We start from the raw sequence: 72,089 nt of genomic DNA on the forward strand, positions 1-72,089 counted from the left end.
TTTTTAATTATCCACGCATCGCGCGGGTACTAATACTATTTCAGTTTAATTTAAGATAGGTTTTGACCTCCGTTTCAATTACCAGATGTTCTCATTATTAACCTACTCAAGTTGACAACAACTCCCTGTCACTATTCGGAGAGTTAATTTTTTTTAGCTTGACAACCGTGATTCTTTTTATATTGTTTTTAAACAAAATTTATTTCTCAATTACTGTAACTTATAATTTTATTTTATTTTTAAAAAAAACTTAGTCCAAGTCCACGCATTGTACGTTTCTTTTTCGAGAAAAAGATTCAAAAAGACAAAATGTTACAGTAATAAAAAACAGAGATTGTGCAAGCCCGATGATTCTCCTAGTGTTCACACTCCCTCTTTCTTTTTGTTTTTTCAAAGCCAAAGCCACGGTTCACGCTTTAACAATCCTCCAAATAATTTATCAAAGACTTGTTGAGTTAGTTAGCGTTTTTGGACCTTTAAATTAGAAATTTTAGGCTCGAGAGCAGTAGAATACGTTTTAGCAAGACTTGGTATACTGTGAAAATTATGGATGCTGAGAATTAGGAATTTTCTTATCAATAATCATACAAGCGAATTCATTATACATAAATCACTATTCTAATTTATGTCACTTAAAAAATCATTTAACTAACAATAAAAAAAAGAAGGATGGTGCACAAAATATTCCGTGTTCACGCAACATCTGCAATCCAAGGGCTGCTTCAAACTAAAAAACATATTAACTCAAAAATAAAATAAGCCGGAGTTTATAAATTTTGCACCGAGGAACTGATGTGGCATGCCACATCAGATTCCACTTAACACCCCAAATTCTTCCTCCAACTTTAAAACAATAAACATTATCCACCATATATCCTCGTCATCGTCTATTTGTACCTTAACATTTTCAGTTTTTATACTCTTTTGATAATCAAGAAATTTTTGAGAGTATGTACTTTATCTTTCTCCACTAAAATAATCGGCTTTTCTCTAGGATAACATTCGAACGGATACATCATTTATTGTGCTTTTAGCACTAATCAAAACTCTATGGCCTAACCTTATTATATGACATTTTTTCACCTAGGTGATTGGCCTACAGTTTAAGTTCTATAATATCTTAACTTAAATTTTAATTTGAGTCCATTTAAAGTATAACTGTAGTAATAAAAAAATAATTTGATTACTATTTTAATATAACACACATAAAATATTATATTTGAATTTTACTGTCTCTTTTGTTCTTTATTGCACCCATAAATTTGATTTGATTGTCATATGTGAAATGCTTTTTAACTTAAAAGTCATTTAAATGTAAGCGATTCATCTTTCAGGACTTTTTTAAATATTACCTCTATGCTTAACAATATTTTTCTGTATTATTAAACATTAAGTATATATTAAATCATCGCTCTTTTTATTATCAATTGCATAAATATATTTTTCAGTTTTGATTGCTATTAGTCAAAATTCTATATGAGCAAATTATTTTTAACCAAAATTTTCGTTTTGATCGTTCTTTTTATTCTTTAATCTTAACTTAAAACTAGATTTAGGGTATACGCTTTGTGCATGTATCCTTTATCAATAAATACACAATTTAAGAAACTACATAAATATTTATTAAACAATGTGTTTGACTAATAAAATAAAAATCAACAAAAAGCTTTAAGTTATTGAAAACGACAAATGTTGATCTCACTCATAAAAAAAGAATCTTGCCTATAAAAATATCATATTATAATTTTTAAGGACATTTATAGGAATATCTTATGAAAATCGGTGTTATTTCTATGAAAATAACATTAATCATAAAAATACTTTTATCTACAAAGATTTGTGGAATAAATAAATTTAAATTTGAATTTTTCTGTCTTTTTGAAAATGAAGAGGTTGCGCTCATGAAAAAAAAATAGAAAGTAATAATGTAAAGTCTAAATTGAATAATATGAACTTAATAACAAATAACTTAGTATATAAAACATTGGGAGGTGTCATATGTTGACAACTCGTTTAGAATATAATTTGTCTAATACTATTTTATTGCTTCAAGTTTGTAATTTTACTAATTTAACTTATAATACTTACTATAAATAATTTTGCCATATTTTTATTTCTTTCCCCGCTAATGCTATCCTTATCAAATAATTTATATATCCTACGACATTTGTCAACTTAAAAATAATTTTACTTATGTGATGGATTTAAAAAATAATTAAATTAATTTTTTTGTTAATTAGTTAACTAAAAGATTTAGTTATTTATTTTTATCATTAAAAGAAATAGTTTATATATCGTTGATTCAAATTTTTTATATTAGCTCATCCATAACTTAAAACATTTACTGTGATTATAATTTTATTCAATTAGTATTGTTTATCAAAAGTAAAAAATTGATGTGATATTTCATATTTGAATCTTTATATTTGTAGAATCATTAGTGTTAATGACTCTTGTCAATCACTTTTGTCCTCTCTCGCTCTCTCACTGTATTCTTAAGTATTTTATTGGTAATTTATTCTAATTATTGGCCAGTATACTTTTTAAATATAATAGTTATTTTTATTGCTATTATTATGCTTATTAAGAGAAAAATTAGGAAGAAATAACGAATATACACGCAACTTAACGTCTGTATGCTCAAATGTTTTCATGGCTGCAAGTTTTGGTTTGCTTATGTGCCTTATTGTAGTTTCTATCCCAAAAATCAATCGAATAATAAGTCTTAAATATTGTCTATTTAGGATAAAAAAAATTAAATATTAGAGATTTTACACCATTCAAATAAGAAAAGATTTAATAATTAAAACTTAAGTTGATTTGAAAGTCATATATTTTAGGAAATTAACTTATAATTATAATTTTATCTAATGTGAAACTTATTTTTAAAGGGTAAAAAAGGCGAATGATATTTCGACAGGGGCCGTGCTTTTAGTATAATATAGATAATAAAATTAAGTTTTTCCTAAAAAATAAGTCTTTAACATAGATTTAATTAAAAATAAAGACAAAGATTTGAAGATCTATAGGGTGATATAGATATTTAGAAAAGTTAATTAAGAAAGGAGGAAGAGTATATGTTATTTTTAAAGTTAGAGAGAGAAATTAATTGTAAAGTAAAATGAGATGAAAAAAAATATTTTTCCCCAATATTAGATGACAAAAAAAAAAGTACAATTCTTCCCACGTCACACGTAAGCACAACAGAGCCAACAAATCATTGATTTCGTCATATCCTTTGAACCAAATATCAGCATTACGCCTAACGAGGCAATTACCTTCCCGTTTCAGTCCCCCATGTTCCCACTTGCCTTTACTTTTTTTTTTTTTTCATATTTATCAAAAAACTTAAAACAAGATTTTAATTAAATTTGTCATGAATATATTATATTATGGATATTAATTTAGTACTCTGTTGTAAATAAGCTTCCTGGAGAAGCTTATCCATATAGGAATCCGTCGTAAATATATTTATTTATTTAGTACTCTATTGAAAATAAGCCTCCTAAAGAAGCTTATCACTTCGGTACCCGGTTATGGATAAACATTACCTCCGGTAAAAGATTATCCATACCGAGTATAATGAGCTTATTCTTTCAGTACTCCGTTATGGATAAACATTACTCTCAGTAGAAAATTATTCATATCTGATATAGTAGCAGCTTGCATTAGCAGCTTGCACAACAGCTTCCTTTCTTCTATAAATAGAAGAGATTTCAGTTCATTATGTATATCAGTTTGAATTCAAATAATATATCAGTTTCTCTCTATATTTATCTTTACTTTACAGTCTTTATTTTATAACACATTATCAACACGAGACTCTGTTATTTTGAGCATTTACTTTGAATTTAATTTCTATTTCAGTCGACGCTCTTGAGGTGAGTATCGTTTCTGGCAGATGTTACACAATTCATAACCAAGGAATAAGCACTCACTTCGTTGAATCCACGGAAAGTTGTTAAAGGGTTATGCGATGGATATGAAAAGGGTATCATGGGTTGGAAACATATACCACAAATTTGAAGCTGTGTTTGAAGATGGAAGAGGCTATGTTACAAGTAAACTTTAATTATCATCGCGTAGCTCGGTTACAAGTAAACGTATACAATATCTATTTTGGTATTTGTTTTCATCTTAATTATTTTAATAAAGGATTACAAAGTGGATAATGTTGTTGGATCCACTTAAACTTCAGCAAAGTTTGCAAGAAATATACAACCACCAGAAGTGGTTATATTTTGTATATCTCATTGTAACTAAATTTTGTTAACCACCAGAAGTGGTATATGCCTATGATCACCGGAAGTGATAATTTAGGTTTTCTATGATTATAGTTAAAGATATGCTACATAAATATTTTTTATATTAAATGCACGCCTCGATTTGCTCCTGAAGTAGTAAATATTTTAAAAGAGATTGAAGCATCACAATTTGATGTGATTAATGCACGTTCAGATAATTATGTTCGATTTCCCGAAGGATGAGAATTTTTCATAACATTAATTCATTCCCTGAAGTGTATGTGACAATATTAATAAAGTCATAAATATGAACGCGCTCTTAATGTAAATATATTACAATTCACCTCCAGAAGAGGTAATATGATTGAGAGAATATATACTCAATATTTTGTATTTTAAATTTGCTCCTGAAGTAGTAAAATAATTGAAATTTTCTCCTGAAGCAGGGAAATATTATGAAACTATGTCTTTCTGTGCTTAAACAAAATAATGAGTTATTCAAAGTTATTTTTTATGCACATTTTCATTTCCTGGAGTGAATGAAGAAATACCACAACTCACCTCCTGACGAGGTAGAATAACAAAGAATATAAATATCATTTTTGTGGCATAAAGATCATTGTCGCACGTACCTGTTGTACGTAAAACATCTTGGATAATTTTATTAAGTATCATTCTAAGGCAAAAGCATTCTTGTAGAATATTTTCTACTACAACCACATTAATATATTATGGTTAGTTATCTAGTTCCCCGAAGAAAATAACAATTCATGTATCTTTCCCCGAAGGATGTAATGACTATGTGGTTGCGAATTTGATATAAAATATTCTGATTTTAATGGTGCTTCTCCCTGAAGGAGATATTTATCACAAAGTTGGTGGTAGAAATACTGAAATTCTTAATCTTTTACATTTATAAATTTAGTATTATCTTTCTATTGTTCATTTGTTTATAATTTTCTCTCATGAGACCAGAAGTGTCTGAGCAATATTTGGTAGTACAAAATTTATCAAAAGCTCCTGAAGAGCTAACTGTTTGTCTAGAAGACACATGACAACGGTAGTGTCCGATAAATATTAGATTGTGGATAATAAATGAAGGCTCTCGAAGAGCTTGTATACAAATATGTCATTCATATTATATGATTGTGGTAAAAAATATATTGTAGTAAACCTGAAGTTTACTAATACAAATGGCTATCATATTGAGACTACAAATGATTGGAAGATTGATAATCTTCATGTTTCCACAATCATAGGGGGTAAAATAATATGTATGTGAGAAGTTACACGCCTTATTCTTTAATTTGTACTATATCATGTAGTCACAGTAAATCAGAAGTTTACTAAAGTAAAAGTTTATGTCATAGTAAACCAAAAGTTTATTAAGAGATAGCACATGCCATGATAAACTTGAAGTTTTCATTTGCCATTTTAAAATGAGCTATTTCAGAATTCAGATAAGCAAATACTGAAGAACTAGAAGATTCTTCAGGAATTCTCATGTGTTGCTTGTTCTCATAATAAATTGATTATACCAGCTAAAGTTGTGACTAAGACCCCTGATTCTGAAATATATAAAAGGTGAATATGGGCTCGTTCACCTATCATGTGAACCACTTATAGATGCATATATGAGATGGTTACATGTGCAATTATTGTCAACCTGCAATTTGGTATTTGGAATTACTTTTCTCAATTAAGAGCATAATTCTCAGATTATGAAATCAAGACAGTTTATCTTGATAATACTAGTTTATATCCAAGCTGGTTTAGCATTGCGTACCTCCTATTAATGGCTAAACCATTGCTTGTGAGAACAAAGCTTCGTGTGTTGGTCTAAGATTTTCTAAATTGCATATAACAACACTTGTATGCATCAGACCAACAATATATGATAAGTCCTCCCTTCACAATTGGTTTAAGATCAGAAACCAAATATTTTTACTATCTTTTATTGTGTGGTATATGATTAATTTCTCTATCATAATACACAAAGATATGTTTCCCAAAGATGATTGGGGATATATGTTAGTTTTTCTAATATTTGGGGGATTGAATAAACAACTGAAAAATATGCTATATGAATCGAGTTATCATTAATATGATCCTCACTTAGAAGATAATTCAAGTCGAATGCTAGAAGCATTTGATGATCCAAAATTAAATATCATATTTCAGCTGCAAATGCTCCTATTAAAATTAAAGTCCTTGAAAGATAAAGTTTACTACACGCATGAAGCGTAGTAAATCGATCGGTTCCAAAGGTAACAATCCTTGAAAAATGATAGGAGCAAATGATCAAAAATGATCATAATGAGGAGGAAATGAGCTCTAGAAGAGCCCATGACATAACATTTCATGAAACTCCAGAAGAAGTTCAAGTACCTGAAAATAAAGAAAGTAATGAGATCTCAACAAGTTATGTCACTTGCTAACCGATATGAAATGATCGTCGACGATATATTTGATACAATATAGTGCACAATATTGTAAAAGATTGTGAGGATCAGACCTATAGTCCAGGCACTTGGAGATGCCATGCCATTTAAATGCAAGGCACAACCTATATGACTCATTTGATTAAGTCTATATGAAGATCCCTGAAGGATTAAAATGCCTGAAACATATAATTCAAAATCTCGAAAATGTACTCGATCAAATTACAAAGATTTTTGTGCGGTTTAAAGCAATCTGGGCGCATGTGGTATAATCGCCTCAGCGAAAATTTGCTGAAAGAAGGTTAGATAAATGATATTATTTGTACATATATTTTTATAAAGAAAATGTCATCAGAATTTGTTATACTTATTATTTATGTTGATAGCATAAATCTTATTGGAACTCCAGAAGAGCTCCAAAAGGATCTTAAAAATACTTTTACATGGACAAGCGTACCCATTAAGTACACCAATGGATATTTAATCACTTGAAGTGAATAAGGATCTGTTCCAACCTCTAGAAGAGGATGAGTAACTCCTTGATCCTGAAATACTCTATCTCGGTGTAGATGGTGCACTTATTTATCTTGCTAATTCTAACAAAAGTAGTGCAAATTGTATTGGTTATGCAGATGCAGGTTATTTATCCGATCTCCATAAAGCTCGATCTCAAACTAGCAAGCAGGGAATGCATATGATTGAGATCAGTGATTCATTCGAAAAACATATGGGTTGAAATGTGATAAAAGTCCCACAATATTATACGGAGACAATGTTGCATGCATAACCCAATTAAAGGGAGAATTTATAAAAGGAGATAAAACGAAGAACATTTTTACCAGAATTATTCTACACACATGATCTTCAGAAAAATTGTGACATTGATGTGCATCATATTAGTTCAAGTAACAATCCAGCAGATTGTCTTTACCAACTTCAACTTTTGAGAATATGGTATACAAAATTGGAATGTGAAGACTCAAATATTTGAAATAAGGTTTTCTTAAGGGGGAGTAAAATGCGCATTGTACTCTTTTTCCCTTACTAAGGTTTTTCCCACTGGATTTTCCTTATAAGGTTTTTAATGAGGCAGCCAGCAAATGTATTACTAAATATGTGTACTCTTTTTCCTTCGCTGGAGTTTTTCCCACGGGGTTTTTTCTAGTAAGGTTTTAATGAGGCACATTATCTTTTAATGAACATTCAAGGGGGAGTGTTATGAATATACTATATTATGGAAGTTTATTTAGTACTCCATTGTAAATAAGCTTCCTGAAGAAGCTTATCCATATGGGACTCCGCTGTAAATATATTTATCTATTTAGTACTATATTGAAAATAAGCTTCCTGAATGTGTTGCAAGTGAATTCAATGTTCTGAGACTTAAAAACCTCCCTTAGCACCACCTCGATTTGCGTGCGCAGTCCGGGTGCATAGTCGAAAAGCTTAAATGTGAAAATCTGTGAAAAATAATAAGTTTTGACAGTAAAATGAATAAATTTGACTTCGGTCAACGTTTGGGTAAACAGACTCGGGCCGTAATTTGACGGTCCTGAAGGGTCCGTAGGAAAATATGAAACTTGGGCATATGCCCGAAATCATATTCCGAGGTCCCAAGCCCGAGAAACAATTTTTTTAAAAGAAAATTGTTTTCTAAAATTGTTTAAAGAAATTTGAAATGAAATTTGCTTAGAACATGGTGGTATCGGGCCCGTATTTTGGTTCAGGTGCCCGGTATAGGTCTTATATATGATTTAAGACATTTATGTGGAATTTAGTGAAAAACGGATGTCATATGACGTGATTCGGACTTAAATCGCAAAATTGATGTTTAAAGAAGTTTTGAGAAAATTTCATTGATCTCGAGATTTAATTTGATGTTCATGATGTTATTTTGATGATATGATTACACGAATAAGTCCGTATGATGTTTTTGAGGTTTTGTGTGTGCTTGGTTTGGAGTTCCGAGGACTCGGGTGAGTTTCGGGTAGGTTCCGGGGTGTCTTAGGCTTAAAACCTGAACTGTTGCAGGCTCAGAGAGGTGGAGGACCTCTGAACAGGCCATTGCGGTCCGCACGATATGGACTGCTGCCGCGGAGAGGCCTGTGCGGCCGCACTAGTTTTGGTGCGGTCTGCGGTGAAGAACAATTCACTAGTCCGACTTTGGAAGCCTATATCTTTTGATTTACAAGGAATGTTGAGATGATTCAAAAATGAAAGTTGTATCTCTTTGTGTCTAGTTTTCAGAAAGGTAAATAAATCATAATTTGGACATCTGTAGAGAAGGTTATGGCCAAAATACTAAGACCTATCACTACAGAACACAGGAAGCCCGTGCGACCGTAGTTGATTTTGTGCGGTCCGCATAGGGCATATGAGGGCAGTATATTTAGACAGGATTTTCAGTTATTTTTCATTTTTTAAGACCCCAAAAACATATGAGGCAATTTTTTAAACAACCTTTCTTCTCCAAATCAATTGTAAGTCGTTTTTAACTAGTCTTCTTCAATCAATAACATCTTTTAACATGATTTCAACTTCAAATCAATGATTTTCATGAGGAAAATTGGGTGTTTTGGGTAGAACTTAGGTTTTTCAGAAATTGGGGATTTGGACCTCGATTTGAGGTCCGATTTCAAAACAAATTTTATATTTGAGTTCGTATGGGAATGGGTAATCGGGTTTTGGTTCGAACCTCGGGTTTTGACCATGTGGGCCCGGCGGCGATTTTGATTTTTTGGGTAAAAACTTTGGAAAATCTATTTTCATGCATTCAAATTGATTCATTTAGTGTTTATTGATGTAAAAAGTAACTTGTGACTAGATACGAGCGAATCGGTGATGGAATCAAAGGGTAAAGCTATAATTGAATCGTGAATTGTGTTCGTGGCATCGAGGTAAGTGTTTAGTCTAACCTTAGCTTGAGGGATTAGGAGTTGTGTCCTATTTTCTATTTGCTTCTTGTTGAGTACGACGTATAGGTATGGTGACGAGTATCTATACGTTGGTGTCAAGCATGACCGTGGGTCTTATATTGTGATTTTCATGACTTCGTAGTATTATTCATGCCTTGTGAAGATTTCTATTTGTTGTGTAAAGTTGTGGAAAGAATTGTGACTTATGAACATTGAGGAGTGTTGGCTCCAATTGTATAACGAATTGTGAAAGTACAAGTGATAATTGAAACTCTAGAGTATTGGTTCGAGTTGTGAAGTGAATTGTGAAATAAAAGTGAGAAAGAGAAGAGATCATTATGTTGCACCCTTGCCGGGCTATTGTTGAGTTGTGGTTCCCTTGCATTGTGTTTTTAATTGATATTACAGATGTTTAGGTTGATGATTCTTTGTGTTAGATGTTGTAACAAGCTTAGTTATAGATGAGGTAGCTAGGTGTTGTAACAAGTTTGGTTATAGCTAAGGTAGTTAGATGTTGTAACAGGTTTGGTTATAGCTGAGTTTGGTTATAGCTGAGGTAGTTAGGCGTTGTAACGAGTTTGGTTATAGCTGAGGTAGTTAGATGTTGTAACAAGTTTGGTTATAGCTGTTTCTCCCTTGTCGGGATATTGTTTGTTGATATTATTATTCCCTTGCCGGGATTCCTTATGATTATTGTTGGCTTGTACATGAGAGCGGGTGGTACGCCTACCACAAGATATAATAAAATAGGAGCGGGTGGTACGCCTACCACAAGATATAATGAAATGAGAGTGGGGTGGTACGCCTACCACAAGATATAATGAAATGAGAGCGGGTGGTACGCCTACCACAAGATATATAATGAAATGGGAGCGGGTGGTACGCCTACCACAAGATATAATGAAATGGGAGCGGGTGGTACGCCTACCACAAGATATAATAAAATGGGAGCGGGTGGTACGCCTACCACAAGATATAATGAAATGGGAGCGGGTGGTACGCCTACCACTAGACATAATGAAATGGGAGAGGGTGGTACGCCTACCACGATATATAATGAAATGGGAGCGGGTGGCACGCCTGCCACGAGATAAGAGAATGGGATCGGGTTGCACGCCTGCAACAAGATGTGAAAAGAAAGTGAAATCTGCCTTTGTTTCCCTTATTCTTGTTAGTGGTTGAATTTTGATTCTTTTATAGTTCTCTTGATATTCAGTTTTTACCTGTTATTCCCCTAAGCATGTTTCCCCCTCCCATCTTTACATGTTTTCCCCCTCCCATCTTTAATTGTTTATTTCCGTATTTCTTTTCCGCTATATATATTTGAAATGCACAGGTTTATTTGGTAGTCTGGTCCTAGCCTCGTCACTACTTCGCCGAGGTTAGGCTAGGCACTTACCAGCACATGAGGTCGGTTGTGCTAATACTACACTCTGCACTCTTTTGTGTAGACCCCAGTGTTGTGGACTTCGGACCGCAGTGAGATTGCTGATTCTTGATCATCAGGCGACCCGAGGTAGTCCTGCAGGCGTCCGCAGGCCTTGGCGTCTCCTTCTATCTACTGTTCATGTTTCTTTCTTGCATTTCTAGAGACGTTGTTGTATTTATTCCTTTCAGACTCTTTATTTGTAGTATTCTTAGACCGTCTGTGAAACTGTGACACCAATTCTGGGTAGTCGAGACTCAAACAGTTGTATTAGATATTCATGTTCAGATAGCTTATTGTTTCTTTCTTCCGCTTGTGTTAAATTCCGCTGTTTAAATGATATTATTTCGAAATTGTTAATGAATATAAAATGGGTAAAAATGTAAGTTGTGCAATTAATTGGCTTGCTTAGCTCGTACTAGTAGGCGCCATCATGACTCCCGAGAGTGGGAATCCGGGTCGTGACACTGAAGAAACTTATCACTTCGGTACCCGGTTATGGATAAACATTACCCCCGGTAGAAGATTATCCATAATGAGTATAATGAGCTTATCCTTTCAGTACTCCATTATGGATAAACATTACTCTCAGTAAAAGATTATCCATATCTGGTATAGTAGCAGCTTGCAGTAGCAACTTACACAGCAGCTTGCAGTAGCAGCTTACACAAGAGCTTCTTTTCTTCTATAAATAGAAGAGATTTCAGTTCATTATGTACATCTGAATTCGAATAATATATCAGTTTCTCTCCATACTTGTCTTTACTTTACGGTCTTTATTTTATAACAAAATTTAGTATTTTATAAGAGTTTGTATTTTTGCTGAAAATTGAGATACCATAACAAATTTACACTTCAGTCGTCAATGAAAGAGTCGAGTTGTTACCAAGTCAAAATAGTGTGGCTCCTATTGAAGTTTGTGTTCTTGTCATTTTATATATTGATCTTGTTTATTATTTTTGCATAAAAAAATGTTTATTTATATCAAGTAGTACTATATATTTTGGAATTCTTTCTACCATTTAACAAAAAATTACATTTTATTTTCAAATGCCAATAACTTAACCCTTGTCGTGTGTCGAGGGTCTATTGGAAACATCTTTATCTTCACGAGGTAGGAGTAAAGTCTGCATACACACTATCAGGGGAGCGGAAAGGTGTTCACCCGAATCTCTTTCGCCGAAAAATTACACTGTATATATAAGGCAAAATCTATTTTTTACCTCTATATATTATGTTTTGAATCCCCTTGACACAGCCCAAAAGCAAAAACTTTGAAAGGTCACCGGTTCTAATCCTGCCTCCGCCATTAAAAAAAGTAATTTCATCTCCCATTTTGTCAAAAACAATAAATTTATGTAACAACAATAAGAAAATATTTTGATGGCTAAAAAAAAAGTTTCTAATGTTACCCTCTTTGTGAGAAAATTCAACTCCCAATTGACGAAGCAACATAAAAGAGATCATGGATATTCCTCTGATGTAATTTTGTTTTAACTTAATTGTTAATTGTTAAATGGATATTTGTTACCTTACAAAAAAACTTTAATTTACTAGCCTATAACCCCCCCCCCCCCCCCTCAATGTTAGATTAAGATGACTATAACAATAGTTATAAAATATTTAACAAAATCAATTTGGTAATTCAAAAATTATAACATTGTAATCTATAAAAAAAAGTAATTGATCTATTATATCTCTTAAAATAATTTTTTTAACCTATACATACACACCTAATTAAAAAAATAAATATTCCATAAAACGGACACTAATGTTATAAATATATTATATTATGGATGTTCATTTAGTACTCCGTTGTAAATAAGCTTCCTGAAGAAGCTTATCCATATGGGACTCCACCGTAAATATGTTTATCTATTTAAGTACTCTATTGGAAATAAGCTTCCTGAAGAAGCTTATCACTTCGATACTCGGTTATGGATAAACATTACCCCCGGTAGAAGATTATTCATACCGGGTATAATAAGCTTATACTTTCAGTATCCAGTTATGGATAAATATTATCCCCGGTAGAAGATTATCCATACCGGGTATAATATGTTTATCCTTTCAGTACCCAGTTATGGATAAACATTACCTCCGGTAGAAGATTATCCATACCGGGTATAATAAGCTTATCCTTTCAGTACTTAGTTATGGATAAATATTATCCCCGGTAGAAGATTATTCATACCGGGTATAATAAGCTTATCCTTTCAGTACCCAGTTATGGATAAACATTACCCCTGGTAGAAGATTATCCATATCAGGTATAATAAGCTTATCCTTTCAGTACTCCATTATGGATAAACATTGCTCTCAGTAGAAGATTATCCATATCTGGTATAGTAGCAGCTTACACAGCAGCTTCCTTTCTTCTATAAATAGAAGAGATTTCAGTTCATTATGTACATTAGTTTGAATTCGAATAATATATCAGTTTCTCTCTATACTTGTCTTTACTTTATAGTCTTTATTTTATAACACGTTATCAGCACGAGACTTTGCCATCTCGAACAAATATTTTGAAAGTATCTGAGGTAAGAACTTTCTTTTCCTAAATAATGTCAAATCTTTCTAAACTTGAATTTGTAGCCCTGGATATATCGGGCAAAAGCTACATGTCTTGGGTGCTTGATGTTGAAATTCATCTTGATGCGATGGGTCTGGCAGACACCATCAAAGACAAAAATCAGGCATCAAACCAAGACCGTGCCAAAGCAATGATATTCCTACGCCATCACCTTGATGAGGGCCTGAAAATGGAATATCTTACTGTTAAAGATCCAGTCATACTGTGGAATAATTTGAAAGATAGATATGACCACCTGAAGATGGTCGTTCTTCCACAGGCACGATATGATTGGACTCATCTAAGGCTACAAGATTTTAAATCTATCAGTGAGTATAATTCTGCTATGTTCAGAATTATTTCCCAATTGAAGTTATGTGGTGATGATATTACTGATCATGATATGTTGGAGAAAACTTTCACCACTTTTCATGCCTCGAATATGCTCCTGCAGCAGCAATATCGAGAGATGAGATTTAAAAAGTATTCTGAACTTATCTCACATCTTCTTATAGCTGAGCAACATAATGGGCTATTAATGAAAAATCATGAAAGCCGACCTACTGGTTCTTGTCCATTCCCTGAAGTGAATGAGACGAACTTCCACCAGGCTAAACGTGGAAAAGGTCGTGGCCCCAGTCGTGGTCATGGTCGTGGTCGAGAAAGAAACTCTAATCATGGTAATAATAATGCACCAAAGAACACTCCTCACCACCAGCAGTGGAAAAGGAAGGAACAAAAGCATGAAGCGGTGCAGGCACCAAATGCAGAAAATGCATGTTATAGATGTGGAGAAAAAGGGTATTGGTCACGTACCTGTCGTACGCCAAAGCACCTGGTTGAGCTTTATCAAGCCTCCCTAAAGAAGACAGAAAATTGTTGAAGCAAATTTTATTTCTGAAGATAATTTAGACTTCATGCATTTGGATGTAACTGATTACCTTGCACTCCCAGAAGGAGAAACAAGTCATGTAATCGGTGGTGAATCTGTAGAAATGTAAATATTTTAATTTTTGTTATTTGTAATAGATAGTATGGTTATGTAATTGTTGTACATAAAGAAAAATTATGATTTGATAATGATATTTACTATAATATATCTTGTTTATGTCATTTTGAAGAATATGGATAACATTATTAGATCAACTTAAACTCTAGCAGAGTTTGCAAGAAATATACAACCACAAGAAGTGGTTATATTTCGTATATCTCATTGTAATTATAATTTGTTAACTACCAGAAGTGGTATATGCCTATGATCACCAGAAGTGATAATTTAGGCTTTCTATGGTTACAATTGAAGATAAGCTACATAAATATTCTCTATATTAAATGCACGTCTCGATTTGCTCATGAAGTAGTAAATATTTTAAAAGAGGTTGAGGCATCACAATTTGATGTGATTAATGCGCATTCAGATAATTATGTTCGATTTCCTGAAGGATGAGAACTTTTGATAATATTAATCCATTCCCTGAAGTGAATGTGACAATACTAATAAGTCGGGTAAATATGAACGCGCTCTTGATGTGAATACATTACAATTTACCTCCAGAAGAGTTAATATAATTGAGAGAATATATACTCAATATTTCGTATTTTAAATTTGCTCCTGAAGAAGTAACACAATTGAAATTGCCTCCTGAAGTGGAAAAATATTATGAAGAGGAGTTTTCGTGTGCTTAAACAATTGTTTTACATTGTTTATTTGATTGTGATTTTCTCTCATGACACCAGCAGTGTCTGAGCAATATTTGATAGTACAAAATGTATCAACAACTCCTGAAGAGCTAAATGTTTGCCTAAAGAATACATGACACCAGTAGTGCCAGATAAATATTAGATTGTGGATAATAAATGAAGGCTCTCGAAGAGCTTATATACAAATATGTCATTCATATTATATGATTATGGTCAAAACATATGTTGTAGTAAACCTGAAGTTTACTAATACAAATGGCTATCATATTGAGACTACAAATGATTGGAAGATTGATAATCTTCATGTTTCCACAATCATAGGGGGTAAAATAATATGTATGTGAGAAGTTACCTGCCTTATTCTTTAATTTGTACTATATCATGTATCACAGTAAACCAGAAGTTTACTAAAGCAAAAGTTTATGCCATAGTAAACCAGAAGTTTACTAAGAGATAGCACATGACATGATAAACTTGAAGTTTTCATTTGCCATTTTTAAATGAGCTATTTCAGAATTCAGATAAGCATATACTAAAGAACTAGAAGATTCTTTAGGAATTCTCATGTGTTGCTTGTTCTCATAATGAATTGATTATACCAGCTAAAGTTGGGACTAAGACCCCTGATTCTAAAATATATAAAAGGTGAATATGGGCCCGTTCACCTATCATGTGAACCACTTATAGGTGCATATATGAGATGGTTACATGTGTAATTATTGTCAACCTGCAGTTTGGCATTTGGAATTGCTTTTCTCGATTAAGAGCATAATTTTCAGATTATGAAATCAAGACAGTTCATCTTGATAATGCTGGTTTATATCCAAGCTGGTTTAGCATTGAATACCTCCTATTAATGGCTAAACCATTGCTTATGAGAACAAAGCTTCATGTGTTGGTCTAAGATTTTCTAAATTGCATATAGCAGCACTTGTATGCATCAGATCAACAATATATGATAAGTCCTCCCTTCACAATTGGTTTAGGATCAGAAACCAAATATTTTTACTATCTTTTGTTGCGTGGTATATGATTAATTTATCTACCATAATACACAAAGATATGTTTCCCAAGGATGATTGGGGATATATGTTAGTTTTTCTAACATTTGGGGGATGGAATAAATAGTTGAAAAATATGCTATATGAATCGAATTATCATGATCCTCACTTAGAAGATAATTCAAGTCGAATGCCAGAAGCATTTGCTGATCCAAAATTAAATATCATATTTCAGCTGCAAATACTCTTATTAAAATTAAAGTCCCTGAAGGATAGAGTTTACTGTACGCATGAAGCGTGGTAGACCAATCGGTTCCAAAGGTAACAATCCTTGAAAAATAGTAGGAGTTAATGATCAAAATGAGGAGGAAATAAGCTCTAGAAGAGCCCACGACACAACATTTCATGAAACTCCCGAAAAAGTTCAGGTACCTGAAAATAAAGAAAGTGATGAGATCTCCACAAGTTATGTCGCTTCGGAACTGACACAAAATGATCGTCGACGATATATTTAATACAATATAGTGCACAATATTGTAAAAGATTGTGAGGATCGGACTAGCAGTCCAGACACTTGAAGATGTCATACCATTTAGATACAAGTCTTAACCTATATGACTTATTTGGCTAAATCTATATGAAGATCCTTGAAGGATTGAAAATGCTCGAAGCATATAATTCAAAGTCTTGAGAAATGTACTCGATCAAATTATAAAGATCTTTGTACGGTTTAAAGCAATCTGTGCGCGTGTGGTATAATCGCCTCAGTAAATATTTGTTGAAAGAAAGTTACATAAATTATGTTATTTGTCCATGTATTTTTATAAAGAAAATATCATCAAAATTTGTTACACTTGATGTTTATGTTGGTGACATAAATCTTATTGGAACTCCGGAAGAGCTCCAAGAGGGTCTTAAAAATACTTTTACATGGACAAAGTGTACCTATTAAGTACACCAATGAATATTCAATCACTTGAAGTGAATAAGGATCCGTTCCAACCTCTAGAAGAGGATGAGGAGCTCCTTGGTCCTGAAATACTCTATCTCGGTGTAGATAGTGCACTTATTTATCTTGCTAATGCTAACAAAAGTGGTGCAGATCGTATTGGTAATGCAGATGCAGGTTATTTATCCGATACCCATAAAGCTCGATTTCAAACCGGCAAGCAGGGAGTGCATATGATTGAGATCAGTGATTCATTCGAGAAACATGTGGGTTGGAATGTGATAAAAGACCCACAATATTATACGGAGACAATGTTTCATGCATAGCACTATTAAAGGGAGGATTTATAAAAGGAGATAGAACGAAGAACATTTCACCAGAATTATTCTACATACATGATCTTCAGGAAAATTGTGACATTGATGTGCATCAAATTAGTTCAAAGTGACAATCCAGCAGATTGTCTTTATCAACATCAATTTTTGAGAATATGGTATACAAGATTGCAATGCGGAGACTCAAATATTTGAAATAAGGTTTTCTTCAGGGGGAGTAAAATGCGCTCTGTACTCTTTTTCCCTTACTAAGTTTTTTCCCACAGGGTTTTCCTTATAAGGTTTTTAATGAGGCAGCCAGCAATGCGTATTACTAAATATGTGTACTCTTTTTCCTTCACTAAGATTTTTTCCCACGTGATTTTTCCTAGTAAGGTTTTAATGAGGCACATTATCTTTTAATGAACATCCAAGGGGAGTGTTATAAATATATTATATTATAGATGTTCATTTAGTACTCCGTTGTAGATAAGCTTCCATATGGGACTCCACCGTAAATATGTTTATCTATTTAAGTACTCTATTGGAAATAAGCTTCCTGAAGAAGCTTATCACTTCGATACCCAGTTATGGATAAACATTACCCCCGGTAGAAAATTATTCATACCGGGTATAATAAGCTTATACTTTCAGTATCCAGTTATGGATAAATATTATCCCCGGTAGAAGATTATCCATACCGGGTATAATATGTTTATCCTTTCAGTACCCAGTTATGGATAAACATTACCTCCGGTAGAAGATTATTCATACCGGGTATAATAAGCTTATCCTTTCAGTACCTAGTTATGGATAAATATTATCCCGGTAGAAGATTATTCATACCGGGTATAATAAGCTTATCCTTTCAGTACCCAGTTATGGATAAACATTACCCCGGTAGAAGATTATCCATATCGGGTATAATAAGCTTATCCTTTCAGTACTCCGTTATGGATAAACATTGCTCTCAGTAGAAGATTATCCATATCTGGTATAGTAGCAGCTTACACAACAGCTTCCTTTCTTCTATAAATAGAAGAGATTTCAGTTCATTATGTACATTAGTTTGAATTCGAATAATATATCAGTTTCTCTCTATACTTGTCTTTACTTTATAGTCTTTATTTTATAACACGTTATTAGCACGAGACTCTAAACAATAGGGTGAAAAAAAAAAAAAAACTAGTAACACTAGTACCCTGAGAAATCCGAAAAGCCACCTCACTTTTATTTCTCTCATCATCATCTTCTTAACGCTTCTCCAATCTAGGAGTAGTATTTATTACTTACAGAACTCTGATTCTCCCTTTTCTCTCACTCCCAACGTTTGAGGAAGTTTGTTACTTCTCGGTTGTTGCAACTTCTCTATATTTTTCTTTTTCATTTATTTTTTCCTGGATGTTATTTATTAGAAAAAGACTAGATTTTTGTTTTTGTATAATAAAAGACTCTAGGGCTTGACCAGTTGATTCTAGAATCGTGGGTTTTTAGTGGTTTTGCCAATCGTCAATTGGATAGCTCTTGTCTGCTGAGGTTTGCTTGCTTCAAGATTTCAGGTTATTTTATTTATTTGCTGCTGTTTTTTTTTATTGATTCTGTATATTGGATTCAATAAAGTGAAAACAATTAGATGTGGGTTTATCTTTTCTTGGAGTATATGTTTAGCTTGTGTGAGTGTTTTTGAAATCTTTGATTAACTATCAAGAAACAGTTCAAGAATGGGAAATTTGATACATGAGAATAAAAAAGGAAGAAGTTGGTTGCTTTGATTCTGTTTAATTTTAAAAGAATTACATGTAGGTTGTTGCTGTTGTTTTTAATAATTTTGATTTAAAGTGACCCTTTTCAAGATTGAGAACTCTTTTATATATAATTGTATACTGAGGGCAGGATATTTCTGATGTATGCTAGAGGTGTATAAATGAAGTTCTTCTCCTTTGTTGGTTTCCTTTGTTATAATTCCAGTTGCCGACTATCCTGTTTTGGAATTCAATCTTTTTGTGGAGGTTGATAGCGAATATACAATATGGGTAATATGATCCTCATTGAAATTTAAAGGTGGAATGTTGTACGAGGATCTTTGTTTGCCGAATTGTGTCAAAACTTTAACGAATGTGATGCCTTGTTAATAAGTTTTGTTTGTTTCCTCGACATTAATAAGTAATCTGTCATCAGGTGAAAGTTTGGCCTTAGTATTAATTAGTGCTTTCTCATAGGAACAAAGTTGTCATTAAATGTGTAAAACTGCCCGCCCAACTTTTCAGTTTCAATATTATATTGATGGTGTCAGCAATGACGGGGGTTGAGCTGGTGGTGAAAGCTTAAAACATGTAAACTCTGGATTATTTACGTCTTACATGGCAAAATTACTCCAAAGAGTTATGTACTTGTTGGCGTTAAGCAAAATTTCATCAGATATAGGAATTGAGAGTATAAAGTTGAGACAGCATCAATGAAGGAGTAAACGAGAAGATTTTGAAACCATGTACTGTTGATTCACAACATTCTCTTTTTAGAATGGTAGACTGGGACTTGAGTTAAGCAGCTGTGTTGTCCTGTTCAGTCAGTTGAATTAAGTGGCATTTTCTTTGGATCTAACAAGTCTCACCAATTCAAATTTGATACCAGCTTCTTGTTTTTTGATAACCGTGGTGTTCGTGATAACTTGCGCGCACCTCAACTAATTCCACGGGATACCTGATACCTCCCACCAGCAATAGGTATCAAATAACTCTATCCATCAAGGCTTGGACAGATGGGAAGAAATCACTTAGTGTTTAATCACCCATTTAGTCTCATCATTATTGTAAATATAATCTCAAAGTTACGTAGGGCTTGCTTTATAACTGCATTTGGTTTCATTGTCAACTCAAAATGTAGGCTATGATATTGTTGGGTCATTCTTGGGTGAAGGAGGTTTCTAAGACCCATCCTACATGATGATGCCAAGTGTGAGGGGCGAATTACTGAGGAATATAGTGCAGGGGTTGGGGAATGATGTTGACCATCTAATGAGGAGCTGGTCTACGCTCAGGAATTGGATCAAGTATTTCTTCCTCCTAAGGAGTCAAGGCATGCGTGAGACAAACAATTTGCTTATATTATTTTGTCAATATATGTGTGATCCGAAAACAATGAATTGTGATTTTGTAATGGATCAAGTTCATATGATTATTAGCTGTTACTCGTTTTAGGCCATACTTGGTGTTAGTTGATCTACTACTTCCGCGCTGTGTTGCAACCATCAATGTTCCATGTCTTGACTTCAATGTGCTCAATGTGTTATTGTATGTGAATCAATTCATTTGACTAGACCTAGTTTTTAATTTACAGTTAAGCTGTCCAATTGCTTTGAGACTGTGATCTCTGCTGGAGACAAGTTGCACAATATTATGTATGGTAGTTTGTCCAATGATCTGAAGTAGATCCTTCAAAATCCCCTTTCAAGAAGTATGTTCGTATACCGGTTTCTTTATTTGACGGGGCTTGGTTAGCTTTTTCGCCACTTCTGAAAGGTAGCTTTCTATCACCATCTTTAAGTGATTTCTTTATTCCTGCAGTGCATTTACATGTATACTGGTCTAATTTGATAGACCTTCATCTGTTGGAATTTTGAATAAAGTCCCATATAGATTTCATGAGTTACATGATCAGGACTTTGATTCCTTTGGTGTACATGCATATCGTCATGCTTTTATTTGCCTGTTAGTGATCCATATGAGGTCACGGTTGACACAGTTCAATGCTAGGAAGATTGAGAAGAACAAACCGAAAAGCTATAGAAAATCGAATGAGTCCTAGTGAAGTAGCCCATTAATTTGATAAATTACCTGCACATATATGTATGATAAATTATCTGTGCATATGCTATCTATGCTAAAAAGAACCTGGTCCTAGGTATCTAAAGGGAGTAGCAAAGGTGAACATCATTAGGAAACAAGACGAAACCATTGGACTAGCTGCTGGGAATCCGAGATCCAGCAGATTACATAACAGAGAGTAAAGATAAGAGAGATAGAATAGAATCAAGACAAAACTGAACCAATCTCTAGGTCCTATTGAGCTAGCAAAGAAATGGAAAAGAATAGAGTGAAAGTAGGATGAACGGTATCAGGTACTTGGTGGAATAGTCAAGGTGCAAGCTAAGCTGGGCTGGACATCACGTTTTGTTAAAAAAAAAAAGATAAAGAAAATTCTTTATTATGTTTATCTCAAAATTTTGCTGTCAAAGGGAACTTTTCTAATTTAAATAATCCAAAGCCATATCCCCTATCTATAAGCTTGCTGTATCAACCACATTCGCACTGTAAAATACTCATGAATGTCAAAATGCAAATAACTGCAACATGGCACACTAGTAACTAGTCAGTAATAGGATGCTGGAAATCAAAACATGCATGTTTCTGTATTTGCTGATATTTGGATTCTCTTTTGCATTTCTTTTCTTCTTCCCCCACACCCTTTTAGAAATTTTTGAGAGGGATGGGGAAGCTTTCGGAAGGTTGATATAGGTGTTTAAACTTCTTCTGCCCCTTGATATGCTATCATTTTCATGCGGCGGTAGTTTCATATCTAGTTTTGGTGTATAAATACAGTAATATCCTCTACTTTTCATTCTTTTGTTCTTCTGATTTCCTTGAGTTTATATTTCTTCGTCTCCCACATTACTAACATAAACACACTATTCATGCAGGTATCAGGAATTTTTAGCGGCTATAGTCTGTTGGTCTTGAAGGTTTATATTCAGAAATGCCTTCTCTTCAACTTCTGCAGTTGACTGAACATGGGCGAGGCCTTCTGGCTTCTAAGAGGTATAGATCCTTTCTCCATTTTGTGCTGCTAGTTCGTATCTCATTTCATGTGTCAATGCATGTCTAGTTTTGAAATATCAAAAAGAATAGCCAAAAAGAAACAGAAAACACAGAAGATGCTGAGGTTAGTGCATTGTTCTATCTCTTTTCTTTTGATAAGTAACATAACTTTACTTTTGAAAAGCAGGTGTACATAATAGAAATTTACAAGTAAAAGTTCCTTCCAACAAAATTCATCCAGTGATCCGACAAATGAAGAGCTTAGTATGAGAGTTTTAACAAAACGGATATATGGTCAGGCTTAATAGGACGTAGAATGTGAAAAGCTGACTAACGATTACCTTCTGTTTTTAGGAAACATACATCTGATTGATTATGATAGAAAATTACTATTCCAGAAATTTCTGAAGCCGGATTTCCTAGGCATGCTGTCGTTGGGGAGTTCTGGCAGGGTTCATGAACAGAAGTCTTGATTTTCCTAGATATTTCCGGAAAATCTTCAATAGAATGAACCAATATTTTAAAAGGCAAAAGTGCAAGTCCAGGCGAAGGCCTTTTGGTGTTTATAGTAACCTGTGGATTAAAGAAATAAAAATGAGGTTCGATTCTTTTTTTTAAAAAAAGAAATAAATAAAAATGAGGATAGAGGAAAAGTTCAGGAAAACATAGAACATTCACTAAATGGAGTCAGTTATGCAAATTTTTTTTATCAGATGAAATGAGAGATGCTATAAAAATTGAAGTTAAGACACTCAGGAAGCGGGGGAAAGGGAAAAAGGAGCAAACTACAAGAGTTAGAGGATCTACAAGAGATATCAAACATAAAAAATAATGAAAAAAAATGAACAAAAGATTCAATAGTATACCTGGGAAGGATTAATGTGTAAATATGTCACTGCACGAAAAGGGTGAGAATTTATATTAGCTGCGTGTAGTTTAATTTGATATTTTTAACTGTACCTATTTCTGGTTTTTCCATACTTACTGAAGTTCAAGTAACCTGTGATCCAACTTCATGTTCATATGTTCTTACATGCATTACTATCTTCCAACAGTGTTTTGAAAACTGAGCATCAATAGATTTGCTCCTACATGCACTAGTATTCTTAAATCTTTACTCTAATTTACAGGAAAGTTCTGCTGCTTGCAACGGGTGTAATTGTTGCTGGTGGAACAGCGGCTGCATACATGCAGTCACGGAGAACATACAAGGAGCATGATTCTACTCAATGCAATGGACTGAATGATAGTAAAATAGAGCCAAATAAGATGACCGGGAAGGGCAATAATGTGAAGAAAAGCAGGCAAAAGAAAGGAGGTTTGAAGTCCGTAAAAGTTTTAGCTGCCATTCTGCTATCTAGAATGGGCAAAATGGGAACACGAGATCTGTTGGCTCTGATAGCTACAGTGGTAAGATTTTTTACTTAAGCATATACTTCATGTCTAATTAAAAACATACATTTTACTATTCAACCGCATCTTGGATTTGATAAAAATATGGAGTATCTAGTAATGTGTAGGAGGTATGCTGTAGTTTCCAAAAGAGATACATAAGATTAGGACTTCTTAAAAAAATATAAGAAAAAGCTCGAGCATTATAAAGACTTCACAAGTTAATCACATATGCAGATACTACTGCTGGATTTTGGTATTTTTGCTTTAGATGTTTGGCTTTACAATAAAGAGGGGTCTTGGTATCATGATCACCTTACTCCAGGCCGCTTTTTCTTGCCTATAAATTGCATTTTGGTCGAAGAGGTGAAAGTTGGGACAAAAGTTGCCTTAGTGGTTTTGCAAATGTGCTTGGTGTATCTCTATTCAAGCTGCTTTGGTTATAGGACATTTGATGTTCAGAAAATTGAAGTTCAGTGAGCTGAGTTGTAAGTCTGGGTTGGATCAAGCAAAATACTTACTGAATAATGGCTCTGTTACTTTCTTGATCATGTGAAATCAGAAATCAAGTTCAGACCAAAAGTAGATGCAAATACTCTAGAACTAGCATATTCTCATGATTGGAGTTACTTCTGAAGAGCGCATGAGCTTTACCGCTTTCTGTTTAGTGTTTACTTCTTCTTTATTTTCTCATTGTGGGCATGTTTGCATTTTTTTCTAAGTTCATTTTCTTATGCTTGGCTGGCATGCTCTTATCTGATATTTTCCACTTACCCTCTTAATCATTGATTCTTTTATAGACATAACTGACCTTTCAACAACTGCAGGTGTTACGAACTGCTGTAAGCAACAGATTGGCAAAAGTACAGGGGTTTCTTTTTCGTGCTGCCTTCCTCCGGCGTGTGCCAGTGTTTTTCCGTCTCATACTTGAAAATATTTTGTTGTGTTTCCTCCAATCAACATTGCATTCGACCTCGAAATATATAACTGGGACCTTGAGTTTACGCTTCCGGAATATTTTAACAAGGCTTATTCATGCACAATATTTTCAGGTAAAGATTTACCCATGACATCTTCCGACAGTATGTTTTGTGTTTCATGTTTGGTCTTTGGGGCTATTTATAATTTGAAATGAGAGTGTGCAAGAGCATCTTTGACCAAAACCCTCACGTTGATGGCTTCCTAACGGCAATTGGCACATATGTATAATTGTACAATGGTCTTACAAATTGTGCTGGAATTTGTTTGCCAAAATACTTGTTGTGGTGTGTGTCCAGATAGGAAGGAAACAGTGGAAGTTTGTTCATTATCATTGTGTTTTTTTTTGTTCATTATCATTGTTTAACAAATCTTTATGATGTTAGGATATGGTGTACTATAAACTGTCCCATGTTGATGGTCGGATAACAAATCCAGAACAGAGAATTGCAAGTGATGTACCCAGGTTCTCTTCGGAGCTGAGTGATCTTATACAAGAGGATCTTGTAGCTGTCACAGATGGGCTTCTCTATACTTGGCGTCTGTGTTCTTATGCGAGTCCGAAGTATCTTTTCTGGATTTTGGTAACTATTTTGTTAAATTATTCCAACTCTTCAATCTTTAACATATGATTGTTGATTCCTTCAAATGCCTATTTATGGTTAGTTCCTATTTTCTGCTCTGAAATTTCAATTGGGAACTCGTCTGTCTAGTGGGTTTTCTCATGTGATGTTATTTTCCAGGCCTATGTTTTGGGGGCAGGGGTTATTGTTAGAAACTTCTCACCTCCATTTGGGAAACTAATGTCAAAAGAACAGCAGCTGGAAGGGGAATACAGGCAGCTTCACTCACGATTAAGGACCCATGCAGAAAGCATAGCATTTTATGGCGGTGAAACCAGAGAAGATTTCCACATTCAGCACAAGTTTAAGAGTCTGGTTCGTCATATGAAGGTCGTTCTTCATGATCACTGGTGGTTTGGGATGATTCAGGATTTCTTGCACAAGTATCTTGGTGCTACAGTTGCTGTTGTCCTGATTATTGAGCCCTTCTTCTCTGGCCATTTGAGACCTGAGGCATCCACATTGGGACGAGCAGAGATGTTGAGTAACTTGAGATATCACACCAGTGTCATAATATCCTTATTCCAGGCATTGGGAACCCTTGCCATTAGTTCAAGACGACTTAATCGTCTAAGGTATTTTTATTGCCTTTGATCACATACACCTTTCAAGTTCTCTATCAAATTAAACTTGCTAAGTGATTTAGATAAATGCTTTTTGCACCTCTTGCTACTTTGTTAACTGCATCTGTATTGCTGCAGCCACAATGAAGTCCCCTATCTCCATAACAAGATTATCTAATTCAGGCCTATGGTTCTGCATCTTTCTTGAACTTAACTCTGGTTACCGAACCAGGCATTGCAGATAACCCGGAACTAAAGGAAAATAAAAAGATACAGACAAGGGATATGACAAGATAAACTTTACAGCTCTTTTATTACTCATCTATGATAGATTGATAGCAAGGAAACCATTTATAAGATGTGTAACTCTTATCAGCAATAAAATGAACGATTGATGAATGAAAGACTCTGCTAGATTTGTTTCCGTTGATTCAATGGAGATTATTAGTTTATCAATTTGTGAATACTATTTCTTAGCTGCAAATCTTTATTGTAGTCACTGGAAGACACTATTTTTGCTTCTCCTTTTTTGTTAAGAACATTGGCCTTGTGTGGACTCAACCAAACATCTAGTTCAAGTAGTGAAGATTGTCCAAGGCCAAATAAGAGAACAATAGCCTATAAATTCTCTCCCTTGCACGCCAGTGCATGATGTAACATAACAAGGGTGGCACGATATTGGTAGCCTAACATCAGGGTTCTGGCTCTAGCTCTAATAACATGTAAAGTAGAGATTGAGCAACACTAGTCACTATCATATTATTATTGGCGTACTAAAGTTGTACTACACGTTTTCGTTTGCATTTCTACTGTATACTTGAGATAATCCTGTTTCCTTTTCTGAATTGATTTTGGCATTTGCAGTGGCTATGCAGATCGTATTCATGAGCTCATGATTATTTCTAGAGAATTAGGTGGACGTAATGCCTCTTCCATGCACTCTAACGGGAGTAGCAATTACGTTACTGAGGCAAATTACATTGAGTTCGATAGGGTTAAGGTGATAGATCATCTCTTTGTTTTGATTTTATTACCGTCCGTATTTGGGTTGTGATCCTAGATCTTTGGTGCTTTCAGGTAGTTACTCCAACTGGTAATGTTTTGGTAGAGGACTTGACCCTAAGGGTTGAATCAGGGTCTAATCTTTTGATAACAGGTATGTTAACGTTTTTATATATTTTCTTTTGATTGGCTGCTCACTTTGTGCTCAGAGCACGATGCCTTTGGCTCAGTTATGTCAGAGAAGAACTAAAGGTTCTCATGTAGTCATTAGGCTGAGTTGTGAAATATCCTCAATTGTAGATGGAGGCCAAGCGCCAATTACCTGAAAGGAAGTAGAAGTGCATGGGTGTGCACTCCACTACATTTTTTCAACTACTTTGAAATTGGATAGGAAAGAGGGAATTGATATCTATTGCATCCTTCATATTCTAACTAACAACTGAGGGAGGCTAGACCCTCCTAGGAGCAAAAAAATCATATTATCTCCTTTCTCCCTTGCCTTCATTGGATCAAAATGTGGTGTTATGGAGATGAATTGTCCTTGTGTTGATTGTCGAACTCTCGAATTTTCAGAGATCAACAACTACTATGAATCAATCCCAAGCTAGTTGGGGTCTGTTATATAAACTCTCAATATCTTTATCGCTCCATTTAGGCTCATCTCAATCTAATATTAAAATTTTTAGGTTCTCTAACACTATAAATTATTTATATTGTCTATTGGCATACAAATCTTTAACAAGATCAACAGATTCTTGGAGAACATTTGACCTAAAGTAAGCGTACTAACATGATTCCTTAATCCTTGGTCCTAACTAATCGATATCACTTATGGATCTTTCTCAACCATTGTGCTTTATTTCTTGCTAAGTCTGCATGGATCCCACAAGATAAGTCTTTCGAGGCGACTTTCTTCTATGTGATTTTAGGTCCGCCTCATTCCCTTTGTTAACCTTCAATCACCATGGTTTCAAGTTATGCATTGGAGGTTGACGTAGGACATGATCAAACCATCTCAAGCGATTTTCTCTTAATTTATTCCCTATATGTGCTATCTGCACTTTCTGTCGAATATTGTCATTTCTAATCTTGTCTAATTTTGTACGACCGCACATCCATGTTAACATTTGCATTTCTCTGCAACTGTCATGTTGTGGATATGTTGGACATTATTGGTGCGCTCTGTGCGTTCTTTTTTTAGGCAAATAAGCATTTTTTGATCTGTCGTAATGGCGGGAGCATTTTTCCTGTGGGTTTGCCACAAATGTAATTTTTCCTCTGAGATGTCTTTGTTTTGTTATTTGGAAAGGAAATACTTTTAGCTATTCTGCGGTGCTATTAAAGAAAAGAAAAGAAATTATTTTTTGGGAAATTTTCACTTGATTATGCCCTCATGCTCTGGAAATTAATTACAGTTTATAAATATCCAAAATAGGAAAACGACATAATTACAAGCTTATAATCCTAATTAGTGTGACTAATTCTTCCCAATCTAAGGCATAATTAAAAGGATAGAGATTCTCAATTGTTATGTTGGAACATGGTGAAATAGGACTAATGCGGACAGTATGGAAGGGAGACAATGAAGGAGCAGATAACGATTTTGTACACTTGAGGTGGAGGAGTTGCCGTTCCTATTTATATAGAAGAGTGGGTGGCTTTTGTAGAAATCATATCTTTTTGTAAGGTTTTCTACTTTTTGGCATACTACCTGTGCACAGTTGTTTTGCGCTTTTCATTAATAAAATTTTATTACTTTATCAAGAAAGAATGTTGGAAAATGGTGAACAAACTTTTACCTATTTAAATTTTATGTTGGAGCATGGTGAACAAAAGTTTTGGCGACAGGTTCTTCAGAATAGTTATTTTGGACATAGGGGTACATAGAATTTGATTCTCAGAGTTTGCTGGGTTCATTTTGAAGGTCCAAATGGTAGCGGCAAAAGCTCACTTTTTCGAGTCCTGGGTGGCCTTTGGCCACTTGTGTCTGGCCATATTGTAAAGCCTGGAGTTGGTTCTGATCTGAATAAGGAGATCTTTTATGTGCCCCAACGTCCATATACAGCTATCGGAACACTACGTGACCAGATTATATATCCTTTGACTGCTGATCAAGAGGTTGAACCGCTGACGCGAAGTGGTATGGTTGAACTTCTTAAAAATGTAAGTTCCCATAATTCATCTCTGCAACCTACACATTCACTTACCTATTACTAATCTATCATGTATTCAAGGATTGGAACTGCTAATGTCATTCATTTTGGTATAATGCGGTAAATACTTCATTGACATGCTAGGTTGATCTTGAGTATCTTCTGGATCGCTATCCTCCTGAAAAGGAGGTTAACTGGGGTGATGAATTATCTCTGGGAGAGCAGCAAAGATTGGGAATGGCTAGACTTTTCTACCATAAACCAAAATTTGCCATTCTGGATGAATGTACCAGTGCTGTGACAACTGATATGGAGGAACGCTTTTGTTCAAAAGTAAGAGCGATGGGAACATCATGTATCACTATTTCTCATCGACCTGCTCTGGTTGCATTTCATGATGTCGTCTTGTCTTTGGATGGTGAAGGAGGCTGGAGAGTTCACTATAAGAGGTACGAAGCTGAAGTAATAAATCTTTTAACTAACATTCTGAGCGAAAGCAGATACTTATTACTTGTTTGTTCTGCAAAATCTCCAGGGCAGATGCTCCTAGTCTCACTGACTTTGAGTTCAATAAAAACCAGGATTCTGAGACAGATCGCCAAAGTGATGCAATGACTGTACAACGTGCATTTGCAAATGCAAAAAAGGTTTGGAATACTCATATGCTGCTCAAGCTTGTTTCCAGAGACTTTTTCTGCTTCAACTAACTCTTCTATTTTGGCATCACCTACAGGGCACAAAATTCTCCAAGTCAGAGGCCGAATTGTATTTTTCGGAGTTAATATCGGCATCTCCATCTGAAGCTGATGATTCCCCTTTACCAGTCTTTCCACAGCTTAAGAGTGTTCCAAGGATACTTCCACTTAGAATTGCAGCCATGTCTAAAATTTTGGTGAGTGTTGTGCTACTATGACAGCCAGCTTGGTCCTTTTTAGTTGGTCAGTTTCCAATTTGCTCTCACGATACTTTGCTTTTCATTTGTTGTCAAATCAAAACAAAATAAATCCTATAAGCTTTTTACATAAGGACAAGTTATCCTATTGTGATTTACATGTAACATTTACTGAGTTTGGCTTAAAAGGCATTGCGGAAAAGTAATTGTATGATTAGAAAGTGGTAAGGCGGGTTTGAGTGGATGCGACTAGTAAGTCGTGAATTATGATTTTACTAAATTTATATTTAACTGGGTCCAAAGTCAAGAAAAATTACTCTCTAATATATCTGATCACCACTTTTTTTTTTTTTGTAAAGAGCTGATCGCCATTTTTTAGATAAGGAGCTGGCCACTATATCTGCATGGAGGGAGTTAATGTTATTGAGAACCATCTTCTTCACTTGCTTCTTATAGCTCTGGTGCTTGTTTTAGGTACCCACACTGCTAGATAAACAGGGGGCACAATTCCTTGCGGTCGCTTTACTCGTGGTGTCCAGAACGTGGGTTTCTGATCGCATTGCCTCTTTAAATGGTACTTCTCTATTTTCTCTTTTAATTGTTATTCTTCTTCATCTGGAGTGAGAGATTTCACTGGACTCTTTATAATACATCTGTTTACATAGGAACAACTGTAAAATTTGTGCTGGAGCAGGATAAGGTGGCCTTCCTACGTTTGATTGGTGTTAGTGTCCTTCAGAGTGCTGCATCCTCTTTTATTGCGCCGTCTCTGAGGTGAATTTTAAATCTGGAAAAACTACACACCTTTCCTTGCTTGAAACATGCTTGCATCAACTAGTTTTAAAATTTATACCTGGAAGGTTCGACAGAAAATATGAAACTTAGGTTACTAGGTTTCTTTTCCCCGATCAACAAATCCATGATTCAGTTATTATAAAGAGCTATTAGGAGTCCAACCTTTGAAGCGATGCACAAAAGGAAAATATTCTCGGATACATTGTTAGCGGAAACGTAAAAGAAAGAACACAAGATTTAACGTGGTTCGGATCAAAATAATCCTACGTCCACCAGAGAACAATTGCCCTTTTAATATTAACAAAGGAAGGGGAGATTTCCCAATTACACTTAAGAGAATTTCTCTCTTAACTCTCTACTCACTACAATGTATTGTATTATTTTGGGATGATTTCTACAAGTGAAGGAGTGCATCTATTTATAGAGGTAAAGACCTCCTCTTGATGTCATTGCTGACATCAAACTACCTCCTCTTGATGTCATGGGTGACATCAAAGGAGGAAGCTTCCTCCTAGCATCCACACCAACTCTTTCCACCAACTCTTCCAATTGGCATGCCATTGTTGACTAAACATAAACCAACATTTTCAGCATGCCATTGTTAACTAAACATAAACCAACATTTTCAATCTCCACCTTGGTTTGCGTTTCGAGCGTGTGAACAACTCTGGCCAAAACTTCTAAGCTTACTGGGCAACCCCGTTGTAAGAAACAAGAAGAATCAAACCATTGTTGAACATACCACCTCCACCTAGCAACTGTTCTCTTCGGAGTTGCATCAGTTGATGCACACCCCCGCCAAGTCCTTGCAGTGTGCAAACTTAGCGAGCGGGACTATCTTGGTCAACATGTCTGCAGCATTATCGTCTGTGATAACCTTCACGACCTTGATAGTTCCCTCATCAATAACATCTCGAATAAAATGAAATCTGACATCAATGTGTTTAGTGCGCTCATGAAATCTCTGATTTTTCATTAGATGAATAGCACTCTGACTATCACATCTAAGAGTTGATTCCAGCTGAACCAAACTCAATTCCGCTACTAAACTTTTCAACCAGATAGCTTCCTTTACCGCCTCCGCTGCTGCCATGTATTCTGCTTCTGTCGTAGACAAAGCGACAATCGACTGCAAAGTCGACTTCCAACTGACGGCACTGCCAACGAGGGTAAAGATGTATCCAGTTATGGACCTTCTTCTGTCAAGATCTCCTGCATAGTCAGAATCCACATAACCGAGAATTGAAATACCTGTACCACTTTTTCGAAAGGTAAGACCAACACTAGAAGCTCCTTTGAGATATCTCAATATCCACTTGACAACTTCCCAATGCCTCTTTCCTGGGTTGGACATGTATCTACTTACCACACTTACAGATTGAGCAATATCTGGACGTGTGCATACCATAACATACATAATACTACCAACTGCACTGGCATAAGGAATCTTTGACATATGCTCCACCTCATCCTCGGACTGAGGCATTTGTGACTCTGAAAGTTTAAAATGAGGAGCTAATGGTGTACTTACAGGCTTGCACGTTTGCATATTGAATCTTTCGAGAACCCTTTCAATATACCTCTTCTGAGAAAGATGTACAACATCGTCTTCTCTTGAAATCTCCATACCAAGGATTTTCTTTGCAGCTCCTAAATCCTTCATGTCAAATTCCTTACTCAATAGTTTCTTCAAAGCATTTATCTCTGTAATGTTGTTAGCAGCAATAAGCATATCATCAACATACAACAGTAAATAAATCATTGAGTTACCAGACATCTTCTTGTGATACACACAACTATCAAATGCACTCCTTGAGAATTCATGTGTAGTCATGAATGCATCAAACCTCTTGTACCACTGTCTAGGGGATTGCTTCAAACCATACAAAGACTTCTTTAGTTGGCATACGTGATCTTCTTTTCCCTCAGCTAGGAAACCTTCAGGTTGATCCATATAGATTGTCTCTTCTAGATCACCGTGTAAGAAAGCAGTTTTGACATCAAGCTGTTGAAGCTCCAAGTCAAATTGTGCAACCAATGCTAGTAGCACGCGAATTGAGCTATGCTTCACGACCGGAGAGAAAATCTCATTGTAGTCAATTCCCTCCTTTTGGCTGAAACCTTTTGCAACCAATCTCGCCTTGAACCTAGCATCTTCCACTTCAGGAATTCCCTCTTTCTTTCGGTAGACCCACTTGCATCCAACTGTCCTCTTCCCTTTTGTCTTTTCACTAAGACCCATGTCTGATTCTTGTGAAGAGACTCCATCTCTTCAGTCGTGGCTAACCGCCATTGTGCGGCATCCTTGCAAGAAGTTGCTTCAATATACGAGGAGGGCTCCAGATCTTTAATCTCTTCTTGTGCAGCTACGAACGCATATGCAATCAAGTTTGCTTGATTTATAAGGCGTTCCGGTTCTCGTGTCTGCCTCTTCTCCCTCCCCTTCGCAATTGTGTATGGTTCATTGACAGCAAGTTCTTCAACGCCTACATCTTCTGACTCATCTTTAACCTGAGTCTCTTGATCCTTTTCCTTGGCAAGCTCCACCGGAAGCTCCACCTGCTCGTTGTTCTTGTTTCCTGAAAACTCCACGGAAACTTTACGGGGATCAAGTATAGAGGATTCATCGAAGGTGACATCTCTACTAACTATAAATTTGAGTAAAGACAAACACCAAAGTTTGTACCCTTTTACTCCATCCACATACCCTACGAATATGGCCTTCTTAGCCCTTGGTTCAAGCTTTCCTTCATTAACGTGATAATAAGCTGGACACCCAAATACTCGTAAGTATGAATAGTTAGAGGGTTCACCTAACCATACCTCATTCGGAGTCTTAAAGTCAATTGCCGATGCTGGAGATCGATTGACAATATGAGCAGCAGTGTGAACTGCTTCAGCCCAAAATACTTTGGACATTTTGGCTTGTAGGAGCATACAACGAGCCTTTTCAAGAAGAGTTCTGTTCATTCTCTCGGCAACTCCATTCTGCTGTGGGGTATGCCTGACAGTCCTATGTCTTGAGATCCCATGAACCTTGCAGAATTCATTAAACTCTTCATTGCAAAACTCCAAGCCATTGTCTGTGCGAAGATACTTGATTTTCCGCTCCATTTGATTTTCAACCAAAATCTTCCACTCTTTACATGCTTCAAAAGCATCACTTTTTGCCTTCAAAAAATACACCCAAACCTTTCGTAAGAAATCATCAATAAAAATGAGAAGATACCTCTTTCCGCCCTTCGATGGAAGTTTAGAAGGACCCCATAGATCTGAATGGATGTAGTCTAGCACTCCTCTTGTCTTGTGTTTGCCAGTGCTGAAGCTGACCTTCTTCTGCTTCCCTAGAACGCAGTGCTCACAGAAGTCAAGCGTGCTGATCTTCTCACCTTCCAAAAGTTTACGATTGCTCAACATCTCCAGTCCACGTGCGCTCATATGACCCAGTCTCATGTGCCATAGTCTTGCCTTGTCATCATTAGATAACTGCACTGTAGATGCATTTGCAGAGCCAACAATGGTGCTTCCGGCCAATGTGTAAAGGCCGTTCTCCAGCTTGCCTTTCAGCATGACTAAAGAACCTTTAGTCACCTTCATAGTTCCTGCTTCGCTCATGTACCTGTAGCCTTGTTCATCCAGAGTACCCAAGGAGATCAAATTCTTCTTCAGATCAGGAACATGACGGACTTGTGTAATAGTCCTCACGATTCCATCATGGCAGCGAACCCGAACTGAGCCAATGCCAACTATTGCACAAGTTGCATTATTGCCCATTACTACGGTTCCTCCACTTTTCTCGTAGCTGCTAAACCAGTCTTTTCGGAACGTCATATGCAGAGTACAAGCAGAGTCTAACACCCATTTGTTTTCATAACTACTATTATTATTACACGATGTTGTTAGTAAATAATCATTATCAAAATTATGTACCTGTTCAACTGTAGATGCACTCGCCTTTTCCTTGGACTTTGACATTGGGCAATCTCGTTCAAAGTGCCCCTTCTTGCCACAACCCCAACACTCTGTATTCTTCTTGTTCACACGAGACTTTGATCTGTGCTTTGATTTGGTCTTTCCCTGTTGGCTAGTCCGGCTTCTAACAAGAGGCCACTTGCCTGGTCATCTCTATCTCCTTCAATGTGCCTCCGCACATCACTAGAGTTAAGTGCCTGCCGCACTTGCTCAAGCTTGATAGGCTCCTTGCTATACATCATTGAATTCTCAATATCACGATATCCTGAAGTCAATGAAAATAGCAAAGCACATGCAAGCGTCTCCTCTTCCCTTTTAATTCCTGCAATCTGTAAGTCCATGACAAGTTTATTAAACGCATCTAAATGATCTTGTAACGAAGTACCTGACCCCATCTTAAATGTGTGAAGACGCCGTTGTAACAACATTCTTGTTGTCACTGATCGGTCTTGGTATAGCCCTTCTAGCTTTTCCCACAACTGTTTGGCCGTCTCTTCGGTACCCGTACTCACTTCACAAAGCACGTTAGGTGCAAGGGATAGTTGGATTGCACTCAATGCATCCCCTTCAATCTTCTCCTTGTCGGGAGCTGATATATCCGTAGGATACTTTCCGTCAATAGCATGGATTGAACCTTCCCTCCGCAGTAACGCCATCATCTGGATCTTCCAGATATTGAAGTTGTTGCGTCCATTGAATCTATCAATTTCAAACTTCATGGAACTCATATTTGCTTGTTCTTTCTCCTTGGATCGTTAAAGAATCCTGTCGCTCTGATACCAATTGTTAGCGGAAACGTAAAAGAAAGAACACAAGATTTAACGTGGTTCGGATCAAAATAATCCTACGTCCACCAGAGAACAATTGCCCTTTTAATATTAACAAAGGAAGGGGAGATTTCCCAATTACACTTAAGAGAATTTCTCTCTTAACTCTCTACTCACTACAATGTATTGTATTATTTTGGGATGATTTCTACAAGTGAAGGAGTGCATCTATTTATAGAGGTAAAGACCTCCTCTTGATGTCATTGCTGACATCAAACTACCTCCTCTTGATGTCATGGGTGACATCAAAGGAGGAAGCTTCCTCCTAGCATCCACACCAACTCTTTCCACCAACTCTTCCAATTGGCATGCCATTGTTGACTAAACATAAACCAACATTTTCAATATGCCATTGTTAACTAAACATAAACCAACATTTTCATACATATATCGTCGATTCCGTGTACATCGAATTTGTGTTTAGAGCTCCATAAGATCAAAAATGTCTTCTTTTTCAATGAAATAAGATTAATTTCCTGTGTGCTATTTGATGAATATTCGCACATAAATAACATACAGACACTAATTCTTTTTCCAGGAAGTAAGATTAGTTTCCGGTGTTCTATTTGGTGAATAATGCACATAAATAACATACAGACACTAATTCTGAGGTTCAAACAGACTACATCTTAGTCTAACTGCACTCCTTGGTTCAAATGCTATAGTTGACCTATATCCGTTTTTTGTTTTTATGTATGTAGTGATATTATCTTTGACAAGGTTGTATGTTTATTAATTTTATTTTTTAAAGAAAACAAGAATTGAAGAGCAAATTCAGCCAGGTGATTTTTCCCAACATTATCCTGGAACATTTTTTCTCGACTTTGGGTTAATAGTGTGGACAACTAGATACCATTATAGCCAAGCAGCGTAAGATCTCTCTTTGTATGCTGATTCAGGATCCTAGAAAGGTTGGACTTGATGTAGTTTATGTACTCTAGCTCCTCTAAATGAAAATTTCTGTTGGGTAGGTTTTAATTATCACTAGATTGCTGCTTTGGTTGCATATTGTATGGGCAAACTGTGTTCTATCATTTCATTTAGTGCCATTTATTGTTTGCTATTATCTGCCTCTGAATCTTGCAGTGTTTTAGACTATGTTTAATTTCATATTGCCATTTTTGTTGTGTATGTTCTTTGTTGATCTTTGTCCTTTTTTCGTTGAGATCAAACTTTTCTTTCTGCTCTCATACAGGAACTTGACAGCGACATTGGCACTTGGATGGAGGATCCGTTTGACCAAGCATTTGTTGAAGAACTACTTAAGAAAGAATGCTTACTATAAGGTACTAAATTGTTCGGCAAGATATTAATACTCTTTAGTTCCGTCACATTACACTGTTGCTTCATTATCATTCACTCTGTCTTACTCATAAAGGTATCTTGGATGTGCTGTTCAGTAAACCCTATGCTTTCCTATGCCTTCGTGAAAGTTCAACACTTGAATATCTTTCACAGGAAATAAGGGAATCTTAAATGGATTATTTTTTATGCTACTCCATTCGTTCTAAAGTTGTTGGATAAGTTTCACTTTTAGAGGTCAACCGGGGCTTTGGTCAGCATCTTTATCACTATATTTCTCAACTTCTACGAAAATGAAAAAAAACATATTCAACTACATGAAAAAACTACCATGTGGAAGGTTTAGGATCTCCTTGACGTTTATGAATTTATCTAAAATGCTGGAAGTCGAATTTGACATTGAAAAGCCAACATGGACAACTCTTTAACAGCTTGTCTATTTTGGTCCTGTTGCATGCCTTTTTTTCATTTGTTTGAATAGTAGGACAACTTCTTGTATAACAGTTGCAACTTCTTTGATCATAATATTTTTTCGTCATCCTTGATCAAAGGATAACTAATGTTGAAGTACTATCCTTCACTTCTCAAGCAGAACTCTGATTTAATATTCAAATATCTTGGAGAAATAATTTTGAAGGATGGATTGTAGGTATTTAACATGGCGGGTGTCAACATGGATGCGGATCAGAGATTAACTCAGGATCTGGAGAGGCTTACCGCTGACTTGTCTAGTCTGGTTACTGGAATGGTGAAGCCAACAGTTGACATTCTATGGTAAGTTCACTGGTTGGTGCTAACCTGGTGTTTTAACACTGTTTTCAAGGCTTTAGAGAAGTACTTATGAAATGCAGGTTCACTTGGAGAATGAAACTGCTAACTGGCCAGAGAGGAGTTGCTATATTATATGCTTACATGTTATTAGGTCTGGGTTTCTTGAGATGTGTTACTCCTGACTTTGGTGACCTGGCGAGTCGAGAACAACAGCTTGAAGGAACTTTCAGGTTACATGATGTTTTAATTACTTGCTTGCATTATTGTGTTTGGATAGGCTACTGTTACACCTGAATATCTATTATCAGGTTCATGCATGAAAGGTTGCGGACACATGCTGAATCTGTTGCTTTCTTTGGAGGTGGTACTCGTGAGAAAGAGGTAACGTTATTTAGCAGCATTATTTTTATCAGCAGCGCAACCTTACAGAAATATGATATAGATTTGCATTTGTCTGTTTATTTGTATACATGCATATACATTCTGGCGATTATTTTGTGTGACATGCTAGAAATTTTGCTGCTACGGTAAATTTCTTCCAATTTTCGTCAATCCTATTTGGAAATCAGAAGGGGTAAATCAACTGTCAAGTTTTAAGAAGTTGTCATCTCTTTGTATCAAGTGCTACAGATTACATCAAGACCTCCACTGTTCTTGTAAAAAATAAATATTGGCCCAAAATTTGGCTAAGATATTACGTGTAAGGACTACCTTCCTCATGTCTGGATTTATCGGTAATACGGGTAAAACTTAAAAGTCCAGGAAGTGGATTGAGGCACTGAAGTATAGAAGACATGTATTAGTGTGGTGTCTACCCAGTACAAATCCTTGGGGTTTGGAGTAGTTCTTTGCTACTTTTTTTATCTAGACCTGCAAAGTCTGCAACAACAAAATAAGTTAGAACTAATGACTAGCTCGAACTGGGTTCAGAGAGCATTTAAGGAATGATTAGCTCGAACTAGGGTCCATCATGATCGGGAATAGCTTAAAACTAATCTATGTGATCCTTATAAAAATTTGGGAAAGTTTTGAATTCCAGAAATTCCTGATCTTCTGTTGAACAGGTACATGATGCACTGACTTGAAAGATCTTCACCTTTGACTGATATTAGTAATTTGTAAAACTATCCGGTCATATGGAGGGCATGGATAAAATTCAGGTCAAGAGCATCCATACGAAATTGAACTATATGCCCTGACTTCTTAATATATATACACTTAAGTACAAGGGGAGGTATGTGATGCACTGACTGAAAAGAGGAAGGATACTTTCATCATATCTTCTGGTGAAATCAACAAACTACGCCATTGATGTATCTTCTGACGACAGAGCAATGCATTGAGAAGAAACCTGCTTCAGTGGCGTAGTGTTGATGGAATGCGCTGTTGTCTCCTTATATGCTCTTGAGAAGTCTTCACCTCATGAGTTTTTAGGGTTGAGTTAGGCCCAATGTCCATTTTCTTTACACTAATTATGAACCTTAGTTGCAAGGCTTTTTTTATTTTCCAATAATCAGCCTATGATTCATAATGGGAAAATAAAGAACAACCTGAGAAGTGAACAGACAAGAAAAGAAGAAAGTAGAATTGCTGCAAGAGAGAAAACAGTAGTTGAATAGGTTTCGCATACTAGAAGAAAAAAAGGAAAGAATGTGAAAACAGGTTGCGCAAACAAGAGGGGTTGCTCTGATGGTAAGCAACCTCCACTTCCAACCAAGAGGTTGTGAGTTCGAGTCTCCCCAAGAGCAAGGTGGGAAGTTCTTGGAGGGAAGGATGCCGGGGGTCTATTTGGAAACAACCTCTCTACCCCAGGGTAGGGGTAAGGTCTGCGTACACACTACCCTCCCCAGACCCCACTAAGTGGGATTATACTGGGTTGTTGTTGTTGTTGTAATGTGAAAAAGCAAAAGAAGAATAAGAAGCAAATCAAGAGATGCATAAAAGTAAGAATAATCGAAGAATCATTTGAAGAATATGATGGACCTCAAATAGCAGAAGGCCATATTTTTACTCTTTTTCTTTTAACATTCTTCTAAGGTCAACACCAAATCCTAGCCCCGCTTCTCACTTGGATTGCTTTGCATCCACTGCTTGATACACTCGCTTCTCTGAAGTCACATTGCGTCGCCCTTGAGAAGCAACAACCCCTTGCCTTTGTGTCCCTCCGTTGCTTTAAGCAATGAAGTAATTGTTTTTAGTAACACTGGCTTGCTTTTGTTATGTCCTTTGCTGTCTTCTTGTTGATCCGTTTATCTCTAATGCAATACTGATGCACGTTATGCATGGCAGATGGTTGAAGCAAGGTTTAAAGAACTTCTTCATCACTCTTCTTTGCTTCTCAAGAAGAAATGGTTGTTTGGCATAATAGATGAGTTTATCACGAAGCAGCTTCCTCACAATGTTACTTGGGGATTGAGCCTGTTGTATGCTATGGAGCACAAGGGCGACCGGGCTTTGACTTCAACTCAAGGTGATACCCAGACAAATTATGAATTTGTGTATTCTTGTACTGTTCTGATTTTGTGTTCAAATTATCACTTGTTATTTCTTTGTCCCATTTCTTAGGTGAACTGGCTCATGCACTGCGCTTTTTAGCATCTGTTGTGTCTCAGAGCTTTTTAGCTTTTGGTGACATCCTGGAGCTCCACAAAAAATTTGTCGAGCTTTCTGGTGGTATCAATAGAATTTTTGAGCTGGAAGAGTTTCTCGATGCTGCTCAATATGGTGGGTGTGATTTTTGACATTTTCATTTCTCTTGTTTCTGTTTCTTGCAAATTTCAAATGCTCCACTCTGGTTGTAAAGCTTCAATGACATTTATATAGCAGTTAACAGTTCAGGTCAAGCTTTATGTTATGAAACCTTTGAGTTAACCTTATTCAGAAGGCAAGAGATGTGGTCCAGTACGTATGATAGGTCTGTTTGAGTCCATTGCAATAGTGCTGTAGATGTCACAATTTGTGTGTAATGGAGAGGCTATCATAGTATCATGAACATGGTAATGAAACTGAGGATTGATAGATGTAATATTAGGTTGTTTGTGATAGTAGATATGCAGAAAACACTTGGTAGCGGCGCTGATTGCTTGAGATGATAGTATTCATGTTGAAGATGCTGCAACTAGGTTATGCTAATGAATTTTAGCTATAAGATTGAAATAGCAAAATCAAATATCTGACGCTAAAGCTAATTTTTGCTTCTGTTAAAAATTATCCACCACTGCTGACTGCTCAGGACTGTCTAAATCATTCAAATGTTAACATTGCAAGATAGTGATATTTCCTTTTCAAATTGCTTTTTGTTAGAAACTGCTTGACCAGTCTGCTGGTGTTAGTATAGTTATATGGTAGTGATGTTTCTAGTACGCATGCAGAAGTACCTGTGGGCGTTTCTTCATCACCTTCCTCCAAGGATGTAATATCTTTCTCTGAAGTGGACATCATTACACCCGGACAAAAAACCTTGGCAAGGAAGCTGACATGTGATATAGTGCAGGGAAAAAGCCTTCTTGTTACTGGTTAGTGGCCCAATGACCTCTATTTATATACTTTAAGATACAGTGATGCTTATTTGCTCATTACTTCCGCTCTGAAGGCCCTAATGGAAGTGGAAAGAGTTCAATCTTCCGAGTGCTTCGTGGTTTATGGCCAGTTGTTAGTGGAAGACTAGTCAAACCATGTCAAACGCTTAACTCAGAATTGGGAAGTGACATCTTCTATGTACCGCAACGACCATATACCTGCTTAGGAACCCTACGGGATCAAATCATATATCCTCTCTCACGTGAAGTGGCAGAGAAAAGGGTACTGGCTTCTTTCCGAGAAGGTAATTTTCTGGGTATATTGTATTCCCCAGTTCTTTTTATGAATTGACTTGCTATTAATCTGTTACAATCTGTGCTTGAGGTAAACTCGTTGAAAATCATACAGCTAACATAGGGAAGCGGATTTCTAATTGACGGGTTTATGTGAGTTCCATATTAACTTCTCCCGATGTATATAGGTGGTACAATAATTTACTTTGATATGGAGTTCTATTAATGTCGCTTGTTTTATTTAAAAAAAGGATCCCAATGTGGACTGTGAGAAGGGTATGCATACAAGTTTGTTGTGGTTTTCCAAAGGGGTAAAAAAGTTCTTGTGATTTCATACTTGGTTTTCCTTGAGCAGTTGCAAAAACTCTGTTTGTAGCTGTTAACTAATAGGAGTAGGAGTTATTATTATGTAAAAGGCATTCAGAAATGGAGATGACATTGGTTTTGAACCATCCAAGTTTGTACTTGTGTTTCTCCTCTTTCATGACATTGCTCAGAAAACCCGCGGGTATAGAGTAAGTGGGTTGAGCAACAAAGTAGCAACTCTTAAGAAAAGAGAGCAAGATGTAATTGAAAATTAAGAAAATTACTGATCATCTCACATTGGTCCCGAATCTGTAATTTTCAACTCGTATTTAACAAAGGGTCATAATTTTGTTGATGTAAGCCTCCGGTATCAGGCCATAAATCCGGTGTCTGTGCTTTATAGATTATTGAACAACAAAAAGTTGGATTAATAGGAATAAGTGGGAGATAGAAAAGCACAAATTTTTTGCGAAAATATACATATACCAGTACGAATTTCGGCATTTGGCACAAAATTCAATTTTTACTTTTAAGCACGGGTGGCTTTTGTTTGTGTTCCAGTTCTCATTGTTTTAGCAGTCACCGGTTTTGATGCCAACATAATTGCCTTCTCTTGTGAATACAGGTCAGAAACCTCTAGGGTCTACTAACATTTTGGATTCACATCTGCAAACAATTCTCGAGAATGTGAAATTAGTTTACCTTTTAGAAAGAGAAGGTGGCTGGGATGCCAACCAGAACTGGGAAGACATTTTATCTCTTGGAGAACAACAGCGATTAGGAATGGTGAGCTCAATATGACCCAACAACTTTACTGAGAAATATAGTTTTCATTTTTTATTGCGTTTATGCTAACTGATTGGCAATTCTACTTATGACAAGGCACGCTTATTTTTTCACAAGCCACGGTTTGGAATCCTTGATGAATGTACGAAGTAAGTAAACAGGAGCTTAGCGTCTTCCAATTTTACGAAAAGCTTTTCTATACCTGACCGGACGTTTCCCCTTCCATTCGCAGTGCTACTAGTGTTGATGTTGAAGAACACCTTTATAGGCTTGCTACAGATGCTGGCATTACTGTTGTTACATCCTCACAGGTTTGCATCTGGTCCTCTTATTCTCATTGTTTTTTCTTATAGGCGCTACCACTCCAAAACTTATCCAACTCTTTTCTGGCGATGTATTTCTTCAGCGCCCTGCTTTAATTCCATTCCATTCTGTGGAATTACGGTTGATTGATGGTGAAGGCAAGTGGGAGCTGCGTTCAATTAAGACGGATGAACAAGAAGGCGAACCAAATGACATTCCTTTTAAGCGGTAGTTGGCAAAAGGTCTATTAAACCGCACAACAATTGTGACTACGATTATGTATTCCAATGTTGTGAAAACGTTCCTGGACGGGTATAGAGGCAATAATGAATTAATTATGCATGTATTACATTGCAGGTAGATTGAAGCTAGGAAACTATACAGTTTAGGGTATACAAATATTAAATTGTTTCTTGTAATATTTCATATAGGAAAACGAGTTTCTGTATAGGCAGTCCGTCGTTGTAAAAGGTTTATACCTGATCTTCCCGATCAGCCCCATGAATAAAAATGGCAGGTAGAGTTGAGGCTGATGGTTTTTATTCTACATTTAACGTTATATATAATATTTATGGCAAAAGGTGTATCCATATCTTTCTGTTCTGGAATTTATGATGTTTATTCGTAGAAATCACTTGTTGCAAATATCGGGATTTTAGTAGGGCAAATTACACATTTGATCGGTCAGCCTAAAATAATTATTGCATCCATTAGCTAGTGTATAAAAAATATAGATTGATTATGTATAAAATATGTATATTTTGTGTATGTTATTAATTTTTTATATTATATTAATATAAAAAATATATATAATTTTGTCGGTCATTATTTTTAGAGCGGTTATATTGTGTAGTTTTTCCATTTTATTTGTGGAAGGCTCTTTCTTAGTTCTGAATAGGCGGAACTATTCTGTTTTGGTTCCTTAGGGGGTGCTCAAGTTAATTTCCTATTTTGTTTATGCTTTGCACTTTCTTTTTTTGGTGCAAGTATGAAAGTTGGATATTTGCTGTGTTCATACTTGGTCTAGAACCATGGTTTTGATATTTGGATATGTAGCCAATCTATATGCATGCATTGTGGTTAAGGGTAAAAATAGCACGGGCTAGTCAGTTTTCGGACTAGTTGTTTGACTCAAAAGATGTTAAGATCTTTTTGAACAAATCAATCGAAGATGAAGGGGTAAATCGCAACTGAAGATAATAATCTCTAGAATAATAATAGGCAAAAGGAAGAGAATTACAGAGTTTTTTTTCAGTCTCCCTTTTACGAGGTCTTTTGTTCCCCTTATATACTAGAGAGGAAACCTTCCCAATTGTAAGAAACAAAAAATACAAGAAATATTCTTAATGTCCCCTAATGGGTTTACACTTCTACAAGGGTCGTACGGTTTCTCTTTTAGCCTTGGGGTCGTCTTCCTTGGGACACCGGTTCGGAGTTACTCGGTCGTTTGTCGTACTCGTTATAGGTCGTGGTCGGTCAAATCTGGACCCATGCAGTTAGTCCCTTCGCTTGTCTAGGTCGCGACCGGATACGTCCTCGATGAGCGGACTTCATGCATTCTCCTGGAGAAATTTGACTAGTGGGAACGTTATGACGTGGCCAATGGGAGATGGTCGTCATGCTCAACAAAATGTCGTGTGGTACACTTCTCCGGGAAGTGATGTCAGCCTTACGTGCGTCATCATCACTCAGGTTTTCGAGGCAGGGACTAACGGCTTGGTGCTTCGATTCTTGTGCTGTTTCGAAGCCTGTCGCCTCGATTCTGGCGCCTCCCAATCCTATAAATAGGTAGGGAATTTGATTTTTTGAAAAACTTTAGCCACTCCTCTCTTGAAGACCTCTCTCACTCTTTCTCTCTTGCTCTCATATCCTTCTGTTCTTCTTTCGTTCCCCACCTGAAGCTTCTTCTTCCTTCCTCCTTTTGTGTTGATACTCATTTAAACGATATTATGCCGAGGTCTCGTCGTTCTCGCGAAGAGGTTCCTGAAGCCACCCCGTCATCCACGGTGCCTCCTTCTGAGAGCGGAGATGTGGTGGTAGAAGAGAGTGACAACCCTCCTACGGTGGAGGAGCTACTACCGAGGCACCCCTCATCCCGGAGTGACTTCCTCAAAGATCCACCTTCTACCCCGAACCCCGTATTTTCTGAGATGGAGCAGGTCCATATTGACGCCCTTTGTATAAAGTATAGCATTCCTGCTCATATAGAAATGATTCCAGTAGGGAGAGATTACGTGGACGTCCACAGACCTGGATACTGTGCTTTCTATGAGTATCCTTTTATGATCGGCTATACCCTTCCTCTCTTGCCTTTAGCGGAAGAATTCTTCAGATTTTACCAAGTTTGCCCAACACAACTTTCGCCATACACGCTCAAGGTGCTTCTGCTATTGACTAAGTATGCAGAGTTGGCGGAGTGTAGCATTTCTGTCCACCACCTTTTGCACATGTTCACGCCTGGCTTCCTCAGGGGTACCCATGGTGCATTTGAGGCTTCATGGTACGAAATGGCTGGTGGTTGGAACGGACGACCGGGCGAGCCGCAAATTCTGGCACAAGTACTTCTTTGTCAAGACCGAGCACGTCGTTTCTGGCTCCGCCAGATTTCCGGAGTGGTGAAACGAAACTCATAAGTGCCGTCATTCGTTATGTTCCTCTCCCTTCTATATTTACTGTAAAGCTTATTCGCTTGCCGTTTTGCAGCTATGGGCCATCCACCTCGCCCCATTGTGGGTATCAAAGATTGGGTAGCCCGCCTGTTGCCTCATGCAGCAGAAACTCGAACTTGGCCCGACTTCGTGCAGCATTATGGCCCTAAAGTTTCCTCAGGTAAACGTCTTGCTTACTACTTCGTTAGCCGTGTGGCCTTACTTAATGGTACGGACTTCTGTGATGACAAGTCGAGGTGCTTCCAGGCGGAGGGCTCCAGTCCCCGCTTTTCGACAAGCCGTTACCACTGCAGATACGCAGTTTGTCTTGATTGAGTCTGTTTGAAAAGGTCGTCCTCAACCTATCCAATTGGGAGATCCATCTCCAGTCGTGACCGCGAGGGAAGAGGTTTCTTCGGTACCGGCCTCACATCCTTTGGATGAATCCTCTAACGGGGACGAGTCATTGTCGAGGAAAAGGAGGAGGCTTGAGCTGGGGAAAGGCGTGGCTATGGACGCTGATGGCAGCGGGGCGTCCCAGACAGCCCCTGTTCCTGTGTTCATGGCCAATGCCATTTTGTCGGGGAGATCTCCCCAAGTGGAGGGCGTTGGCCTAGGAGTTGGTTCAGTGCGCTTTGTTGAGGGTGGTGCGTCGTCCAACGTTGGGGGGGCATCGTGTTGAGGGTGGCGACTCAGGTTCGGATATCGACCTAGAGGATGTTAATGAATTTGTGGGTCACCATACCCATGTAGAGGTTAGGATGGACAGATCCGACCGTCATGTGGTCGTTCCGGGGAACTACAACTTGTTGCTGAACAGCGAGCAAGTGGCATCGGCCCTATCTCCTCTATGTGCCTCTTCTGAAAGCGAGATGCTTAGGATGATGAACGACGTGGAGTTATCTCAGAAGGTTGCTGGTATGGCCCTGCAGGTAGGTGCCTTTCCTTCTCTTTTCATCATTGGGTTGGTGCGATAATCGTTGTTTTATACTTTGTTTCTGACCTCTTCCCTTCTTTTTTGTTAGACCCTCATCATGGAGGTAGAGAGAGAGCGTCGAGAGAGGAGAAGAAAGGGCCTTTATAAGAAGATATCGTCCAAATATCATCAGTATCGGGCTAAACACCGGGTGATGGCCAACATTTATCATCAGGACCCTGAGTTTCAAGTTTTTCGTGAGGGGATTAAGCAGCGGAAGGACCAGTTGGAGCGCAAGATTGAGGAGCTGAGGGAGAGGGATGAAGAGCTCATGAAGGTTGTCGCCCGTAACAGTGAGTTGGAGGTCTCCCTTAAGGCGAAGGAGGACAAGCTCGAGTTGAGCAGGGGGTGACGGCTGAGAATGCCGACTTATAGGCGAAGGTGGCCAACTTGACCGCTGGGTTGAGTACTAAGGTAGCGAAGATTGAGGGGCTTAAGGGCGAGCTGAACGTTAGTGCTGATAAGCTGGCGGCAGCTATTTCTGAATCGGTATCTTTGGAAGATGCCCTCCGCATTTCTAGGTCGGAGTTGACTGAGAGAAGGAAGCCTCTGGTCGTCGGGTGGCAGGGCTTGAAGGGCGTGTCAAAAAACTGGAGGCGGAGCTAACTGCACTAAACGGACAAATGTCCTCGCTGAGGGCGGAGGATGCACGTCGACGTTCTCAGCCTTCTACGTCTCGCGCCTCAGCTGATCCGGTTGTGCCCCGTCATTTATACGAGTTGTGGGTCCATGCGGAGGCTCGACTTGATGTGTATAAGGCTTTTCACGTCGAGGGAAGGGCTACTGAGGCGGAGGTTTAGGCTGTGCACACAGAAGCTCGTGCAGCTCGTGAGTCATACGGGTACGACCCCTTCACACCTGACGGGGATGATATCAACTCTGATGATGCGAATCGCCTTGCTTCAGATTTGTGGTATGAAGACGCTTACCCCGCTGGGGATGATGTGTAATCTTAGTTTGTATTTGCTTTTGTTTAGGGATTTTTGCACGGGTCGTACTTGGGCCCGTTTGTAGGGGCCAGTGTAAATGATGTTTTACCGTAATGTAAAATTTACTTTTGTCAGCTTGTTTTTTTCTTGCATTCATCGCACACATGATATCGTTGACGCCCTAAGCTATTGGGATGTTGCTTCAAACTTTCATCAAGGCGGGATCCCGTCGTAGTTTGAACGAGGTCGAACTTATGTTTTCGTCGATGGCCTTGGCCAGTGGGGTGTTGCTTCAACCTGTCGTTGAAGTAGACTCCCGTCGTAGTTCGAACGAGGTCGAACTTGCATTGTCGTCGATGGCCTTGGCCATTGGGATGTTGCTTCGAACTGTCGTCAAAGTAGAACCCCGTCGTGGTTCGAACGAGGTCTAATTTACATTGTTGTCGATGGCCTTGGCCATTGGGATGTTGCTTCGAACTGTCATCGAAGTAGAATCCCATTGTGGTTCGAACGAGGTCAAACTTACATTCTCGTCGATGACCTTGGCCATTGGGATGTTGCTTCGAACTGTCGTCGAAGAAGAATCCCGTCGTGGTTCGAACGAGGTCGAACTTACATTGTTGTCGATGACCTTGATTTGATCCGGGTTGACCTCGATTCCACTTTGTGACACTAGGAAACCGAGGAACTTTCTAGAAGTCACGCTGAAGGTGCACTTTTCGGGATTCAGTTTCATTCTGTACTGCCTTAGTATTTCGAAGGCTTCCTTCAGATGACCAATGTGATCTTCTTTCTTTGCTGACTTCACTAGCATGTCATCGATGTTGTTATACCCCGTTTTAACATTGCCAAATTAGAGTACAACATATTGGTAATTCTAGAGGTTTAATTAATTAAAATGAGTCGCCACCTAATTGGTTTAATGGTGAATTAGGACACCAAATTTAGCTAATTAATGCTTAAAGCTAACTCAGTTTTATGGTCTACTTAGCCTTAGAAATTATAGGTAAGGGTTCTAATTTATCCTAAAGAGAAGGTGTTACGCATTCTTTAAGATCCGTTAATAACGATTACCGGCCAAACTTAGGTTAATTAAGACTAAGGGTTGTAAAAATGTGGTCATTTATAAGTATAGATAAAAGAAAGTTAACACTAAAATGTATGCTATTAATTACCGTAGGTAGCTTAAAGTAGATAGTTACCTAAACTTAGTATAAATTATCAAATATAAAGCATTATTTTGACTTTAAAATCTGACCTATCGTTAAAGATTCAAGAGAACAACTTTAACTTTTAGAAAGAAAAAAAATAGATCATTGTCCAAAGTTCTTTAATCCAGTGAAACCCAAACTCATGGAAGATGTATGGAGCTATCCACTCGCATAGTACTTGAAAGAAATATGTTGTTTGAAGGAAAGCAAAATTTGAACTTGTTCATTTATCATTGTAAAAGAAAAAAAAGATTGGCAGATAATTGTAAAGATAAAGATTTAGCTGATTTCCTTAAACTTTTTTAACACACGATAAACGAAAATGAGGTTCCTTCACAATTTAAAGCTCCAAACACCTTCCAAAATGCTCTTAAATCAGTAGTCAGGTCTATTAGCTTGGACTACTAAATGAAAAGCTATTATTGGTGTTAACGTTTGCACATCGAGATGCCAAGTTCTACGTGATCAAACAAACTAATTTAATTCAAACGAGTTCAAGCAATCAAGCAAGCAAATAGATCGAATAAAACAATTAGCTAATAATAAACACAGGAAAGTAACATTAGACAGCCAATGTTTGGTCCTCTCTTCTTCTTCTCTCTTTTTCGAGAGCCTAAATATACTTTAGGAATAGAAAAGAAAATGAAAGGGTGTGCGTGCTTCGTGTCTAGGCAGCAGCGTCGAGTCCCCATACTGGAACTCCTTGCGGATCCGATGTTTTCATGCAAAACAAAGAAAGAAAGGAAAGGATAATAAAGAGGATTTGAATATATTAAACACGTAAGGAAGATAAAAGAAGAAAAACTAAAGTTACAGAAAGAGTACATAAATCACAAACTTATGCAAAAAAACCAGTACTTATGCATATCATGCTAATAAGGCACATAAACGTTTACCAATTTGAAAGGCTTCTCAAGTGTGTTCTTATATTAAGGTTAAACAATTACATTCTGTATTCAAGTAATCTCCTAAAGTAAGAGATTCAGCCTAACAAACAAAGTGGGATTTACACTTTCTTAAGGCCATTAGCAAAAGTTAAACTTGATTCTTAAAGGTACATAAGAAATAACAACAATAAAAATCATACTTTGTTCAACAAACACATGCTAACAGGTTTCACTTTTACCCTTAATAGTTAAGATATCACATATACATGCTATCATGATTACTGACTTACTATGTAACAATTATATGATCCTTAAAGTGCAGGCAAAATTGATATCAATTCCTGGAGAGGGTGTTTAACACATAGCACTGCACTCATGCTTAACTTTAACTAGTTATTAGGGATGTATGAACCATATTATAATTAAGAAACAATAATCTTTTTTAAGGTATACTAGTAGGTTCCTATTTTTTTTATGAACTTGATTTCATTATAGGAAGGAACACAAATAGATATTTTAAAGAATAACGCAGGTTCTTTGTCATCAACAGATTGTCTCAAACTGATGTATCGCTATGCTAACGGATAATGACCAAGTAACTAAATCATGATTCCTAGTAAACTTTCAATTGCAGATTCAACCAAATTCTAAGCAGAGATGATTTCATAACTTTATTACCATACTTTCTATGGAAACATATCCATAAGTCATGACTTCTGGTTAACAACTTACATTTTAGAAAAAATAAAATTTCTATAGCATACAATGCTTCACATAATCTGATAACTTAATCCAGAATAATATTATAAAGAAATCTTAAACCGCGTTTACTAGTTCACAAACAACATGAAACATTGAATGAAAGCATGATAAATCCTTATTTCATTATTCTAATCAAAGATCAGAAAAGAGAACTAACACTTACTTTTACAAAAGAACTCAAATATTACTTGGAGTAGATAAAAAGATAAAGGGAGATCACTGGCCTTTTTGTGGGCAATGAACGGGGCGTCGTCAAGAAGGTTTACGATTTCCGATCTCTACTACGCAACTCCGAACGAGCGTCAAACTTCGAAACAAATACGGTGACACCTCTTTTATGGTTAAGCAAAACCAATAGAGGCTAAAAGAAAGAGCATTTAGAGTGTGGTTCTAAGGAGAGTAACTGGTAAAAGGGTCTAAAGCGACAAGCTAAAAGGTGCTGAAAATCTCCACCAAATCTGGTATTTTTAGGTGTAAAATTAGGGTTCTTGGTTCCTTTTAGCGGGAATTTGAAATTCGGATTTCAAAATAAGTCAAATGCATCCGTTTGAATTTTATCATTGAAGCTTTTTGGATGGATTGGATCTTCACGTGATTCTTCAGTGATATGCTTCAGGTTACACCCGAAATGGTGAGATATGCTCTGTCACATAGGGATTTGTAGGTCACAACTTAGCTAAAAATGGAAGAAAACGCCAAGAGAAAGTTCTGCCATGACAGATAATAAAAGGGACGATAGAGGGGAAAGGGGAGCATCTGATGAGAATAGAGAGAGGGAATTGGGGTTAGAAAATATCATGATAGAAAGGATGTGGATTGTTGGATCAAAAATAATGGATGGCTAAGATTAGGCTTAGGATAAAACAAGATAATAAAAATAAAGAAAATACATGGAATTCTCTAGAAGATTAATCTTGGCCATTCAAAAGAATGGATCAGATTGGGCCATATGGCAGATGTGGGGTCAGAGTGTGAAGGAATGAGGAAGGCGTGCGCTGGGCGTGTTTTGGTTAGGGGTGTCAGTGGTTTAGTTCGGCTGGTTATTTTATAAAATTTGTACCATACCAATTTTTCAATTAGACTTTTCGAACCATCCCAATCATTTCGGTTTCTCTTCGGTATCAGTACGGTTAAGTTAATTTTCGGTATTTTTTTAATATCATGTAAAATTCACCAGTAGAAGTAGAATTGCAATAACATACGTTCTTTTATAGGACTTAGAAAAACTCTCTAAACATTTTTATTGTTTAAAGGGTGATGAATTTAAAAAAGAAAGAAAGATGGCTAGAGTATAGATCCATCAACTATTCTACAACAGCATAAAAGAAATCAAACAAAGACAAATAAAATATTAATCACACGACTTGAAAGATATACCAAGCTGAGACTCAAGAATAAATTCTATAGAATATTAAATATTCAAAAAGATAAATCTAAATTATATGAAAGGAAACACATTCAATACATTGTAGTTTGCTACTCATAATCGCTAGAATACTTTGTGTCTTGCTAATAAAGATACTTGAAATAACTTAGTTTAAGTAGAAGTAGCATAATAGGTTTTAGGAATTAGTATTTTGAGTTTAATTACTTGTTGGCTTGTAATAGTTTTCATAATTCCAAGGCTCAAAGAAAATTTAATGCATTATTATTTTTAAACTTACTAAATAAATATATTTTCTACATGTAAAATTTATTCGGTATGGTTCGGTATTTTTTTGGTTTATTTTTATAAAATAAAGAACCTACCCTAATTATCAGCGCAGTTATAGATTTATATAAAAACCTACGGTTTCTTATAAAGAAACCTAAAAATCGATTCAGTGCGGTACGGTTCGATCGGTTTAGTCGGTTTTTGAATATCCATTGACACCCCTAGTTTTGGTCATGGGTTTTGGACTGTTGGCCCCTATGTGGCGCTGACGTGGGGCTTATGTGGAGATGACATGGAAAAGAGGTAAAGTATGTGGGCTGGTGGGTATGGGCCTCCGATTTGGGCTATATAAAGGGCTGAATCTCTTTCTTCTTTGTTTTTTTATTTGGGCTTCTTAAATCTTATAACAAAGCTATTAATATGAAATAAGTAATTAAATTTTGATATGCCTAGTAAAAAAATATTTATATTAAATAATTCGCTAGTGTTTAAATAATTACAAATTTATGTTGTAAATATCTATTTAGTAGATAACCATTAATTTAAAACGGGCACACAACCAATATGTAAATTACTTGAATAAATATATTACAAATAGGAGTAGGATTAATGCAACACAGTGAAAAATATTTGTAAAGGAAAATATTATTGGTTGATTAACATTGAATGAAATAATTTGAGATATAAAATCATAATAGTAGTAGTAATAGTAGTAGTAGCAGTAGTAGTAGTAATAATAACAACAATGACAATAGTATTATCTAATGATGATAACAACAATAAAATAATAATAAAATAACGATACTAATTAGAAAAATAGTAAAATAAATATTTACACATTATTAATAATATTAGAAGCTCAAGTAAACAATTTGGAAGAAAAGAGGGACAAAATTGGATGTCAACAGTTGCCCCTCTTTGACCAGAGACGATGAAAGAGTTTTCGGGCAAAGAATATTGACTTAGTAGCCAATTTTGTCCCGGCCATCAAGGTTGAAATGTAAAAAAATGATTGCGGCCGAACTCCGGTTTCGAGTTGCCTACATATCTCGGGTTTCACGAGAATCAGGCTATATGTAATTCAAGACTTATGGTACCCTGGAGTAGGACTCACTTATCGATGCAGATCTTAAAATATCGCCCAGTGTCGAATAATAGAGATACTGGGTGCCATGATTGAAAGAAAGTTGTTTGAAATAAGAATTTGACTATGAATTTTGAGAGTCGAGCCGAGCGGAGTTCGAAGTAGATCCTTGACCTTTGTTGGAGAGTTTGGTATTCCTCCCTAACAAACTGCCCCGGTTCACTGCTAAGATATAGTTCCACGTTGCGCTATATTTCCTGCAAAACTTAACAATGCTAAAAATATTCGTTAGGAAATAAGATGCAATATGACATAAAAGTAATCTTATGAAAATGATATTTAGGCATCGATTCATAAGAAAAGAGAATTTAAAACAAAAAATATAATTTTATGGTGACATATTTCATGGTCGGCAATGCAGGAAGGATTAAATATTCTTTTGAGGAAGGATTAACTTCAATATCCTATTTGAGAGCGGATTGACCTGATATATCCTATTTGAGGGCGGATTGACCCGATATATCCTATTTGAGTGCGGATGGACCCGATATATCCTTTTTGAGTGCGGATGGACCCGATATATCCTATTTGAGGGCGGATGGACCCGATATATCCTGTTTGAGGGCGGATGGACCCGATATATCCTATTTGAGGGCGGATAGACCCGATATATCCTATTTGAGGGCGGATAGACCCGATATATCCTATTTGAGGGTGGATGAATCCGATATATCCTATTTGAGGGCGGATGAACCCGAAATATCCTATTTGAGGGCGGAGTGACCCGATATATCCTGTTTGAGGGCGGATGGACCCGATATATCCTGTTTGAGGGCGGATATATCCTGTTTGTGTGGGTCAAAATAAATTAAATATTCTTTTGAGGAAGGATTAACTTCAATATCCTATTTGAGGGCGGATTGACCTGATATATCCTATTTGAGGGCGGATGGACCCGATATATCCTATTTGAGTGCGGATGGACCCGATATATCCTATTTGAGTGCGGATGGACCCGATATATCCTGTTTGAGGGCGGATGGACCCGATATATCCTGTTTGAGGGAGGATGGACCCGATATATCCTATTTGAGGGCGGATAGACCCGATATATCCTATTTGAGGGCGGATAGACCCGATATATCCTATTTGAGGGTGGATGAATCCGATATATCCTATTTGAGGGCGGATGAACCCGAAATATCCTATTTGAGGGCGGAGTGACCCGATATATCCTGTTTGAGGGCGGATGGACCCGATATATCCTTTTTGAGGGCGGATGGACCCGATATATCTTATTTGAGGGCGGATGGACCCGATATATCCTGTTTGAGGGCGGATGAACCCGATATATCCTATTTGAGGGCGAATGGACCCGATATATCCTGTTTGAGGGCGGATAGGCCTGATATATCCTATTTGAGGGCGGATAGACCCGATATATGATGATTGATTTGTAATTACAAAACTTGATGCAGTGCGAAAAGCTTGATACAGTGCAAAGATCTTGAAATGGTGCCCATTTTTTAGTGGTAATTCATGGTGCGATGTAAAAATCCTGGTGTAGTAACTTTGTAGTAGCGCATATCCATGGTGCAGAGAGCTTGATGCAGTGCCTTTATAGAAGCAAATATTCAGGGAGCGGTGCCAATAATTTGGAATCTGCATGCTGAAGTTTATTATTGGTAAATTCCTGCACTCAATGAAAACTATGAGTTTCAAAATATAATTTGCGATAACTTGGCTTGACCCTTTTATTCCTCTTCCAACTTCTGACTTGATTTTGAACTTCTAAATAGTGTATAATATCATTCAAGAATAGCTAAAGGTTGCCCCTGTATTACTCAAAGAAAGCTGTTAGTATAAAAGAAGATCGTTGCCTTGCATCGAACATCAAAGTTTCGACATTGAATTTGCAATTGTATTGCGATGGCATTTCAAACTTGCTGATACAAAGATGACCAGAATTCAGCTCGAAAATATGACTTCTACCTTGCCGAATATTGAGAATCCTTCTGCAAAATCTGCCCCGGTTCTGACTTTTGGGGAAAATAAAATTTTATTATATTGAGACCGAACCCATAAGGCTGCCTACGTATCCCCTCTTAAACGGGAATCAGGTCAAAAACGTAGTTCATTACAAAAGTCTCAGAAGAATTGCAAAGGCGTAATACTAAGGATGGGCAGGTGGAAAATGGTTGCGATATGACATCATTCTCAGTCTTCTTGATCTGCTATGCGTTTTCTTTTCAAACATCTTGGTGCCAATTTTGATGGATCGCCTTTGACAATAATTGTGCCTGCAGTTGAAATTTCGCAATTATTGCTTGGTAACTCAGATTGTATCTTAATCTTGCCTTGCTCAATCATGCTTTGTATCTTGAATTTGAGTGCTGGACATTCTTCAGTGTCATGTCCCTGAATATTTGAATGAAAGGCACAGTTCTTGGATGGATCAAAGTTATGAGCTGGATGCTCAGAGATAAATCCTTTCCTTGGCTGTAGAAGACCTTTGACTTTCAATCTTTCAAGTATGTCAATCAACGGCTCATCCAAAGGAGTGAAACAACATTGCTTAATTTTCTTTTGTTGTCGAAGGTTGGGTTGTGCTCGGGGAGACTGCTTCTGGAAGTTTTGTTGAAAATTTTGCTGGCAATTAGGCTGGAGGTGACTGTTGTGTAAGTTGGAAGTGGCATAAGATTGCAAAAATTGGTGATTCTCATGGCATTATGGCTGGTGAATAGTAGCCATGGCAACTGAGCTATCTTTTTTCTTTTTGCTTTGTAGGTTTTCAGATATCTCTTGATGGAAGGTTTGGTTTTCCTGAATGCCACATTCTAGCTTGTTTCCAATTCTAATCAAATCAGAGAAATTGCGTGCACAAGTTGCGAGCAACTTATCAAAATATATGCCTTCTTGAATTTGAATGAAGGTTGAGATCAATTCTCTCTCAGGCAATGGCGGATGTATTTTTGAAGCTTCTAATCTCCATCGTATGACATACTCTTGAAAAGATTCATGCGGTATTTTCTTTACTTTGAGCAAATCAGCCATGTGCAGATCACGTCCAATGTTAAACTCATATTGTTTTACAAAATCGCGAGCCACATCTTCCCATGTACGCCATTTGCTAAAGTCTTGTCTGGTGTACCAAGTTAACGCTAATCCGGACAAACTTTGAATGAATAATCTCATTCGAATGGCCTCATTATGTCCAATATCAATTAATCTGCTGCAGTAATCCTTTAAATAAGCAACGGGATCTCCAATCCCATTAAAAGTATTGAACTTAGGCAGTTTGTACCCTAGCGGAAGCTCAACATGTGGATGCAAACACAAATCTTCATACCTCAAACTTTGATAACTTCTTGATTGCAACTCATTTTCAATGGCTTTCTTTAGATTGTGGAGCTCATTGTCCAAATTCTGTTGGCCACTTGACTGGATTTCTTTACCATGTCTTACATATTGGCACAATGCTATTGGTCTTGCTTGTTTTTCCTAAAAAGAATCGTGACCGCGGAAGGCTGGATATTGGGCATCGTCATAACTTGATTGGGAGTGTAGGTTAATAGTATTTGTGGAAAGATTGTATAAGTAGAATTTGGGCAAGAAGATATGGTTAAGCAAATGTTTTGATTTGAGTTGGAAGTAGAGGCTATATTTGGAAGTAGGTCAAAAGTGTTTTCGAAATTAACCAACACGTTTCTTCGTACCACATTCGCCTTGGTACCATCAAACCGTGCTTGCAATAGTCCCTTACCAGTGTTGAATTCTTCAAATTGGTCTGTCATTATAGCCTTGTCCTTTATGCAGATTTGCAGCCAAAACAGTGTTCAATGCTAGACAACCTTTAAAGGAAAAATAAAACTATACAAACAAAAATAAAGTGTTAGCGCATTCAACATAATGAAATAAATACATAAAAATAATAGAGTATATGATTATATAGATTAATCCATGCTATGGTTAAGTAGGAGCCTTAAACTAGAAACGATGGCCTATGTTGCAAAATGGATGGACGAGAATGAATTGTTATCTAGAGGGCTCTAACGCTCGAGACTTGTTGACATGGAAGCGAATTGATTTGAAATTTTGTGAAAAAGTTGACTCATGTCGAACATCAAAGCTTTAGCTCTAGCACACGTTTTTTTTCATTTCATGACTCTGGCGTACTTTAAAACATTGTCCCAATATTTAGGAAGTCTCTGATGACTAATCGATGGCATGATTTCATGTTTAGCATACTCAATCTGCGTGCCAATAATCTGCCCCAGTTTCTTTTATGGATTGAAATGGAAATTTTGCTATAATGAGACTGAGTCTTATATAGACTACCTACGTATCCCACTACGGGAATCAAGTCAAACGTAGTTCCAAAATACATAAAGGATAATTTTACTAAAATGTGACTGAACCCGATATGGATTGCCTACGTATCCCACCAAGGGAATCAGGTCCGACGTAGTTCAATTACATACAAATAAGGATCAATTTTTTTTAAATAAAAGTGCCGAACTCAATGTCTGACAAGAATCAAGCTTGTCACAGTTCGTTACAAAAAGATGGATACAAGAGATGATCAATTAAGCGTACAAAATAACATAACTTCTAATGATATGCTACTTCAAAAACTAAATCTTAGTTCACGATTCCCAACTATTCTTCTTCTGAGAGGCGCTTCCACATGCTCAATTCTTCTGTATTGCTTGGTTGTAGGGAAGAGCTGAATTAGTACATTACAGATAAGCTACTTGGGTGAAATTCTGTATAGGGATGACATTTGGAGGCTGATACCACATAGATTGAGGCGAAGGCATCGGTCTCTGAATGACCCTACAATTATCCAATAGCTTCTGGATTTTCTCTTTCAAACAATGACACTCATCTGTTGTATGGTCTAGCACGCATAAGTGAAATGTGCAACACTTGGTTGGATTGAAATGTGGTAGAGGGATTTTGGCAGGTTTTGGTTGCATGATACCAAATGATTTCAATCTCTCAAAAATGACAGAAGGTCGTTCACTCGAAGGGGTAAAGTTTCGAGATTTTCTTATCTTGGGTGCTGATGGTGGAGGATTTAATGCTTCATCAATCACTCCTTTCCCTTTATCCTGGAGGTGTATCTTAACCGGCTTGCCAAGTTTGAAAGTTGATTCTACCGCATTTCCTTGAGGTTCGTTTGCTTTCAAACTCTGAGGAGACTCCATGAATTTTCTCTTCAACAAGCTGCATCCGCTAGTAGTATTGTTGGAGGACCCATATTGCTTGACAAAGTCCTTTACTAGGTCATTCCAACTGAACCATTTCCATGTGTTTTGCTTTGCATACCACATTAATGTTGGCCCTGTAAGTATCCTAACAAAGAGCCTCAGCTTAAATTCATTGTCTTGCCCTATGCATGCTAGCCAATAATGATATGCCTTCAAATGGCTTTGAGGACAACCTATCCCATTGTACATTGGAACATCAATGAGATTAGCAATATCCCCATTTTCATTTTCTGCCATAACTAAATTTGACTCAGGTTGTAAGACATGACCGTTTCCCAAAGGAACATGGTTGCTCTCTACATTGAAATATTTTCCATCACTTTCTCTATCCTTACTGGTCTCGGCCAAGCTACTGAATGCCTTTTCTAGCAAGAAAGAGTGCATATGTGGAGCTGTGCGAATTGGAGAGTAGCCTTTTCCGTTGGACGCATTCTTAAGATCGGCTACCATTTTCTTAATACCAACAATTTCTTGCTCCATTTGTGCCACCTTAATTTCAAGCTTAACAATCTTATCCTGGTATGATTCTGCTTTCTCGCCAGCATTTTCGTCTTCAACTAAGTCAATTACTACGATTTGGTCAGCCATATCGTCCTTGAAGTTTTCCTTGCTTTGATGTTCAACTTAAGTCAACCTTTTGAGGAAAGACAGAATATAGATGGTAAGCACTAAAGCTGAGGGTAGAACTTTTAAGAATGCATTCCTAAAAAATCAATGGATCGAGTCTTATAATAGGGTTATGTATAAGAAGAGCAAAAAATGGGTGATTTTTATCTTGAAAATAATTTGTTAGTATTTGTATATAGATGCTCGAGATTTGGATAATTAATAAAGATGGTAGTCACTTGGATATGAAATGGTTAAAAAATATTTTATTAGCATTGGCAACTCATAAAGTTATCGAGGCCTGGGAATACGGTGTCAACCGTTTTGAGAGTTATGGGATAGTACCTCGACTCATGTGCCAAAATTTAGAATTAACGGGTGCGTGAAGATTAATCTTGACAACCCGAAATAAGACGATATCGACACTTGAATTGAATAGGTGAAAATCTTTAGAATAATTTGACGATGCAAATTGACCAAATAGTGGCCTTCTATTGCTCGGTAGATTGCGCAAGTTTGGATATCTACCCACTTGTAAATGAGAATTGGCATGGAGGTTGAAATTCTAAGAGATATGAAGCTATGAGACGAATATTGGAGGTATAATATTACGAAATTAAAAAATTATGTGAGGCACGAGTGGGAATATTTAAAAAAATATCTAACTATATTTTTATAAAAAGGACGCAAATAAAACTAACTCGCGAAATTAGATGGGAAAAATATTTTACCTAATTATGAAAGATTATGCCAATTTTAATGAAATCTTACTATACACCTTGTTGGTTAAAGAAAATCCTTGAGGCTAGTTGAATGCACGAATATCGAGGGATATCACGATGAATCGAGCTTGTTAGAGAGTTGCGGGCAAACCATACTAATTCAAAAATGAAATGATGTCTTAATTGGACTCTAAGAATTGGAATGAACCTAAGAGAAATCTCGGCCTAAGTAAATACCTAAATGGTGCCCTAGAGTCGTTAAAAAGCGCTAAGCACAGAACAATTGGTGATTATTATTATTATTAATTTGAAAAGATGATAAAAATAAGTAACAAAAATATATGTACAAATAAAGTATATATAAAAATATTAGCAAGTTGGATAGTCTATTCTTTTTTCCTTTTGAAAAACAACAAATGATGTTAGTAAAATGATAAAGTCAAGTAAGCAACATAGCAAGTAAGCAAATAAGCAAGCAAGCATGTTATAAATAATTGTGCGTCCTAATATGTAGGGGACCTCTTTGTGCCAGAGTTAGGCCTAACGTGTATTTGAAAGATAAATATGCCATTATGTATCATCCCATTTATGTAAATTAATTAATTAGTTCTATTTTTTGAAAAGCAATAAATAGTTAAGTATAACTGCTTAAGCCTCTTCTTTTTTGGTCAAAAGAAAGTATATTTTAATCAAAAGATTAAAAGAAAGTATAATAAAATATATTTTGTCTTGTCTAAACTTTCGTTGTTTCGTCATGCTCATTTTCTTAGGATTTAATTTAAGTGGTCCTCATAATTGGCCTGTTCACTCATTCAAATAATGCACATATACGTGATAAGATGTCACTTTGGAGTTGAAAAACCCACTTGGACATTTAGGTAAGGTTAACTAATGGATTTAATACACCTCGGATATTAAATCACCTAAGGTTAGAATGATGCACGATCTTAAAAGGGTTTTGGTGTAGCTCTATCTTAGGCGGACTAAGAGTGGGTTTTTTTAGACTGGTCCTTTCCCAAGCGGACAACTTGAGAGTGGAAAGCCCGTGACTGTCGACTGCACCGCTGATCGACTTACCCACAAACTTTTCCCTAAAAGGTATTTTTTTGAAAAGTGCATGACCGTAAACCACGTAACCGCTAGGTGTACGCATAGTGTGAGTTTTCCAAAAGTGGAGGAAATAAAACGGGATGACAATTTATATGAAGCAATAAGAATGAACAATTCATATAAGACAGTTTATCACATAAAGGCAATTCAAATAAGCATCATAAACAATCACAAACACACAAATCGATTTTATTATTAACCTAAGCTTGTTATGGCTTAGAACCTAGTATTCCCAGCAGAGTCGCCAAGCTGTTATACCCTGTTTTAACATGGCCAAATTAGAGTACAATATATTAGTAATTGTGACGACCCGACCAGTCGTCTCATGGGTTACCACTCCATTTCCCTATTTTCAGCTTCCTTATGCTTCATTATCCATATCTTGTGTAATCGAGTTGATTTGAAGTGGTTTTAATAAGAAATAAGACACTTAGTCTCTTTTAAAAAGGCTTAAGTTGGAAAAGTCAACCGAATGTTGACTTATGTGTTAGAGGGTTCGGATGTGAGTTCTGATGGTTCGGTTAGCTTCGGGAGGTGATTTGTGACATAGGAGAGTGATCAGAAGTGGTTTTGGAGGTACAGTGTAGAATTAGGCTTGAATTGGTGAAGTTAGTATTTTGGCGAATTCCGGTTGATAGGTGAGATTTTGATCCGAGGGTTAGAATGGAATTCCGAGAGTTTTTGTAACTTCGTTATGTCATTTTGGACTTGTCTGCAAAATTTGAGGTCATTCGGACGTGGTTTGGTTGAGTTTTTGATCAAAAATGGAATTTGGAAGTTCTTGAGATTCATAGGCTTGAATTCGATGTGATTTGATGATTTTGGTGTTAGTCGAGGTGTTTTGATGATTGGAACGAGGTTGAGTAATGTTTAGGATGCGTCGGTGCTTTTGGTTGAGGTCCCGGGGGCCTCGGGTGTGTTTCGGGTGAGTTTTAAGCGAGTACGGACAACCCGGAACTTAGAAAAATGGAGGGAGCAGCAGTTTTGGCGCGGACCGCGCTCCTTTTCGCGCTGGGCGCGCTGGCCTAGTGCTGGCCGCGTCAAAGTGGCCGCGGCCGCGGTCATGAAGACTGCAGGTTGCTGGTCCTACTTCGGAAGCTCATATCGTTTGATACACAAGGAATTTTGAGGTGATTCAAAAACAAAAGTTGTAGCCCTTCGTGTCTAGTTTCCAGAAAGGTAAAGATATTGCAATTTGGACATCTGTAGAGAAATATATGGCCAAAATACTAAAGCCTGTCCCTATAGAGCAAGACCTGCGCAACCGCGGTCGTTTTTGCGCGGACCCCGCTGGTTTTGCGCGGACCGCGGTCATTTTTGTGCGGTCAGCGGTGTCGGAATCTGAGGGGTACTCTATAAATACGAGGTTTTGGGTTTTATTTGATATTTTCACCTAGAGAGCTCGAATTTTTGCGATTTTTCGAAGGTTTTTCAAGAAATTGGTCGGGGTAAGTGATTCTAACTTAGATTTGGTTAGAGTACATGAAACTATCACTAAATTCATCATTTAATTCGTGATTTGAGATGGAATTTGGGAAGAAAATTATGGAACCTTTCAAAAATATAAAAGGATGATTTGAAGGACCAAATGGTATCGGAATTGGATAATTTTGGTACGGTTAGACTCGTGAGGGTATGAGAATTCTGAAAATGTAAATTTTACCCGATTCTGAGATGTGGGCCCGGGGTTGGGGTTTTGCTAATTTCGATATTTTTGATATTTTTCGAATGTTTTAGCTTGGACTTTGTTCCCTTAGCATATTGTGACGTATTCATTCTGATTTTGGATAGATTCGACGCGCGTGGAGGCCAATTCAAGGGGAAAAGGCGTCGTGAGCTAGAGAATTAGCCAGTTCAAGGTGAGTAATGGTTGTAAATGATGTTCTGAAGGTTTGAAACCCCGGATTGCACATCGTAGTGCTATATTGAGGCAAGATACGCGCTGGATGAAGCGTGGGTTTTTTCACTACTGGGGATTGTGACTTGGTCCATCCCGATTGTTGATTTTACCGGATATTTGACTGAAATTCATTTGTTACCATCATGATTTGGGCTGATTGCCATATTTGGGCTTCGTGCCAACTATTTGAACCCTTCGGGGATTTTTATCACTGTTTCCTTACTACTTGACTTATTATTTGAACTCAGTCCTGTTGATATCTACTGTTTTACAAACTCAGCCACTTTTACTCAGTTTTGAAACTAAAATGATATTTCTACATCATGTTTTGGGCTGAGAACTACTGTTTTACTAATGCCCAAGGGGCTTATGATGATTTCTGGACTGAGTGAGGCCGAGGTCCATATGTGAGAATATGCTGAGTGATATAAGGCCGAGGGCCTGAGATACTATTTATGCCATGCGGTGGCTTGAGTGATATGAGGATATGCTGAGTGATGATGCCACGAGGTGGCTTGATATAGCGCTTGGGCCGTAAGGGGCCCCTCCGGAGTCTGCACACCCACAGTGAGCGCGGGTACCCATGTGATTTGAAACAGTGGTAACAATGACACTGTTTGATGAAAGTTGGTCAGGTAACAATGGCTGACCATTATGCTGAGTGATTGTGAGGTAGCCCGAGGGGCTGATACTGTACTGAGAGTGAGCCCGAGGGGCTGATACTATGCTGAGCGATTGATACTGTGCCCGAGGGGCGGATTTCTACTTGTTAATTACCTGTTAAATTACCTGTTTTATTTGTTTTAAAAAAGGAATATCACTTTAAATGATTTTACTGCTTGATATGGAATTGCTTTGTGCCTTTACGTGTTTTCATACTTTCAGCCATTATTTGTAATTATTACTCACTGAGTCGGAATACTCACATTACTCCCTGCACCATGTGTGCAGATTCAGGTATAGCAGAGTCCGCACCTGAGCGCTGATTCCTTCTAGGCTAGGCAGTGATTTGGAGTTACGAGGTAGCTGTTGACGTCCGCAGCCCCTTGTCTCTCTTATCCTCTATCATTTATGTTTTCTTTAGACTGTTTTATCGGATTCCATACTTTGTAGACCTATAGCAGATTTTGTAGTAGCTCATGACTTGTGACACCCCGGTTTGGAATGTGTCGGGATGGTTCCTGCTGTTATTATCGTTAAATTCTGCAATTTATGAGTATTGTATTATATGTTATTACTGTTATGATGATTAACTATGTAAAAAAGGTATTCCGTTTTGGTCTGGCTGGCCTTGTCTTCACGAGAGGCGCCATCACGACCGGGTTCGGGGATTGGGTCGTGACAAGTTGGTATCAGAGCCTAGGTTACTTAGGTCTCACGATTCATGAGCAGGTTTAGTAGAGTCTCGCGGATCGGTACGGAGACGTCTGTATTTATCCTCGAGAAACTGCAGAACCTTTAGGAAAAACTTCACATTCTTGAATTCTTATCGTGCGTCCTTGATTCAGCTTGAAAAGTAACTCTTGAAATTACTTCCATGTGTTCGTATGCGCATATGAGCGCTCAATATCAGATGTGCATCAACGGCTTGTGATTCCCCGATCGAGGGGCGAGATGTAATCTCTATGAGTTGATGTTGGGCCGGTCTGGAGGACTTGAGGTAGGATCTTTGCCTATGGCTTGAGCACTGAGGTGTTGATTGTGTGAGCAAGTGTTTTGAACTTATGTGTTCGATATTGCCCCTATTGATTTGAATGACGGCTGGATAGCTACGTGATGAGTATGTTAGTACTGCGAGATGTATCTATATGACTCGAAAGTGGCGAGGAAGGTCTGCTGGATGATAGATGAACCATTAAGTGTTTGATTTCCATTGTAATTGGATGTGTAGCCCCGAGTTATGAGCGCGTGAATAATCTTTTCATGTCTCCTATTTGGAGTGAAGTAAATTTCATGTTACGGTATGAGTTTAGACTCAGGAAGATTAAGTGACTGTGTAATGTGTATGACAGTGGAAGGTATACAAAATGTTAATTGGAGGCGAAACAGGTGGGATATCTCCTGCAGAGTGTTCTAAGGTGGTATGATCCTTATGTTGTCTATTAGAAGATCTCATTTACAAGTGAAGAATATGCGTTGAAATCTAAATTGTTCTGCCTAGAGAGTGGGCTTAACTGTTGTGTGAGTGAATGCAAGAATTGCAGAAGAGTTAAAATTCCAGATGATTTGTGTTTCCACAAGCTTATGAAGGAGTGAGTTCAATCTCACTATGGTATTACATCAACAATAGAGTATGTGCATTATGATTTACTGAGTGCGTTTTGTTATATGGCTTTGATCCAAGTTGGGGAGTTTGCTATTAATTAAGTTGATTGCACGGTTAAGAGCTATATTGTTCCAGTCTGCCACAGAGATGCCTCGATATTATTCGATCCCGGTTCCACCTATTCTTATGTGTCCTCATATTTTGCTCATTATTTGGGTACATCCCGAGAGTTTCTTTCTTTACCTATTCATGTATCTACCCCGGTGGGAGATACTGTTGTGGACCGTGTGTACCAGTCATGTGTTGTGATTATTGGGGGTCTGGAGACCCGAGTTGATTTATTGCTATTGAGCATGGTGGACTTTGATGTTATTCTGGGCATGGATTGGCTATCTCCATGTCGTGCTATTCTAGACTATCATGCTAAGACAGTCACATTGGCTATTCTGGGTGTTCCAAGGATCGAGTGGCGTGGTATGACTGATTATATCCCTAGTAGAGTGATCTGTTTCTTGAAGGCCTAGTGTATGGTTGGGAAGGGTTGCCTTTCATATCTAGCATTTGTGAGGGATGTTGGAGCTGAGACTCCTAGTATTGATTCTGTCCCAGTTGTGAGGGATTTTCCCGATGTTTTTCCTGCAGACCTGCCGGGCATGCCATTGGACAAGGATATTGATTTTGGTATTGACCTGGTGTCGGGCACTCAGCCCATTTCTATTCCGTTATATCGTATGGCACCAGCAGAGTTGAAGGAATTGAAAGAACAACTTCAGGAACTCCTAGATAAGGGGTTCATTCGGCCTAGTGTGTCCCCTTGGGGTGCACCGGTTTTGTTTGTGAAGAAGAAGGATGGCACGATGAGAATGTGCATTGATTATAGGCAATTGAACAAAGTAAAAATTAGGAACAAATATCCTTTGCCTCGCATTAATGATTTATTTGATCAGCTTCAGGGAGCGAGGGTGTTCTCCAAGATTGATCTCCGTTCGGGTTATCACCAGTTGAAGATCAGGGATTCAAATATTCTTAAGACTGCTTTCAGGACCAGATATGGTCATTATGAGTTTCTTGTTATGTCCTTCGGGCTAACCAATGCCCCAACAACATTCATGCATATGATGAACAGTGTATTTCAACCTTATCTGGATTCGTTTGTTATTGTATTCGTTGATGATATTCTGGTGTACTCGCATAGTCAAGAGGAGCACGCGGAGCATTTGAGAGTTGTGTTGCAGAGACTGAGGGAGGAGAAGCTTTATGCAAAGTTCTCCAAGTGTGAGTTTTGGCTCAGTTCAGTGGCTTTCTTGGGGCACGTGGTGTCCAACGAGGGTATACAGGTTGATCTGAAGAAGATAGAGGCGGTTCAGAGTTGTCCTAGACCGTCCTCAGCCATAGAGATTCGTAGCTTTCTTGGGTTAGCAGGCTATTATTGCCGGTTTGTTCAGGGATTTTCATCCATTACATCACCATTGACCAAGTTGACTCAGAAGGGTGATCCATTCGTATGGTCGGACGAGTGTGAGGAGAGCTTTCAGAAGCTCAAGACAGCCTTGACCACAGCTCCAGTGTTGGTTTTGCCATCAGCTTCAGGTTCATATACTGTGTATTGTGACGCTTCAAGAGTTGGGATTGGTTGTGTGTTGATGCAGGAGGGTAGAGTTATTGCTTATGCTTCTTGGCAGTTGAAGCCCCATGAGAAGAACTACCCCGTTCATGATTTGGAGTTGGCTGCTATAGTTCACGCATTGAAGATTTGGAGGCATTACTTGTATGGCGTATCTTGTGAGGTGTTCACTGATCATCACAGTCTTCAGCATTTGTTCAAGCAAAAAGATCTTTTGAGGCAGCGGAGATGGTTGGAGTTGCTTAAGGATTATGATATCACTATTCTGTACCATCCGGGAAAGGCCAATGTGGTGGCCGATGCTTTGAGCTGAAAGACAGTGAGTATGGGAAGTTTGGCATATATTCCAGTTGGGGAGAGACCTCTTGCGGTTGATATTCAGGCCTTGGCCAATCGGATCGTGAGGTTGGATATTTCGGAGCCCAGTCGGGTGTTGTCTTGTGTGGTTTCTCGGTCTTCTTTATAAGATCGCATCAGCGAGCGCCAGTATGATGATCCGCATTTGCTTGTCCTTAGGGACAGAGTCCAGCATGATGATGCCAGGGATGTGACCTTCGGTGATGATGGTGTGTTGAGGATGCATGGCCGAATTTATGTGCCTAATGTGGATGGGCTTAGAGAGATGATTCTGGAGAAGGCTCATAGCTCGCGGTATTCCATTCATCCGGGTGCCGCGAAGATGTATCAGGATTTGAGGCAGCACTATTGGTAGAGAAGAATTAAGAAAGATATTGTGGGATTTGTAGCTCGGTGTCTCAACTGTCAGCAAGTGAAGTATGAGCATCAGAGACCGGGTGGCTTATTTCAGCAGATGGTTATTCCCGAGTGGAAGTGGGAGAGAATCACAATGGACTTTGTGGTTGGACTTCCTCGGACTTTGAAGAAGTTCGATGTTATTTGGGTGATTGTGGATCGGCTGACCGAGTCTGCGCACTTCATTCCTATGTGTACTACCTATTCTTCAGAGCGGTTGGCAGGGATTTATATCCGGGAGATTGTTCGGTTGCATGGCGTTCCTGTTTCCATCATCTCAGATAGAGGTACTCAGTTTACTTCGCAGTTTTGGAGAGCCGTGCATAGAGAGTTGGGTACTCAGGTAGAGTTGAGCACAACGTTTCACCCTCAGACGAACGGACAGTCCGAGCGTACTATTCAAATATTGGAGGACATGTTGCATGCTTGTGTTATTGACTTTGGAGGTTCATGGGATAAGTTTCTACCACTTGCAGAGTTTGCTTACAACAATAGTACCGGTCGAGTATTCAGATGGCTCCATATGAGGCTTTGTATGGGAGGCGGTATAGATCTCCGGTTGGTTGGTTCGAGCCCAGCGAGGCTAGACTATTGGGGACAGATTTGGTTCAGGATGCCTTAGAGAAGGTGAAGGTGATCCAGGAGAGGCTTCGTACAGCGCAGTCACGTTAGAAGAGTTATGCGAACCGGAAGGTTCGAGATGTGTCCTACATGGTCGGTGAGAAGGTCTTGCTGAAGGTTTCGCCCATGAAGGGTGTTATGAGGTTTGGGAAGAAAGTGAAGTTGAGTTCGCGGTTCATTGGGCCTTTTGAGGTGCTTCGGAGGATTGGGGAGGTGGCTTATGAGCTTGCTTTGCCACCCAGCCTGTCGAGTGTGCATCCGGTATTTCATGTTTCTATGCTCCGGAAGTATATTGGGGATCCGTCTCATGTTTTGGATTTCAGCATGGTTTAGTTGGATGATGATTTGACATATGATGCGGAGCCAGTAGCTATTTTGGGTCGTCTAGGTTCGGAAGTTGAGATCAAAGGATATAGCTTCAGTGAAGGTGCAATGGAGAGGTCGGCCCGTGGAGGAGGCTACCTGGGAGACCGAGCGGGAGATACAGAACAGATATCCTCATCTGTTTGAGGCTTCAGGTATGTCTCTTGACTCGTTCGAGGACGAACGTTTGTTTAAGTTGGGGAGGATGTGACGACCCGGCCAGTCGTCTCATGGGTTACCGCTCCATTTCCCCATTTTCAGCTTCCTTATGCTTCATTATCCATATCTTGTGTAATCGAGTTGATTTGAAGTGGTTTTAATAAGAAATAAGACACTTAGTCTCTTTTAAGAAGGCTTAAGTTGGAAAAGTCAACCGGATGTTGACTTATGTGTTAGAGGGTTCGGATGTGAGTTCTGATGGTTCGGTTAGCTTCGAGAGGTGATTTGTGACTTAGGAGAGTGATCGGAAGTGGTTTTGGAGGTACGGTGTAGAATTAGGATTGAATTGGCGAAGTTAGTATTTTGGCGAATTCCGGTTGATAGGTGAGATTTTGATTCGAGGGTCGGAATGGAATTCCGAGAGTTTCTATAGCTTCGTTATGTCATTTTGGACTTGTCTGCAAAATTTAAGGTCATTCGGACGTGGTTTGGTTGGGTTATTGATCAAAAATGGAATTTGGAAGTTCTTGAGATTTATAGGCTTGAATTCGATGTGATTTTATGATTTTGGTGTTAGTCGAGGTGTTTTGATGATTGGAACGAGGTTGAGTAATGTTTAGGATGCGTTGGTGCTTTTGGTTGAGGTCCTGGGGGTCTCGGGTGTGTTTCAGCTGAGTTTTGAGCGAGTACGGACACCCCATAACTTAGAAAAATGGAGGGAGCAACAGTTTTGGCGCGGACCATGCTCCTTTTCGCGCTGGGCGCGCTGGCCTAGTGCTGGCCGCGTCAAAGTGGCCGCGGTCGCGGTCGTGAAGACTGCAGGTTGCTGGTCCTACTTCGGAAGCTCATATATTTTGATCCACAAGGAAATTTGAGGTGATTCAAAAACGAATGTTGTAGCCGTTCGTCTAGTTTCCAGAAAGATATAGATATCGCAATTTGGACATCTGTAACGAAATGTATGGCCAAAATACTAAAGCCTGTCCCTGCAGAGCAAGACCTGCGCGGCCGCGGTCGTTTTTGTGCGGACCCCGCTGGTTTTGCGCGGACCGCGGTTATTTTTGTGCGGTCAGCGGTGTCGGAATCCGAGGGGTACTCTATAAATACGAGGTTTTGGGTTTTATTTGATATTTTCACCTAGAGAGCTCGGATTTTGGCGATTTTTTGAAAGTTTTTCAAGAAATTGGTCTGGGTAAGTGATTCTAACTCAGATTTGGTTAGAGTACATGAAACTATCATTGAATTCATCATTTAATTCGTGATTTGAGATGGAATTTGGGAAGAAAATTGTGGAACCTTTCAAAAATGTAAAATGATGATTTGAAGGACCAAATGGTATCGGAATTGGATAATTTTGGTATGGTTAGACTCGTGAGGGTATGAAGATTCTGAAAATGTAAATTTTACCCAATTCCGAGATGTGGGCCCGGGGCTCGGGTTTTGCTAATTTCGAGATTTTTGATATTTTTCGAATGTTTTCGCTTGGGCTTTGTTCCCTTAGCATATTGTGACGTATTCGTTCTGATTTTGGATAGATTCGACGCGCGTGGAGGCTAATTCAAGGGGCAAAGGCATCGTGAGCTAGAGAATTAGCCAGTTCGAGGTGAGTAATGGTTGTAAATGATGTTCTGAAGGTTTGAAACCCCGGATTGAACATCGTAGTGCTATATTGAGGCAAGATACGCGCTGGATGATGAGCGTGTGGTTTTTCACTACTGGGTATTGTGACTTGGTCCATCCCGATTGATGATTTTACCGGATATTTGACTGAAATTCATTTGTTACCATCATGATTTGGGCTGATTGCCATATTTGGGCTTCGTGCCAACTATTTGAACCTTTCGGGGATTTTTTTCACTGTTTCCTTACTGCTTGACTTATTATTTGAACTCAGTCCTGTTGATATCTACTGTTTTACAAACTCAGCCACTTTTACTCAGTTTTGAAACTAAAATGATATTTCTACATCATGTTTTGGGCTAAGAACTACTGTTTTACTAATGCCCAAGGGGCTTATGATGATTTCTGGACTGAGTAAGGCCGAGGGCCATATGTGAGGATATGCTGAGTGATATGAGGCCGAGGGCCTGAGATACTATTTATGCCATGCGGTGGCTTGAGTGATGTGAGGATATGCTGAGTGATGATGCCACGAGGTGGCTTGATATAGCGCTTGGGCCGTAAGGGGCCCCTCCGGAGTCTGCACACCCACAGTGAGCGCGGGTACCCATGTGATTTGAAACAGTGGTAACAATGACACTGTTTGATGAAAGTTGGTCAGGTAACAATGGCTGACCATTATGCTGAGTGATTGTGAGGTAGCCCGCGGGGCTGATACTGTACTGAGAGTGAGCCCGAGGGGCTGATACTATGCTGAGCGATTGATACTGTGCCCGAGGGGCGGATTTCTACTTGTTAATTACCTGTTTTACTTGTTTTAAAAAGGAATATCATTTGATTTCTTCACTGATTTACTGCTTTAAATGATTTTACTGCTTGATATGGAATTGCTTTGTGCCTTTACGTGTTTTCATACTTTCAGCCATTATTTGTAATTATCACTCACTGAGTCGGAGTACTCATATTACTCCCTGCACCATGTGTGCAGATTCAGGTATAGCAGAGTCCGCACCTGAGCGCTGATTCCTTCCAAGCTAGGCGGTGATTTGGAGTTACGAGGTAGCTGTTGACGTCCGCAGCCCATTGTCTCTCTTATCCTCTATCATTTATGTTTTCTTCAGACTGTTGTATCGGATTCCGTACTTTGTAGACCTATAGCAGATTCTGTAGTAGCTCATGACTTGTGACACCCCAGTTTGGGATGTGTCGGGATGGTTCCTGCTGTTATTATCATTAAATTCTGCAATTTATGAGTATTATATTATATGTCATTACTGTTATGATGATTAACTATTTAAAAGAGGTATTCCGTTTTGGTCTGGTTGGCCTTGTCTTCACGAGAGGCGCCATCACGACCAGGTTCGGGGATTGGGTCGTGACAAGTTGGTATCAGAGCCTAGGTTACTTAGGTCTCACGAGTCATGAGCAGGTTTAGTAGAGTCTCGCGGATCGGTACGGAGACGTCTGTATTTATCCTCGAGAGACTGCAGAACCTTTAGGAAAAACTTCACATTCTTGAATTCTTATCGTGCGTCCTTGATTCAGCTTGAAAAGTAACTCTTGAAATACCTTCCACGTGTTCGTATGCGCGTATGAGCGCTCAATATCAGATGTGCATCAACGGCTTGTGATTCCCCAATCGAGGGGCGAGATGTGATCTCTATGAGTTGATGTTGGGCCGGTCTGGAGGACTTGAGGTCGGATCTTTGCCTATGGCTTGAGCACCGAGGTGTTGATTGTGTGAGCAAGTGTTTTGAACTTATGTGTTCGGTATTGCCCCTATTAGTTTGAATGACAGCTGGATAGCTACGTGATGAGTATGTTAGTACTGCGAGATGTATCTATATGACTTGGAAGTGGCGAGGAAGGTCTGCTGGATGATAGATGAACCATTAAGTGTTTGATTTCCATTGTAATTGGATGTGTAGCCCCGAGTTATGAGCGCGTGAATAATCTTTTCATGTCTCCTATTTGGAGTGAAGTAAATTTCATGTTACGGTATGAGTTTAGACTCAGGAAGATTAAGTGACTGTGTAATGTGTATGACAGTGGAAGGTATACAAAATG

The 72,089-nt window shown here is 37.8% G+C and overlaps 1 protein-coding gene across 2 annotated transcripts; it reads left to right on the plus strand.

Moving 5' to 3' along the window:
• The first annotated feature begins 18,776 nt into the window (after window positions 1–18,776).
• On the plus strand, window positions 18,777–43,434 carry LOC107770907 (ABC transporter D family member 1). 2 transcript variants are annotated; one of them, XM_075225079.1, is made up of 28 exons: window positions 18,791–19,122; window positions 20,447–20,638; window positions 20,900–21,081; window positions 22,260–22,377; window positions 23,508–23,787; window positions 24,597–24,821; window positions 25,134–25,331; window positions 25,491–25,945; window positions 26,798–26,933; window positions 27,011–27,089; window positions 28,860–29,098; window positions 29,233–29,537; window positions 29,624–29,735; window positions 29,822–29,980; window positions 30,455–30,554; window positions 30,646–30,754; window positions 36,770–36,860; window positions 37,526–37,650; window positions 37,728–37,877; window positions 37,956–38,028; window positions 39,937–40,117; window positions 40,213–40,371; window positions 41,019–41,162; window positions 41,240–41,470; window positions 42,391–42,551; window positions 42,648–42,700; window positions 42,784–42,862; window positions 42,958–43,434. In XM_075225079.1, the coding sequence occupies exons 4-28, from the start codon at window positions 22,316–22,318 to the stop codon at window positions 43,084–43,086; spliced, it is 4,035 nt and encodes a 1,344-aa protein (XP_075081180.1). In that variant the 5' UTR covers window positions 18,791–19,122; window positions 20,447–20,638; window positions 20,900–21,081; window positions 22,260–22,315; the 3' UTR covers window positions 43,087–43,434. The 2 variants fall into 2 exon arrangements, with proteins under 2 accessions (XP_016445723.1, XP_075081180.1); XM_016590237.2 differs by lacking the exon at window positions 20,447–20,638 and having other exon boundaries at window positions 18,777–19,122.
• The last annotated feature ends 28,655 nt before the right edge of the window (window positions 43,435–72,089 follow it).

Source organism: Nicotiana tabacum, chromosome 11 (assembly GCF_000715075.1).
Source record: "Nicotiana tabacum cultivar K326 chromosome 11, ASM71507v2, whole genome shotgun sequence".
In the NCBI taxonomy this organism is placed as follows: domain Eukaryota; kingdom Viridiplantae; phylum Streptophyta; class Magnoliopsida; order Solanales; family Solanaceae; genus Nicotiana; species Nicotiana tabacum.

What these genes read in the sequence shown, in the direction of transcription:
- LOC107770907 (XM_016590237.2), top strand. Translation starts at nt 22,316, where the DNA reads ATGCCTTCTCTTCAACTTCTGCAGTTGACTGAACATGGGCGAGGCCTT. An exon ending in CCAACAGTTGACATTCTATG is followed by an intron (nt 37,651 to 37,727) that starts GTAAGTTCACTG and finishes TATGAAATGCAG; the next exon opens with GTTCACTTGGAGAATGAAAC. An exon ending in AAAAAGCCTTCTTGTTACTG is followed by an intron (nt 41,163 to 41,239) that starts GTTAGTGGCCCA and finishes TCCGCTCTGAAG; the next exon opens with GCCCTAATGGAAGTGGAAAG.